This window comes from Salvelinus namaycush, chromosome 22 (genome assembly GCF_016432855.1).
Source record: "Salvelinus namaycush isolate Seneca chromosome 22, SaNama_1.0, whole genome shotgun sequence".
NCBI classification, from domain to species: domain Eukaryota; kingdom Metazoa; phylum Chordata; class Actinopteri; order Salmoniformes; family Salmonidae; genus Salvelinus; species Salvelinus namaycush.
In genome coordinates, this window is record NC_052328.1 from 25,063,650 (window position 1) to 25,134,690 (window position 71,041).

Below are 71,041 nucleotides of genomic sequence, written 5' to 3' on the forward strand. Positions count from 1 at the left end.
AATACAATATCAGTGTAATAATACAATTTCAGTGTCATAATACCATGTCAGTGTAATAATACAATGTCAGTGTAATAATACAATGTCAGTGTCATAATACAATGTCAGTGTAATAATACAATGTCAGTGTAATAATACAATGTCAGTGTAATAATACCATGTCAGTGTAATAATACCATGTCAGTGTAATAATACCATGTCAGTGTAATAATACAATGTCAGTGTAATAATACCATGTCAGTGTAATAACACAATGTCAGTGTAATAATACCATGTCAGTGTAATAACACAATGTCAGTGTCATAATACCATGTCAGTGTCATAATACCATGTCAGTGTAATAATACCATGTCAGTGTAATAACACAATGTCAGTGTAATAATAACATGTCAGTGTCATAATACCATGTCAGTGTAATAATACCATGTCAGTGTAATAATATCATGTCAGTGTAATAACACAATGTCAGTGTAATAATAACATGTCAGTGTCATAATACCATGTCAGTGTAATAATACCATGTCAGTGTAATAATACCATGTCAGTGTAATAACACAATGTCACTGTAATAATACCATGTCAGTGTAATAACACAATGTCACTGTAATAATTCCATGTCAGTGTAATAATACAATGTCAGTGTTATAATACAATGTCAGTGTAATAATACAATGTCAGTGTAATAATACAATGTCAGTGTCATAATACAATGTCAGTGTAATAATACAATGTCAGTGTCATAATACCATGTCAGTGTAATAATACAATGTCAGTGTAATAATACAATGTCAGTGTCATAATACCATGTCAGTGTCATAATACCATGTCAGTGTCATAATACCATGTCAGTGTAATAATACAATGTCAGTGTCATAATACCATGTCAGTGTAATAACACAATGTCAGTGTAATAATACCATGTCAGTGTAATAACTCAATGTCAGTGTAATAATACAATGTCAGTGTAATAACACAATGTCAGTGTAATAATACAATGTCAGTGTAATAATACAATGTCAGTGTCATAATACCATGTCGGTGTCATAATACCATGTCAGTGTAATAACACAATGTCAGTGTAATAATACAATGTCAGTGTCATAATACCATGTCAGTGTCATAATACCATGTCAGTGTCATAATACCATGTCAGTGTAATAATACAATGTCAGTGTCATAATACCATGTCAGTGTAATAACACAATGTCAGTGTAATAATACCATGTCAGTGTAATAACTCAATGTCAGTGTAATAATACAATGTCAGTGTAATAACACAATGTCAGTGTAATAATACAATGTCAGTGTAATAATACAATGTCAGTGTCATAATACCATGTCGGTGTCATAATACCATGTCAGTGTATTAACACAATGTCAGTGTAATAATACCATGTCAGTGTAATAATACCATGTCAGTGTAATAATACAATGTCAGTGTAATAATACCATGTCAGTGTAATAATACCATGTTAGTGTAATAATACAATGTCAGTGTAATAATACAATGTCAATGTAATAATACAATGTCAGTGTAATAATACCATGTCAGTGTAATAATACAATGTCAGTGTAATAATACCATGTCAGTGTAATAATACAATTTCAGTGTCATAATACAATGTCAGTGTCATAATACCATGTCAGTGTCATAATACAATGTCAGTGTAATAATACAATGTCAGTGTCATAATACAATGTCAGTGTAATAATACAATGTCAGTGTAATAATACAATGTCAGTGTAATAATACCATGTCAGTGTAATAATACCAAGTCAGTGTAATAATACCATGTCAGTGTAATAATACAATGTCAGTGTAATAATACCATGTCAGTGTAATAACACAATGTCAGTGTAATAATACCATGTCAGTGTAATAACACAATGTCAGTGTCATAATACCATGTCAGTGTCATAATACCATGTCAGTGTAATAATACCATGTCAGTGTAATAACACAATGTCAGTGTCATAATTCCATGTCAGTGTCATAATACCATGTCAGTGTAATAATACCATGTCAGTGTAATAATACCATGTCAGTGTAATAACACAATGTCACTGTAATAATACCATGTCAGTGTAATAACACAATGTCAGTGTAATAATTCCATGTCAGTGTAATAATACAATGTCAGTGTAATAATACAATGTCAGTGTAATAATACAATGTCAGTGTAATAATACAATGTCAGTGTAATAATACAATGTCAGTGTCATAATACCATGTCAGTGTAATAATACAATGTCAGTGTAATAATACAATGTCAGTGTCATAATACCATGTCAGTGTCATAATACCATGTCAGTGTCATAATACCATGTCAGTGTAATAATACAATGTCAGTGTAATAATACAATGTCAGTGTCATAATACCATGTCAGTGTCATAATACAATGTCAGTGTAATAATACAATGTCAGTGTCATAATACCATGTCAGTGTCATAATACCATGTCAGTGTCATAATACCATGTCAGTGTAATAATACAATGTCAGTGTCATAATACCATGTCAGTGTAATAACACAATGTCAGTGTAATAATACCATGTCAGTGTAATAACTCAATGTCAGTGTAATAATACCATGTCAGTGTAATAATACAATGTCAGTGTAATAACACAATGTCAGTGTAATAATACAATGTCAGTGTAATAATACAATGTCAGTGTCATAATACCATGTCGGTGTCATAATACCATGTCAGTGTAATAACACAATGTCAGTGTAATAATACCATGTCAGTGTAATAACTCAATGTCAGTGTAATAATACCATGTCAGTGTAATAATACAATGTCAGTGTCATAATACCATGTCGGTGTCATAATACCATGTCAGTGTAATAACACAATGCCAGTGTATTAATACCATGTCAGTGTAATAACTCAATGTCAGTGTAATAATACCATGTCAGTGTAATAATACAATGTCAGTGTAATAACACAATGTCAGTGTAATAATACAATGTCAGTGTCATAATACCATGTCAGTTTCATAATACCATGTCAGTGTAATAATACAATGTCAGTGTAATAATACAATGTCAGTGTCATAATACCATGTCAGTGTCATAATACAATGTCAGTGTAATAATACAATGTCAGTGTCATAATACCATGTCAGTGTCATAATACCATGTCAGTGTCATAATACCATGTCAGTGTAATAATACAATGTCAGTGTCATAATACCATGTCAGTGTAATAACACAATGTCAGTGTAATAATACCATGTCAGTGTAATAACTCAATGTCAGTGTAATAATACCATGTCAGTGTAATAATACAATGTCAGTGTAATAACACAATGTCAGTGTAATAATACAATGTCAGTGTAATAATACAATGTCAGTGTCATAATACCATGTCGGTGTCATAATACCATGTCAGTGTAATAACACAATGTCAGTGTAATAATACCATGTCAGTGTAATAACTCAATGTCAGTGTAATAATACCATGTCAGTGTAATAATACAATGTCAGTGTCATAATACCATGTCGGTGTCATAATACCATGTCAGTGTAATAACACAATGCCAGTGTATTAACTCAATGTCAGTGTAATAATACCATGTCAGTGTAATAATACAATGTCAGTGTAATAACACAATGTCAGTGTAATAATACAATGTCAGTGTCATAATACCATGTCAGTTTCATAATACCATGTCAGTGTAATAATACAATGTCAGTGTAATAATACAATGTCAGTGTAATAATACCATGTCAGTGTAATAATACCATGTCAGTGTAATAATACCATGCCAGTGTAATAATACCATGTCAGTGTCATAATACCATGTCAGTGTAATAATAACTGATCGGTCTTCTCAAGCCCTCTACCTTATAGTGGTGTAGTGGTCTGGGTGTAGCTGGTGCAGAGGAGTCAGGCGCAGGACAGCAGAGATGAGGAGCACAAGTAACTTTACTCAAATATTCCAATAACATGTCGTAATACCGAGCCCACAATAACGGACCGAACATACATAAAACAATTACGCACAAAAACCATGGGGAAAACAGAGGGTTAAATAATGAACATGTAATTGGGGAATTGAAACCAGGTGTGTAAAACAAAGACAAAACAAATGGAAATGAAAAGTGGATCGGTGATGGCTAGAAGGCCGGTGACGTCGACCGCCGAACGCCGCCCGAACAAGGAGAGGGACCGACTTCGGTGGAAGTTGTGACAAGTGGCTCCCGATTGGTGCAGCGGTCTAAGGCACTACATCTCAGTGCTAGAGGCATCACTACAGCCCCTGGTTCGATCCCAGGCTGTATCACAACCGGCCGTGATCGGGAGTTCCATAGGGTGGCGCACAATTGGCACAGCGTCGTTCGGGTTAGGGAAGGGTTTGGCCGGGGAAGGCCGTCATTGTAAAATAAGAATTTGTTCATAACTGACTTGCATTGGCAAAAATAAAGGTTAAATGAATAAACATTTTTTTTGCTCTAGTTGGGACCAACTGTTCACTAACAAAGATTGGGGCTATAAGTAGAAGTTGTTAATAAGACTGTGTCAGTTAGCAGTTAGTCACTTCTTATTCATCCTTAGGGATAAGATAGCATGTGTGGAAACTGTACAACAGCCCTGCTTCCTGCAAATACCCAGTGGAGTGTCGGGAGCGCACACATTGACTCTGGTTTGAGAGACCCAACAGCTCTAAGCACATTATATCCATCATGACCTTGAGAGTGATTCTGGAAAACATAAATCCTGTTTATTGCCCAAGTGTAGCATTCGATGTGAAGATTTTTAGCGGAAATAGGCTTGTCTTGCCAAAGCACAGTGGATATCTGTTTAAGATTAAACCCCAAATAGCCCTATGTAATTTAACTGTAACAATGCCCTATTACCATACTGCTGTTTCACAACAAATCAAGCCAAGTGGAGTCCTCCACAGCTCATTGCAGGCCCAGAAGCATAACCTTGATGTTGTTTTCAAAGATGCTACTGCTGCTCTCGCAGAATTTCTAAGACACAGTGATAAATATACAAGTGGCGTGTGGGGTTTGCTGGCAAAACAAGTCCACAAATAAACAGCTTCTTGCAGATATAATTCGTGCTTATTTTGTTTGGACAGAAACACCACAATGGAAGCAAGGAGGCATGACTGTGTCCTCTTGCTTTAGCTATGCTTCTTGCTAAGCTTTGCTTTAAATTTAGCTCTCCAGAGTTTCCACCTGCTTCCATCGAGTTGATACCTCACACGAACCTCAAATAGAGTATCAACCTATTCAATCAAGGGTGCAAAACCCATTTATAATGTGGTTAGGTTATGCATAAAATGATCTGTTGCTGGAATATGCTGATCTGGGAGCCAAGAAGAAGAGGAACAAGGGAATGGACGGGGGCGTTTGTTTCATTTCCTACACATGAGTGTATCCTATTTTTAGATTTTAAAGTTGACTGTCATGGGTGCGTGTGTGTGCGTGCTCTGAATATCGAGAATTCTGGAGGGAAAAGAACAAAAAACAACCCGATGAGGAACGATGACCAAATGTGCCACCATCTGTCACTCTTTTTAGATAACATGCAAAATAGCTTCCATGACAGGTCACACATGATTCATAAAATACATTTGGGTGGCCAAATTGTTAAAAGGCAATTCGGTTGTCGTAACCTACATTGGGCTTGCTGCTGGGTGAGATTAATAGACCCTCTTATTTTCCAGAGGAAATTCTACCATTCTTTCAAAGTCTAATGCTGCTCAGCTTTTTCCATTGATGGAATAATAAACGAGTTTAGTCTTATATGGTAGGCCTTATATGGTAGGCGTACTCATACTAAACTGCTGGCACTGCTGCTCTCTGTATGGTCCAGAATCAGTCAACTCATGTAGAAAGGTCAACAACCTCACTGCTGTTCCCCTTTAATGAGGTGAGGAATGGTATTTGGTTAATGTAGTACATAATTAAGTAATAGTATTATCTCTCACAATTATATATTATTTAAGACGTGTAATTGAAAACAGTATCATAAAAAATAGCATACACATTTCATATGGATTATTTTTTTATCTAATAATTATGTGTTTTGGGGGAAGATCAATACTAATAGTCCATTATTAAACCACATTTCCCATGATGCCCCGCGTTACGTACGAAGCGTTTTCTTTGCGGACGTGTGTGAAAGATATCCATGAATGGTGTGATGGGAGATACATTTGCTGTTGTGCCAGGCAGTGTACCCCTCACTTAAAATTATATTAGACCTTCTGCTTTATTTATTTTGTATTTGAATGTGAAGTTGGAATATATATTTCACTGGGTTTAATCAATCATTATCAAGGAGAGAGAGGCAGGCAGAATCATCGACAGCTGTGCTTGGAGCCCTAGCCTGCTGCTAAAGCTAGCAAGCGCGAGACTTGTGTAGAATTACAGGACAGCGCTTCACGGGCTAGTTAGCGATCATGCTTCGAGACAACATGACCTCCATCGTACAGAAAATTGCTAGACAGGCGCTTGTAACTTTTAGAAACCCATCTTCATTCGGTGATAAAGCGTTTTTGGGTAATCAATGTAAACTCCAAAGCCTCATGACCGAAATCAGAGCTGCGGATCTGAAGATCCCTCCAAGGAAAGTTGACAGCGCTTCTACGCCTTTGCCACACAACCCCCCGGTCACATACATGCACATATGCGAGACAGACGAATTCAGCATGGGGGTGTTTCTGCTAAAAAGCGGTGCTTCCATCCCCTTGCACGACCACCCGGGAATGTACGGAATGTTGAAAGTTATGTATGGCAAGGTTAGGATCACCTGTTTTGACAGGTTGGACAAATCATCTAGCGTGGCCAGTGACACGCAATTCAATCCTCCACTGCTACCTTTTCAGAGAGGTGCGCTGAGGAGGTCGATACTTGGGTCGGTCGGGGAGTTTACAGAAGAAAGCGGACCGTGTATCTTGACCCCTGACCGAAACAACCTTCACCAAATCGATGCAGTCGATGGGCCCACCGCTTTCCTCGATATTTTGGCACCCCCATATGATCCAGACGACGGGAGAGACTGTCATTATTACAAAGTTCTGCAGTCTGCCCCGGATTCTGAGGACAAAAAGGCTGACGGTCAAAAAGAAGTTTGGCTGATGGAAGTATCCCAACCTTCTGAATTCTGGTGTGGTGGTGAACCATACCCAGGCCCTGAAGTGAAGATCTGAAGCGCACTAGCTATGAACGCTGAATTGATTTGTGAACCATTGATTCTCAGGACCATGTCAAAACAATATGTAAATGTATGACGATCATGATTCCTACAATGATGGATTATGGAATGGGATGTGTCACAGTGCTGTGTAATGGGAAAACATGTCTTGTGAACTAAAAGCACGATTCCTAAGTTGGACTATGCATTCTGCCTGTAATGAAAGTACTTAAGCAGTTGATAAATTGTGATCTTTGCACATCAGCTCTAATGTATTTGAATTTTTGATAAGCATTTCATGTCTTGAAATGAACTGAAACCATACACATTACTCAAAATAAAAACATAAAGGTGGATTAAAACTAAATGGCTAAATGGTGGTGTTCAAGCACATTAAAATGTCAAAAGCCATGATTTGCTCTAAGCATGTTTTGATTGGATCAAACTACATTATTTGAGTTAATCCCATGGGACATGGATTACTGAATGACCATCTTATAAATTGCTTCATTAATTGAGCTTCCCTAATTAAACTTAAATCCCATAATAACCTTGCTTGCTTCATCATTTTGGGAGCTTGGCTCAATGTGCTGTGCTTTTAGGAGAGCACTATTGAATTCATTGCTTGTGACCTAGGGGCCTCTTGTGGACATACTGGGTATTACCTCAGAAGGACAATGTGACTAGTAGCTCACTGTACAGTTGGAGTTTTTACAGCATAAACCTTGACAGTAGCCTATAGTCTACTTTCAAATGACCAAAATAAGACCAAAAAAAACAACATTCTACAACACAAAATGGATTTCATTGTTGTTTAAATAATAAACCATGTCCTTTGCCCAGTTATTTAATTTGGATTAGGTTTAAGAATACATTTGTGAAACAATGAACAAACACACAAACAAGCAGTTATCTAACATATTCTACATTTATTGCAAGAAGCATCAAGTCAGTTAAAGAACAATGCTCAGTGTGTAAAAACACGTAAAATGGCACATGTAAAATTAACATATTTCCCCTTAGTTACTTTCTGTAATGATCTTACACAGATTTGACTTTCATCTTCATCCAACAAGTAACAGGAGATTTTAAAAAGAAAAGCAAACTTAAGCAGTTCAGTTCTTAATTGTCTCTCTTGACAGTACAGGGCTTCCAGTTTTTACACACATGGGACTCTAACCCCCCCCCCCCCCCCCCCACTCTCAAAACTGGATGTGGGTAATATACAGAACATACACGCCCCTGGCCAGACCACTCAGCTCTGTGATATTGGTCATGACACTCCTTTCCCAGCTATAATGCAGGAATACCCATCATGATCTCATCTATTGTGGGAAGTCTCTCAACACTGGCAAAAGTGAGGCTACTTGCTGGCTGATACCCCCTATTCAGCATCTCTGTGACTATTTCCCCACCTACTCTATTGAAACACTTTCTATACTGAGCACTTGTGTTGGTGCACATTTACAGTTACGTTATGAAAAATGTATTCTATACCTAATATAAATGTGATAGCTCTGTCCGTTTATGTTGTTATTCATTCTGCACCATATATCCAAATGCATTAGTCACCTTAATTAACCATAGTCTGCTAAATTCAGTGTGAATGTTTGATTTGGATATTATTTAATTAATTGGTGCTGCAGGGAAACATCATTTATCTGAATGTTAAAAACCATTCTGCCTGGGTCATTATGATGACTTTTTCTCTTTCTGTCTTAAGTGGATTTTCGTGTGTCTCCTTCTTTCATCACTCCTGGCAAACTTTCTTCCACAGTGGTCGCAGGAGAAGGGTTTTTCTCCAGTGTGTGTCCGGATGTGCGTAGTGAGGTGGTCGCTGCGACTGAAACTGCGCATGCAGAACCGACACTGGAAGGGTTTGTGCCCTGTGTGGATCCTGACGTGTCTGCTCAGCTCGTCCGACCGCGAGAACCTCCTATCGCAGCTCTCTGCTGGGCAAGGGTATGGTCGCTCATGGACAGGCGTTTTGCTTGGGAGATTTGGATACTTTCTCGGTCTCAATATTGGCCTCAGGGGTAAGTTCGGAGTGTTGTAGGGATTTGGTGGACAAGGGCCCTCTGTCGCAGGTCCCCCAAGCGTAAAATTCCTTATTGTGTTCAGAGGTGTCAGAGGTGGTGGAACCCTCAGAGAGTCCAGTGAATATGGTAACGCTTTCCTGTCAGGAAATGCCTGGATGTCTCGTTGGCAGTTTGGCTGGAAGAACCCGCTGTAGTCAGGCATGATGTTTAAGAGTGCGCTGTCCACTGTCGACTTTGGTGATGTATAGGATGAGTACGACGGCTGTGGATAAGACATGGGGCAGGTTGACGTTGCCAGGTAGGTTGATTGATCCTGGTACATTTCCCCGGTACAAGAGTAAGACGGCGTAGCATACATGTGGTTTATATCGTGTTGACTCTGCGCCATGGTGCAGCTCACAGTTCCTGCGTAAAAGTTTGGTGGTTCAGGCGAGGGCAAGGCAGGCACCGGGGACGAAGCTGCCACCCTTATGTCAGCACTAGCTACGTTAATGGCACCCCCGGGATTCCAGTATCCTCCTAAACCTCTAGAATTGATCGAGAACTTCCCCGTGTATGCCACAGCCTGAGTGCTCGGTGGCTGCGTAAAGTTGCCGTGGTAAATCAACTCGAGGGTGCTCTTTTCTTCACTAAAACAATCACCTGCGAAGCAAAGAAAAATAAATGTTAGTTATGTGTCAAAAAAACGTTGATTATTGCTTTTACGCAAGGGTTTTTACTATAACGCTTTTTGTTTTTCGCGCGGTTGCGCACCACTTTGTGGTTTTGTAATGGGTATGCAGGAGGTTTCAAGTCACATAACGATTTAGAAAAAATACATTGATTTACCATAGCAGACCATCTACTTGATTAATATTGACCAATAATATGGATTATCCTCAATTTAGGATAATCTCAAATATGACTAATAATGCATTTTAATCCTACATTTTTTGTAAAGTTGATGAGGACATATGGCTTCTTTTCTATTGGCCATAACCGCAAAATATAAATTAATATTTAACAAAAATATATTAAATGAATTCTTACCCCCCTCGGTTTCACCCAATTGGCCGTGCTGTTTCCAATATGATTCAACTTTTATTAACCCAGTTCCCGTCTCTGGCAATGATGCGGATATTTCCTCTTCCATTGAATAGATTACCTCTTGAATGTCTTGTATAAAACTACTGGTGGGTACACAAACTTTGTCAATAGTTTTAGCTGTCATTTTTTTGACAAGACAGTGCGCTTCAAGCCTTTACGCACCTTTAAGCACACAATATATAACCTTCAGCTGTCATGGTAAAAACGCTCTAATGCTGTATTCTCTGCCATATCATATAGTGTCCCCTACGCTTGGGAAATATCATCTCATCTCGTTATATTATGGGGATGCAATATTGTAATATGCATTTAAAGGGAGTCTCTGAATGTCCCGTAACGTCACTGACCATACAAGGACTTGGTGGTTAAAAAGGGAAAAGGTTGGGCTAGGGTTGGGTCTCAGGCTTGATGACGACATCAAAGAACACTTGTCAATGAATTTAAAAAATACATAACCAAAATTACTTTTATTTTTGCGTCGTTGTTGTTAGCCTGTTTAAGTTGAGTAAATATTAACACATGTATGGCCTATTTTATTATCAATATAATAATCGGCTTGCTGCCAAAAGCCTGCAGGAATTCCAGTAACACTTCACCAAAAATGGATTTATCCGGTTTAATAGACGACACCCTCTTTTTACTTATATGGAATACATCCGCTAAATTGGTGTTCATGAAATATCGGGTCGTGCCAAGGAAGAAGCCCACACAGAAGCATACGAGACGAGCGACTTCCCGGGGGAGGTTTGGCACTGTGCTTTAGAGTGGAGCGTTCCTTAGGAAAGTTGGATCAGTTGGTTAATTAAGTATATTAATTTGTTGTTCTATATCCTTTTATAGTATGGGCTAACATTTTGCAAAAATTGAAACTTGAATTGATCGAAGTGCTATATCTACGTACATATTTTTTTGTTGTTGAAAAATCTGTATAGGTAAACACATTTATGAAGCCTTCATAAACCCTAAATTAGGCATGTGCTTCAGGATACTTTAGAAGGAATATTCCTTAGCCTATAACACCCTTTATGTAGTGTGACTGTTTATAAATGATTTGTGCACTATATATGTAGTGCCATGAGTTGTCCATCTAGAGTTGTCCATTTAAAGTTGGCCTGTTTGTAGCCTGTGTATAGGAGGTTCATTAGATAAGCTATTAATCATTTGTGAATCGTGAGTTATGGGTTGCCCACATGTATAGACTGAAAATATTTATGACATATCTCTCCACCTACTCAAGACCCCACTGTATTGAAGGGATCATCTTGGGACAGCAACCCCTTCCTCTCTTCTCAGCAAGCTGCCCTCCGTTGGTGTAAATGACACCTGGCTGATGTCTGTAGGCTTACATGTGACAGGGTTGTTGATCCAAGGGCTGTGGTAGATAGTGATAAAACAAGGGGAAGCCCTTTAAACACTGTCTAAAGCCCTGCACGTCCACTATGACACACAGGTAATGAGACTGCTCCTCACGCAAGTAGAGCTAATTGCTATTCTGTCTCAGGGGACACTGTCTCCTGATAATGGAGATGATCTTTGGTCTTAATATGCAAAATGTGTCTGACATGTTCCTAATGACATCATACTCCCTAGGAGTTGTTGGCATATTTGTTTCCGAAGGTAGTAATCCTTAAGAGACTGGAAACTTTCCACATATGCCACTGTAGGCTAATGTATGTCATTTTATATACCCAATATGACAATGTAGGAGACACAAAAAAATAGTCCATAGGCTTTTTTATATTATCTATAACACCAGCAACAACTTTAACACTTGTCCAATTGAACATGATAGACCTACTTAAATAAGACGAGAAGAGAGAAGAGAGAGAGGAGAGAAGAGAGGAGAGAGGAGAGAGGAGAGAAGAGAGAGAAGAGAGAGATTGGAGAGAAGATAGAGAGAGAAGAGAGAGGAGATAAAAGAGAGAAGATGTCCAATTGAACATGATAGACCTACTTAAATAAGACGAGAAGAGAGAAGAGAGAGAGGAGAGAAGAGAGGAGAGAGGAGAGAGGAGAGAAGAGAGAGAAGAGAGAGATTGGAGAGAAGATAGAGAGAGAAGAGAGAGGAGATAAAAGAGAGAAGAGACAGACAAGAGAGAGGAGAGAGAGAAGAGAGAGAGAGGAGAGAGAGTGGAATTGAACATGATAGACATACTTAAATAAGATGAGAAGAGAGAAGAGAGAGAGGAGAGAGGAGAGAAGAGAGATTGGAGAGAAGAGGAGGGAGAGAAGAGAGGAGAGAGGAGAGAGAAGAGAGAGAGAGAGGAGAGAGGGGGAGAGAAGAGGAGAGACAGACAAGAGAGAAAGAGAGAAGGGAGAGATGAGAGAGAGAGAAGAGAGAGGAGAGAAGAAACATACAAGAGAGAGGAGAGAGAGAGAGGAGAGAAAGAGAAGAGAGAGAGAGAGAGAGAGAGAGAGAGAAGAAAGAGTAGAGAGAGAGTGGAGAGAAGAGAGAGACGAGAAAGAGAGAGAGAGGAGAGAGGGGGAGAGAAGAGGAGAGACAGGCAAGAGAGAAAGAGAGATGAGAGAGAGAGAGAAGAGAGAGGAGAGAAGAGACAGACAAGAGAGAGGAGAGAAAGAGAAGAGAGAGAGAGAAGAAAGAGTAGAGAGAGAGCGGAGAGAAAGAGAGGAGAGACAGAGAAGAGAGAGAGAAGAGAGAGAGAAGAGAAAGAGAAGAGAGAGGAGAGAGATAGGAGGGAAGAGAGAGAGGAGATGGAAGAGAGAGGAGAAGACAGAGAGAAGTTAGAGAAAGAAGAGAGAGAGAAGATAGAAAATAGAGAGAGAAGAGAGAGAGGAGAGATAATAGGAGAGAGAGAAGAGAGAGAGGAGAGACAGAAGAAAGAGAGAACAGAGAGAGAGAGGAGAGAAGAGAGAGAGAAGAAGAGAGAGAGAGGAGAGTGAAAGGAGAGACAGAATAGAGAGAGATGAAAGAGAGAACAGAGAGGGGAGAGAAGAGAGGGAGAAGAAAGAGAGAAGAGAGAGAGAGAAGAAAGGAGAGAGAGGGGAGATATAGAGGAGAGAAGAGAGAGAGGAGTTAGAAGAGCGAGAGGAGATAGAAGATAGAGAGAAGAGAATGAGAAGAAAGAGAGAAGAGAGAGAGAGGATTTGACTAGTGAGAAGTTTAGGAACGGTGTTCCCTCCCTATCCCCTCTCCCCTTGCAGGGGGGAAAAGGAATCCCTTTTTAAGTACTCTTTTTAACGCCCACAGTTCCAAAAATGTTAGTGTATTGTGTGAACGCCGCCTTCCTCAGGCAGATGGGTTTTTTCCAGGTCCAGTGTCCGGCCGATAGGCTGCACAGCGTGCCTCCGTGGGGAATGGTGCCCTCCTTGCACCCCTCGCCCACGCTCCGCCACATTGAGCGGGATTTAGAGGGGGGGGGCGTTTTGTGTTGCCTATGTCTCAGTGTCACCTAGGGGTCTGGAGAGCCCCGCATGACGATTAATCAAGTGTCATGTGTGGTTTTTGTTAATATGGATCTTTGTTTTCTAACACTAGACTGATATAGGAGACTTTTCTTTGTTATTGTGTTGTGGTTTTTTGTCAAATAGTTAATACATGCCAAATATATCATGTTTGAGCTTTGCATTAAGCTTTCTTATACATTAAAAACAGACCAGAGAATATTCATTCATAAATGCACGTATTGCAAATGGGATGAATGTATGTCTAGATGTGTTTAAATCACCCCTGACTTGAATCTTAGACATCTTTGAAATCACAAACAACAGTTTTAAGAATGACTTTACACTACAGCATCAATAATTAATAGTACTGTATTGTACATCACTTTCTTTTGCGCTTACTTTCAAAACCCTCCATTGTGAAATTGAGGCCCGATTGCTTGTCTAGTATTTTGAGCAGCAATAAGATACAATGTCCAAATTATAGCCTAGTAGCAGCCTACCAATACACAGTGGCACTGGTTAGAAGTACTGTGTGTGTATACAGTGACATACTGTACTTCATCAAGAGTGAGTTATATTTGTAATGGATCCTACTCTTCTATTTCCCAAAAGACATTGATTACACTACCTTCATTTCATACCTAACAGTTAACATATTGGGTATATATTGTAAAGGTTTAAATCATTTCATACCTAACAGTTAACATATTGGGTATATATTGTAAAGGTTTAAATCATTTCATACCTAACAGTTAACATATTGGGTATATATTGTAAAGGTTTAAATCATTTCATACCTAACAGTTAACATATTGGGTATATATTGTAAAGGTTTAAATCATTTCATACCTAACAGTTAACATATTGGGTATATATTGTAAAGGTTTTAATCATTTCATACCTAACAGTTAACATATTGGGTATATATTGTTAACATGTGTATTTAGAAAGTGATCTATTCTACATATTTTTTACAAGCTTAAAACAACAATACTGTAACTATGGGCCAGTTTCCCGGACACAGAATGTGTCTTAGACTTAAAGGCATGCTGTGTTTGGGGAAACTGGCCCTAAGATTTCTGCATGTTCAAGAAAACTGCAGGGGACAAAGAAAAAACACACACACACATGAAACAGCCCCTGGATTGCTTACCTGTAATATAATAAAGATACTGGTATGTCTCCTCGTTCAGGCCCCGAGGCAGTGATAGCAGGGCCTCAGATAGAGACAAATGCTTCTGCTGTGGCAGTCCCCTAACATCTGAGCAACCACAGTCACCCGCTAGATTCTTACTCCTCCAATGGAGTAGGTCATATAATGTTTCTTTTTCTGAGCGACTGATGGAAAAAGAAACAATAGGATTGTTCCCACTTCACTTTGCTTCCACCCTCACAGTTAAAATTGTTATGATAATGAAGTGGATTTGTGAGACCCAGCAGATTGGAATAGAAAAGCTCTCTTTGATCGGAGGAATCTGAGGTGTTTGGGTCACTCAAACCCCATGCCTGGGGCGTGGCCTGGGTGACAGCTGCTCTCATGACGATGAAACTCCAGGAGAGGGTCATCTCAGAGACCCAACAACCATCTATGAAGAATTAATTTCCAAAGAACATGTAGTTTTAGATTCCTCCAATTTTGGATGAGCTACATTGTAGCCTATTAGTTAATTTAGTGATCTACCCTCATTTGCTTCATATCCTCCATCAGGTGTCTCATGTGATTTTGGAAATGGAAAACCCAGAAGATGCATGCAATGTGCATTTATTTGCTTTTGACTTTTTGATTACCTAGATAAGTTGTTTATTCTTGTTCTAAAAGTGAGGGAATCAGTGGACTGTGTGTGGCCATTGAGGACTGAAATTAGTCACCCTTTTCTACCACCGTTCAAAAACACAGGTTCAGATTATTTTTTAAAGTGCTTTATAATTGCTGAATAATCACACTGGGGTAGGGAAATTGTGTGTGTGTGTGTGTGTGTGTGTGTGTGTGTGTGTGTGTGTGTGTGTGTGTGTGTGTGTGTGTGTGTGTGTGTGTGTGTGTGTGTGTGTGTGTGTGTGTGTGTGTGTGTGTGTGTGTGTGTGAGAGAGAGAGAAGCACACAAGGGAATAACCCCCTCCCCACTAGGATGAGTGGGTAGATGCCCACGAGGAGATGGATGACTGTGCTCTGCAAGGTTGATGGGTGGTGTCATGTCATAAAATATGAGACAAAGAGTAGAGGTAGAAAAGGTCTTACTTGGCAAATAAAGGAAATAATCTGGCAATAGAGGTGAATTGCAGCACTTCATTGACTCACTGCTAGTTGTTTTACTTTATCTTGGGAAAACATGATGAAATACTGGAACAATTGATTATTGGAAACAATTATATCAACATGCCATATATATATATATATATATATATATATATATATATATATATATATATATATATATATAATGTCCCCTGTTCTTTAATTTGGGTTTTACAATCTCTGTTATTTATTATTCATAATCATATTATATTTCAATAGTCAGACATGACCAACTTAAGAAAAACTCAGTTGAAAGTAAATTATTGTGCAAGCACAGAAGGATGTGTTATGTTCTTGCTGCTGTTTGATGTATTAATTAATCACAGAGAGTAGGCTATTGTATTCACCAGTGGGTTTACCAGTCCAGTGCAAATCTCAAACACAAATGCAAATCTCAAACACAAACCGTTGTTCATCTACGACAATCTGATATCTGAATGTTGGCGCTGGATGGAAGTGTGCTCCTCAAATGGCTCATACTGTGTAACTATGAGGGCAGAAAATACTGGCATAATGAGCTGTGTGTCAAAATGACATGGGCATTTCACCCACCAGTCAATCAAGTAGTGGTCAGAAGCCACGCAGTTAAACATAAATGGATTCTGTGATGTTTGTTCAGCTTCAAGTCTGTAGGGTGATTGATGAACTGATGAATAGATCATGTGGACTACATTATTAGCCGACACAAGATACATTTGTTAAATTTGACTTTTAGGCTAGATTGGAAAATAGTATATAGCATGTATGCTATTCCCATAGGCTATTAGGCCCAGGAAGTTATGTATTTAAAGGCCCAGTGCAGACAAAAATTATGATTTTTTTTGTGTTTTATATATATTGCCAAACTATGAGGTTGGAATAATACTGTGAACTTGTGAAAATTAGGATAATGCCCTTTCAGTGTAAGAGCTGTTTGAAAAGACTGCCTGAAATTTCAGCCTGTTTTGGTGGGATGGAGTTTTCACCAGGTAGTGAATTAGTTAAGAAAGAGAGTTCCTAACCTCTCTGCCAATAACAGCTAGTTTTCAGTTTTCCCCTCCCCACTCAGACCACTCCCAGACAGTCCTAGCAACATTCTTGCTTTAGAAATTGTTCTTTGCTAAGAATGTATATACTTTTTTTTTTTTTTACCATTTTAATGGAAAACTATTACAGTAAGGTACTTAATTGTTACCCAGAAATGATTTGATATTGAGACAAAAATGGTTGCATTGGACCTTTAATAGATGTTGGTATTTTCCACATGATTAATTCCACAAAATGAACAGCCATATAACTGACTATAAAGAACTGACTAGGATGTTTTTATTTTATTAATATGACTATTCCTGTATTCCGGATTATGTGAATGCAAAATTAACAACATGTGGGGAGAAAATTAAATTACCAGATCCATTAACTTTCCATTTGGTGTTTGTCATGTAAATGTATTTACCTTGAATCACACATGAAGCCAAAACGGGATTATTTTTATGGGCATACCAAAAAAAGCACATTAGCGCCATCAAGTGGATATGTGTTCCAATGTAAAGCTCAGTTCCCGTGATGCATCTCGCCTCCATTTTTCATGTGACCCCAGACTGCCAATAAAATCGCGTTTAAGAAATTCCGCCTAAGCCATTGGCTGTACATCTCGGTTGAAGAACATTTAAAGTTGTGTTTGAAAAATTCCGCACGATAGCGCGCCAGCGGTGACGGAAGTCATATTTGTTCAAAAGTACTTAGCTACAAGATAATTGTTCAAAAGAAACAATAGAGGTAAGACTTCATCACTTGGTAAGGAAAATTTTGGGGCTCGTTTCCGGTAGCTTGTGTTTTTTTGTATATCACACTATTTGCTAGCTGTAGCTAACATTCTGAGTAACGTAGGCAGTTATCTTGGTTGACACTAGCTAGCTCACGTTAATGTTAGCTGACTAGGTTAGTCAGAGTAGGGGTTATGTTAGTTAGCTAATACATTTGTTTTTAAATGGGGGAAACTGTGTTTATGTGTTACAGTTGGCGTTTGCAGTATTGAGTTGTGCAAACATGTCTACGCACAACTCGTTCAGTGTCGCAAAGAAGGATGAGAAGGGGAGAAATATTCAAGTCGTTGTGAGATGCAGGTAAACTAAACTTGACTTGTATGAAACCAGTGGGAGTTGGGACTAAAAGCAACTTGATCATAGCTAATTAACTTGCTAGCTAAATGGACAAGAACATCAGTGTTGGTATCACAGCAACAGTAGTTAGTTAGCCTAATGTTGTCTTACTAACTTCTCTGCCCATGCCTATTCAGACCCTTCAACAACGCGGAACGCAAGTCTGCCGCCCATGGAGTCATTGACACAGTAGAAAATCGAAAAGAGATCAATGTGCGAACGGGAGGGATTGGCGATAAGGCAGCTAGGAAGACGTACACCTTTGATATGGTAACTAATGTAACGTTTGTCTAAACTGGACAAACCACTATTATTGGGTTGCAAGGTCATTTGTTCCTAATGTGCAAATTACATGTTATCAAACCCTCGCCTCAGGTGTTTGGTCCATCTGCCAAGCAAATTGATGTCTACAAGAGTGTTGTCTGCCCTATTTTGGATGAAGTGATTGGTGGATACAATTGTACAGTTTTTGCGTAAGTACTACCTAAACAGGGGTTAAGTGGCATATCCACAAGGTTACATTTAGCCATTTGAAGCTGACACCTGCTACTGGTGCTAAGGTGGTTGTCAGTTTTATACATGTTTTTGACTAAACGGTTTCTTTCTGTCATTTAGCTATGGCCAAACGGGAACAGGAAAGACTTTTACAATGGAAGGAGAAAGATCTCCAAATGAAGAATTTACATGGGAAGAGGTATAACATAACTTGTATCAGATCTGTCAATTAACTTATGTTTTTTTTTTTATAGCTTTCAATATTTGTGATTTGAATGGACTCTTTCAGGATCCTCTTGCAGGTATCATTCCCCGGACACTTCATCAGATATTTGAGAAGCTGTCCGAAAGTGGGACAGAGTTTTCTGTCAAGGTTTCCTTGCTGGAGATCTACAATGAAGAGTTGTTTGACCTGCTGAGCCCTTTTCCTGATGTCACTGAACGTCTTCAGTTGTTTGATGATCCACGTAACAAGGTACTAACCAGTCTCTTATGTACGTACCTAATGGGTTGAATCACACTTGTCTGTCAACACGTCACTGCTGCCCCCCAGGGTGATTTTCTTAATCTAATGGTCATATTAAAACCTGCTTTTGAAGGTTAAATATAATTTCTGTCCTTCAGAGGGGTGTTATCATCAAGGGCCTGGAAGAAATCACAGTACACAACAAAAATGAGGTTTACCAGATTTTGGAGCGTGGATCTGCCAAGAGGAAAACTGCCTCCACTCTCATGAATGCGTACTCCAGGTAAACCTGCATGTCTGACCAAATAAAATTGTCTCATACTAAACCACAGGGTGTAAATGTTTGAGTTGTTGAGTGTTTGTTTGTATTTATCTGCCCCTTTTCGTTTTCCAGTCGCTCTCACTCCGTGTTCTCCGTCACGATTCATATGAAGGAGATAACTGTTGATGGAGAGGAACTGGTCAAGATTGGAAAACTGAACTTGGTATGGTTAACTGGTATTACCTACAAATACATTGTCATACACGCCCTACCAGTGACATACAAAGATGGATAGCACATTTGACCTGTATGTGCACCTGCTTGTGTTGCCCATCAGGAATTCTAGCTAATGTGACCCTCACCTTGTAGGTTGACCTTGCTGGCAGTGAGAACATCGGCCGGTCCGGTGCTGTGGACAAGCGGGCTCGTGAGGCTGGCAACATCAACCAGTCTTTGCTGACACTGGGCAGGGTGATCACTGCACTGGTGGAGAAGAGGCCCCATGTGCCCTACAGGGAGTCCAAACTCACCCGTATCCTTCAGGACTCACTGGGAGGCCGCACTAAGACTTCCATCATTGCCACAGTTTCACCAGCCTCCATCAACTTGGAGGTGTGTTTGTCTGGCTTTGTTATTGTCTCTTGGCATCGATGTCTAGATTGATATCTAATTTTATCAATACTCAACTTTTCGTTTCATGAAATCCCCAGGAAACTCTGAGCACACTGGATTATGCCAACAGGGCCAAGAACATCATGAATAAGCCTGAGGTGAACCAGAAGTTGACAAAGAGAACTCTTATCAAGGTATATAAGCGTAGAACAAACCTCTCAATTTGAGTATGCATGCTCTGTTTATTTATGCATGTGTATTTTATTTATGGGAAAACATCTGGACTGAAAAATATTGAATTTCATCATCAGGAATACACAGAGGAAATTGAGCGTCTAAAACGGGATTTGGCTGCCACTCGTGACAAGAATGGAGTGTATCTGTCATCTGAGAACTATGAGTAAATGCCCATTGTACAACACAAATGTTGTGTATGAATCAAATATTTATTTCTAAAGTCTGAATCCCTTCCAAAGGAGAAAGTATATAGGTTAACATTTCATTAATCCCTGTAGGAGCATGGCAGCTGCGATATCTTCCCAAGAGGAGCATATAACTGAATACACAGAGAAGATTGCTGCAGTGGAGGAGGAACTGAAGAGCGTAAGCTTATTTAGAAAGTACTCTCATATTTTACTTCCTGTTTTTGGATGAGCAGCACCATGGTTACCGGCTCCACTTGACTCGTCAAACATGTGTAACCGTCCCTCCTCCCCAGGTTACAGAGCTGTTTGAGGATCGCAAAGAGAAGCTGGACAAGTGCACCAATGACCTAGAGGAGAAGAACCAGAAGCTGCAGGAGACTCACAGGGACCTGCAGAAGACCAAGCAGAAGCTCACTGAGGAGGAGTTTATAGTGTCTGAGCTGGCCACCACTGAGGAGAAACTGTACACCACTGCAGACAAGGTTAGGGTGATATCATTACGACCAGTTAGGACAATGTATAAGGGCGTCTACTAAATTACTAAAATTACACTTTTGAGAATGTACAGGATATTCAAATAACTGATTTAGTCTAAAGTTATGAGTTAATGTTTTCCCAGTTGCTGACAACTGTTGACGCAAGCACCAAAGACGTGTCTGGCCTGCATGCCAAGCTGGAGAGGAAGAAAAAGGTTGAGGAGCACAACTCTGAGATCCAGATGAGTTTTGCAGACTGCATGGATGCTATGTTCAGCCAGATGCAGAACTCTGTAGAAGACCAGCACAGCAAGCACCAGGGCATGCTGGACTCCTACAAAAACTCAGTTGGTGAGCAACTTGAAATGGTTCAGTACTTTGAGTGATATGAGCGCATCATAGAATTTGATATCCAATTTAGTCTTTTACTCTCTCCCCCCCCCCCCCCCCCTCCCTCAGAGGGTCTTCTCACAGTCAACGACAAAGCTTTCAAAGGAGCCATGGCTACTGTAGCCACGTCCTTCTGCAGCATCAAAGACCTGGTTGCTGATGGCGTGACCAAGTGTCAGGCTAAGATGATGGAGCAGGAGATGCTGTGTGTGGAGGCTAAAAACAGTCTGCACCAGGTTTTGGTATGGACAGAAATGAAGCCGTCTCTATTGTCTTATCTCTGTGTTCTCATCTTTTCTATTTTTTGGGTGCACAAATCTGTATGAATAGAGGTGGGAGAGGTTTCATGATAAATGCAATCCTGGGTTAACAGGAGGAGCATAAGCTGGAGCTTGAGGAGGTCCTGGTGGCCCAGGTGTTGCCTGGTCTGAGTGCTATCATGGCCATGAACGACAGCCTGAGGAAGACACTGGAGACCCACCATGCCCTGGCAGCTAAGGTAAAGGAAGCTGGCTGAAATAATGCACAATACTGTTCTCAAAATACTTTTGAGTATACATGATGGACAACTTTGAATGCATTCCTTTTCCCCAGATGGAGTCCATGAAGGTGGAGACGGCGTCATTCTTCAGTGGCCATGCCCAGGACCTGGCTACCCTGAGGGAGACCGCAACAGAAGGTCTCGGCTCCCTAAAGACTGAGCACGACAACCTGAAGGAACAGATCAGCAGAGCAGACAAGGAGCACCAAACGGTACAGCCTGGGATCTGCTTGGAGTTGTGTAGTCTAAAGCAGGGGTGTCAGGCCATGGGAAAATATCGATATACTTTAAAATGACTAAAACGTAATCGAAACTGTCAAAATAATGGACCTAAGTTCAGTTTCTTCACTGTCCAGTTCGCTAATCATCATCACAAATGAAACCTAGACAGCGAGGGAGTATGAAATTACATAAACAATGGACTATTCTTTTGGGCAAATGTTGACGGCAGTGTTTCAATGTCGCCCCGGGACAAAATTTGTCTGACACCCCTGGTTTAAAGTATTCTCTTATCACCCTCTTACATATCTTGTTTTTTCTTCAGATCATTGCAAAGTAATACTACACCTTGATGTACAATAGTGTTGCTCTTGCAGCGGTGTCTACTCTGCTTTGATGCCATTGATCCAGTCCTTGCTCAACATCCAAATGTTGATGAAACCCCTGTCATTCTCACTATCAAGGCTGTATGGTCAACAAGTGTGCTTTTCTATCTGACCTTGTAACATACCTTCTGTTTCTGATCGTACAGGGCATGACCCAGGTGATCCAGTGTCTGCAGAACCAGCTCAACCTCCTGGCCATGGAGACCCAGAATAACTACGCTGGCCTGATGAATGCCTCCGATGCCCTGCAGGTCCCTGTTCAGTCCCTTCAGCAGACCCTTCAAACGTAAGTGCAACTGGGCTGTCTTAACTGGGCCATTGACATGTCTAATGATTTCTGTCCATAGTGTGGGCTTTGTTCATTTGAATCTGCATATTTTTCACCTGATATGTTTGCCAGGGCAGAGCCTCTAACTTTGCTGCCCTTCTCCAGGAGATGCAGTGTGTCTGAGAACCAGACCGCCACCCAAAAGGAGCGTCTAGAGTCCACCACTGCCAGCTTGATCTCTGAAGTCCAACAGACTGCCCAGGAGGCCACGCGCACAGTGGACGAGTGCTCCGGCTACTGCAGCCACCTGCACAGCTCTCTGACCCAGCTGGGTGAGAAGAGTCTGCAGTGGTGTGCCTCTACCAAAGATGGCATTGACTCCCAGGCCCAGGCTCAGCTCACCCTGATCAGAGACCAAACCGCCTCTGCTCAGATCCTGCTAACGGTAAACTATACAGTCGGATAGATTGTTGTGCAGTTTTACCTCAAACGGATGCTTGTTGGTGTATGAAATGGCGCGTATAGCGCTTGACAGTTTCTGGTACTGCAATTTTTGTTTTGCAAAATTGTTTAGCTTTGAAATCCATGCGCAGCTTCTTACATGTCTGTAATCATTATGACTGAAATCCTGACCGGTGTTTCTCTGTGGTGTTATTCAGAGAGTGGAGCAGAGCTGTGAGGAGAGGGTCCAGGAGGTGAGTGGGCAGCTGAAGCAGCAGCAGGAGATGGTGAAGGAGGGTCTGGGGGCCATGAAGGAGCAGACGTCACTGGACCAGAACACCCTGGAACACCACCAGACGGAACTCAAGGCCCACTTGGAGGATGGCCTGGCCCGTGTCCACAGCTTCCTCAGCGAGGAGCTCCTACAGGATGTCCCAACTGGTGAGCCTGACATGGATGTAATGTTAATCTGGCTTTTTTCTTTTCTACACATTATTTTTCCGAGTCACTGACCTGTCATGTTTCCTTCAATTTGTTCTGGTAGGTGCAACTCCTCGGAGGAGGGACTTTGTGTACCCACGTCTCCTGGCCAAGTCGAAGAGCAGAGCAGAACTGCTGGAGAACCTCCGCCACAAGCAGGAGGAGCTGCAGACGGCACTGTTCCAGTGTGACGCAGTGGAGGAGGAGAAGCAGGTTGATCAGGTACACTTCAGAAAATTAGAGCCCAGTATTTCCTGTTTGGGTCATGTGGGTTTGGGGCTGTATTGCAGATTACATTGACATGATTACATGAAGTCAACTGTACAGACTCTGTGAACTTTGACTGATCTTGACTGTTCAGCATGTATGACATGTAATGACAATGAAAAGGGTGACTTTCAGAGAGTACAGAGTAGCTTTAATCTATGACTGTTGCCATAGGACTCTCTGGAGGATGAGGTGAGCGGCTATGACTACGTCACTGAGCCGCCTTACATAGACGAAAACCTCATGTGCTACGAGAACGGGAGAGTGCCGTTCTTCAAGGTAAGATTACTTTGGTGTTTCTCTGTTTGGCTAAGTACTGTCATCTCCCACTCCCAGCTATAGATGGCATTGTTTGATTGTAATGTTTTGTTTTGTTTCCTTTCAGCAAAAGAAGGCCGGCAAGAAGGAAAAATCAGTTAATCATTCCAAGATGGTAGATAATGATACTCAGGCAACGCCGGTCAGGTCAAAATTACCACTCAGGTGTCAGAACTAGTAGAACTTGACTGACCTTTACATTTCTTAACTATTTTGTTAATCTTTTACCTGGGTCGTCCCACCAATTAGGTGCCTTTTTTGAGTTGTGTGACTTGGTGGGAACTTTATTTCACAATTTTACCATTCTGTCAAAGAGCACATTCAACTTAATTAAAACACTTTTTCCAATCTCATCTTAAATTGTGCATGAATCCTGTTGTGACAGGGTGAATGTAACCTTGTGTGCAACAGTGAGTGGCAATTGAATGTAATTTTCAACATTTCTAGCCCCTATGGGTTTCACGGTTGATGTTATGCTCCATCCGCTCCGTTTTCCACCACAAAACATCAGACAATGGCCAAAAAGAGTAGAACCAGCTCACCTGCTTTTACACTATGATTTGACCATTAGATGTTCAGTTTATTTATTTTTATTTTTTTGGCTGCAATATGGACCTGACCAAATTCCTATAGAAATGTGTTATAGATCTGTCATTCAAAATGAAAGCAAGTCAAAAGTGCTAGATCTGTTCTATGCTACCTGTTAAGTTTTGTTTTTGGGTGTTTTGATTTTGTACACCAGCTTCAAACTGAAAGTACAATATTTTTGGTTATTGAAATATATTTCACAGCGGTTTAGATGGTACAATGATTCGCTACACTATACATCGCTTGTTTTGTCGCAAACTGAAATTAGGCGAACTAAGAATTTTAGCAACCAGGAAATGGCAGATTTCTGCATACTGCACCTTTTTTAAAGGAGTAGTTTCACCATATTAAAACAAGTGGTTCACGTAACAGGGTTGACCTTAAAATTAGGGACTTTTTTTATACCTTAATGTATAAGTAATTACATAAATATTCAGAAATGACTTTCAAAGCAACAATAAATAGGGCTTTCTAAAGGTGGTAAACATGAGATGTTGGTTAAAATGTCCTTTGCATACTCTGACTTCTAGGGAGATGTCAAAATGCTGATTATTGGCACTTTAGCAAGTCTTTATTCATAAAATCTGTGTTCTATATTAAAGGCACTTCATTCTAATATAACATGCTTTTAAAATTCAGGATTTGTGCACAATTTCTACTTAAAATATCAAAGGGATGCAAAGTTATTTTGTGGAACGACCCCTTTCTGTGTCATTTTACTATTCTTCATTTTCTCTTGGTGTAATGTTCTGCTTTTTATTTTGTTATAAAAAAATTGACAAATGAATGAGCTAGAAAACTAACTTAATGTTATGTTTTGTACGTCAAACTATTAAACTGATATTTTTAGATGTCGGCTTCCTCTGAAATGTACAACATAAATTATAATTTAGTGGACTGTGCCACAAGTCCGTACTTAAATGCAATACTGGGAATTGTCATGAGCCTTTCTATAATGCAAATGAGTATGAGGTTCTGATTATTAGGGCTCAGTTTCATGGCCAGGATGAACTGGTTCAAGTTATGATGCAATAATTTGGATGAAAGGGGACTTAGTTTATAGGAATGATTTCAGTTAAATGTTCAAAAAGCTCACAGTAACCATGTTCAGTACTGACCATAGTGTGTGTGTATATACAGTTACTGACTTTGAATTTGTGAATCCTAAACCCCGCCTCACTCCTACCAAGTCGCTCAAATGGGTCCTCTGTTGGCACGACTTGCTAACTGGTTGAACACAGCACGTGTATAACCAAAGGCAGTACAGTATGAAGAATGGCAGAAACTGTTTCTCCAATAGAAATCCCCGATCACGCTTATCGGTGATATCATGGCGACTTTGGTTAGCTACGCTCATGCGCAGATACGTCATTGGTTCAAACCTACGATTTAAAGTTGTTTTGACAAAGGAAAACGTGTCAGTTTGTCACTCACTGGGTTGGCGTAATAACATGTTAAATTACTTAAGACGTATTGGCTCGAATCTAGGTTGTGCCTTTAGATTTCGAGAAAATCAGCAAATAAGGAAGAATGTTTCACTTCTCTTTGACTATTCTAAACCCAAACACCGGCCAGGTCTGCTTCGTAAGCGTTCCCGGAAGTCTCAAGATGTTGCGCCTTTGGGTTTAGAAACTGGTATAACTACACCCAGATGGTAAGTCGAACATTTCTGAGTTTCCTAGTTCCGATTAATATAGCTACGTTTTTCAGACAAATGTGCTTTGATTGGGCGAGTTTGTTTAGCATCGCCTGTATAGGTGGAATTAGCATATTTTAGACAATGACGCTCCAACCCTGTTCCTGGAGCGTTACCCTCCTGTAGGTTTTCGCTCCAACCCCAGTTGTAACTAAGCTGATTTAGTTTATCAACCAGCTAATTATTAGAAGAATGTGTGTTAGATTAGGTTTGGAATGAATATACAGAACGTTAGCTCTCCAGGAACAAGGTTGGAGAAACCTGTTTTAGACCATTCAATTTAGTCGTAAAGTTAAATCTCCAGCCCACCCTCATGCGCTGTTTTGGTTCCCCAGTCTCCTTGAACAATCAGCTTTCCTAGATAAATTCGATAGCAATCCACGTCTGCGAAAATTTTGCCTAGTTCGACCCTCCGTCTGATCGTATCAGTAGCAGATGGTGTTGGTTCTTGTGTTGCTACAGGTTTGTTTTATGAACGTCCCTTGCTTTGGAGGACATAAGTCGCTTTGGATAAAAGCATCTGCTAAATGGCATATATTATTACTAGCTATGTATGTATTATAACATAATGCCACCCTAACCCTATATATGACGCCGCGCCGTCATATAGAACAAGACACCCCAGCTAGCTAGTTTATTACCTTCACCTTGCTTTATAACTAGCTAGCTATCTTTATTTCCCTTGAACAATTTACATATACTAAGCCTTTGAACAATTTACATATACTAAGTAGGGAAAGCCAGATAGTAGTATATCCGTCGCTGCTAATTTTATTCTGCCAGAGATAATGAAATCACAGAAGCTCTGAAGTATCTTGTTGAATCTTAGCTAACTAGTTATCGCTCCAGTCATTTGCATGAGCATTAAATCTACAGCACAGTCTGCACTATTTCCCGCTGTTCAATGGCCATTTCAATTAATTATACGAAATTATTTTTTGAAGAATTTAACTCTTATCCTACCATAGCCCAATATGTACTCCTAAGGACCCTACCATTACTCCTTATGGCCCAAGGACCTTACAGTGCCTTCCGAAAGTATTCACACCCCTTTACATTTTCTTGTGTTACAGCCTGAATTTAAAATTGATAATTTCTGTCACTGATCTACACACAATACCTCATAATGTAAAGTGGAATTTTGTTTGTAGAACATTTTAGAAATGTATTTGCAAGAATATAAAGCTGAAATGTCTTGAGTCAATACGTATTCAATCCCTTTATGGCAAGCCTAAAGAAGTTAAGGAGTAAGAAATGTGCTTAACAAATCACATAAGTTGCACGGACTCATTCCGGGTCCAATAATTGTGTTTAACATGATTTTTGAATAACTACCTCTCTGTACCCCACACATAGAATTATCTGTAAGGTCCCTCAATCGCGTAGTGAATTTCAACCACAAAGATCAGAGAGGTTTTGTAATGCCTAGCAAAGAAAGGCACTGATTGGTAGATGGGTAAAAAATAAAAAGCAGACTGAATATCTCTGAGCATGGTGAAGTTATTAATTAGGCGTTGGATGGTGTATTAATCATTGGTGGGAAAAGTATCCTTGTCATACTTGAGTAAAAGTAAAGATACATTCATAGAATATGACTCAAGTAAAAGTGAAAGTCACCAAGTAAAATACTACTAAAAGTCTAAAAGTATTTGGTTTTAAATATACTTAAGTATCAGCTCCAGAGTGGCGCAGCGGTCTAAGGCACTGCATCAGTGCTAGATGCGTCACTACAGACCCTGGTTCAATCCTGGTCTGTATCACAACCAGCCGTGATTGGGAGTCCCATAGGGCGGCGCACAATTGGCCAAGCGTCGTCTGTTTTAGGGTTTGGCTGGGGTAGGCCGTCATTGTAAATAAGAATTTGTTCTTAACTGACTTGCCTAGTTTAATAAAAGTTAAATAAATATAAATGTTTATATAATTGCTAAAATATACTCAAGTATTAAAAGTAAAAGTATAAATCATTTCAAATTCCTTATATTAAACAAACCAGACTGCACTATTTTCTTGTTTAAAAAAAATCTATTTACAGATAGCCAGGGGTACACTTCAAAACTCATACATAATTAACAAACAAATAATTTGTTAATTTGTTGCCAGATCAGAGGCAGTAGAGATGACCAGGCAATTTATCTTGATAAGCATTCAAAATGTAACAATTATTTTTGGCTGTCAGGGAAAATGTATGTAGTGAGAAGTACATTATTTTCTTTAGGAATGTATTGAAGTAAAAGTAGTCAAAAATATAAATACTAAAGTAAAGTACAGAAAACTAATTGAGTAGTACTTTAAAGTATTTTTACTTAGGTACTTTACACCACAATATACCCAGTCACTATAAAGATACAGGCATCCTTCCTAACTCAGTTGCTGGAGAGGAAGAAACTGCTCAGGGATTTCACCATGAGGCCAATGGTGATTTTAAAACAGTTAAAGTGTTTAATGGTTGTGATATGAGATAACTGAGGATGGATCAACAAAATTGTAGTTACTTCACAATATTAACCTACAAAGAAGGACGCTTGTACAGAGTTAACAATATTCCAAAACATGAATCCTGTTTGCAGCAAGGCACTTTATTAATATTGCAAAAAAACGTGGCAAAGACATTAACTTTTTGTCCTGAATCCAACACAACACATCCCTGAGCACCACTCTTCATATTTTGGTTGTGCATGGTTGTGGCTGCATCATGTTATGGGTATTCTTGTCATCGGCAAGGTCTAGGGAGTTTTTTTTAATAAAAAATGAACGGAATACAGCTATACGCACATGCACAATCCTAGAGGAAAACCTGGTACAGTCTGCTTTCCAACAGACACAGGGAGATTAATTCACCTTTCAACAGGACAATAACCTAAAACACAAGGCCAAATCTACACGAGTTGCTTACCAATACGACACTGAATGTTCCCGAGTGGTCTAGTTACAGTTTTTACTTAAATTGGCTTGAAAATCTATGACAAGACTTGAAAATGGCAGTCTTCCAATGATCAACAATTAACTTGACAGTGCTTGAAGAATTTTTTATATAATAATGGGCAAATATTATACAATCCAAGTGTGCAAAGCTCTAAGAGGCTTACCCCCAAAAGACTCACAGCTGTAATCGCCGCCAAAGGTGCTTCTACAAAGTATTGACTCGGGTGTGAATAGTTTTGTAAATTAGACTTCTATATTTCATTTTACAATAAATTTGTACAAACTTCTAAAAACATGTTTTCACTTTCAATATGCAGTATTGTGTGTAGATGGGTGAGAAAAAAATATAGTTTAATCCATTTTGAATTCAGGCTGTAACACAACAAAATGTGTAGTAAGTCAAGGGGTATGAACACTTTCTGAAGCGCTGTATGTTATTTTCAGGTATACTGGCTCTGGCAGCCAAAACAGCAAAGTACTCCGTTTAAACAAATCGACTCTCAATTGCAACAGAATCATAAAGCCCTGTACTTTCATATCCCATCAAAATAATGTCACAAATGCAAAATACACACTTACTGTACACTGTTTCAACCGGCTTTATCACAGTTACAGCCGACAGTAGATTTCAGTGACAACACATTTCTGGCGGCTTTATTCCGTTACACACAGTTGTTCAGAGCATTCTAGATGGCTAATTAGCACAAGTAGTTCCTCTGTCTTCAGTCTGTCTTCTGTAAGCATGCACTGTAACATGGAGATATGGCCGTGAGGGAACACTAACCCTATAACGGTGTGTATCAGTTTAACCGTATGTATAAAAAAAATAAGATTTCTCGCTGATATGAAAGACAAGGTCTTTATGTTTCCAAAACCGTGCCGCAAGCGATGCATGTCAATGTTCAGACCGAGAGTATGGTGCTCTTAACAAAACTCCCCCGTACAGAAGACGCCTTTGTCCAATGACTCTTATGTGTGATGTAATGGAATTGCGAGTCATGACTCATGATCAAGGGCTCATCCTATCAAAACCCAAGCTCTAAGGTTGTAGTTTATGTTTTTGTTGTCATCTAAGTGTTTGTAAACAAACAATGTGTGCTGTGGATCTAAAATGTTTTTAAAACCACCATGCCAAACTCATAGACTGTCCGTCTGTTCAGAGGATTTGAGCCCATCCCTTAGTTAACCCCACAAAGTGGCAGCTCAAGCTGTTGAATTGCTGAATATGTGAAAGGTAAATGCAAGCACCAGATAACTAAATACCAGTGATGGATAGATCAGTTGGCTAGCTAGGCCTGTATTACTTGCTTGACAGTCAGCTTGGTTTCGTTTTCCAGGTGTGTATGGCATGCCAGTGCATGCTCATTGTTTGTGTTGGAGTTGTACCAGAATACCACATTGAACAAGGTGACCATACCAACCATGAGGAGTTCATCAAACACGTTACATTTACAGAGGACGTCAACTCTCGTGACGGAGGTGAGAGAGGCCACTGTTCATGATTCAATGGGAGCAAAACTGTGCTGTGCTTGAGAATGTAGTGTCATTCACACTTGTATGGAATTGAACATATTTCCAAATACTCTAGACGCTGGAAAATATATGAATGACATCTTCCAGTCTCTGTCCTTCCTTTCGCTTAGTGGTTCCTTATAAATCAACAGGCTTACAAGGTCAGTTTGGCAGGCTCTTTGTTCTTCGCTGGGGTTTGGTTGGTAATGTTTGTTTGGACCCCTCTTTGACAAGATTGGAAGGAAACCAGTCTTCCTAACAGGTGAGGAGAATGAAGCTCACAACTTTACATATTATGATCATAATCCATATCCTATGAAGTAGTTGACAGGCTAATATGATGTAGTCTGCTTTTCAGCCCAGCTAATAGTAGTGTCACTGGTAAAAATCTCAGAGATATGGTTAGGCCTCATCATTCATCATTTCAAAAACATCAACTATTGACTGCTAGTGCATTGATAATATGCTCTTCTACTGACTTTCTGTTTGACCCACTGTTTTGATCCCGCTGTTTCTCTCTCTCTGCTTCTCTCTCGGCCTTTCTCTCCCAGCTCTGTTCTTCGATGTCTTGTTTTGGTTATGCCACAGCCTTTGCTCCCAGCTATGAGGCGTTTGCATTGTCCTGCCTGCTAATGGGTCACATGAATGGGGGAATGTCCCTCGTCTGTTTCGTGCTTACCCAGGAGTATGTGGGCAAGGCCTACTGGGCCATGACAGGTACAAATAATCATCATGACACTGACAGATGTTTGTCAGATACAGCTACAGTAACTGAGGAGGGTGGGACTAGGATTCGACAATGGGTCAATTGTAGTCAAGAAGAGTCAGTGGGAACAAAGTGAAATAAGATGGTGGTCTGGCACTATTGGAAAGTGTTTTGTCCCGACTATTTCAATTTAGTTTTTGGTGTTTGTGTTTTTCAGAGACCTTGACTGATATGACCTTTGCATTAAAGGCTTGACTGACACCTTTCCCAATACATTTGGCCCCATATGTGAGACTGCAGTTTGCTGATGGAACAAATGGCAAGATGCCCTTTTCGTCACCTGTCTTTGTCTTGTTCCTGTTTTTTGGGCTGAGGCAGGATTCTCCCGGAGTCTCCCCGCTGGCTGTATTCCCGTGATTACACGGAGCAGGCGGAGGAGGTTCTGTAGTACAAGGCCGTGAGGAATGGGAACGGCAACGCCAAAGTGAAGCTTCGCAGGTGTCCTGGCTTCGTCAAGACGTAACCAGGACAACGATGGCCCTGGCCTCCTCGGTCTCGTCACCCACCTAGTGCTCCGCTGGAGGACCGTGGTGTCATGTATGTCTGGTGAGCGTACAGACCATAACCTGAACCACTGGGAAACCACAAAGGGACTCGCTTTTTGCCATGCCATTACCAGCGCATGGACAGTGTCAACAGCTCACGATGATGCTTTTCGGTTCAGTATACATTGTTTTAAAGACCTTTCACACTGAAGACGGCAAACATGAATGACCTTAAATTGACGCTGTCTCTGGATGTGCTTTCCGTATTCCTGCAGCCTGGTGTACTATGGGCTCATCATGAACGCCTGTGAGGACGGTGGGAACCGCTACTTCAGTGTTGCCATGTATGAATTGGTGGAGCTCCCGGCCTACCCTCTCTGTATCCATTTCATAAACAAGCAGTGGTAAGATTCTCACCACCTGTCATGCTATCCTATGAATTGAAGTGTGTCAGTGGTGCACTGAATAAATGTCTTGTTTTGTGGTTAAAAATAAAAAGTTTAATTGTAATAGTTTCACAAGACCGTTATTCTCATCACACCTGTGCTAGACAGTTAGAATGTATGCTTGTTTTTAGGGCTGGGGGAAAGAAAACTAGCTTTCTGGGGTTAACTGGCTTGTCATATCTATGCACTATGTTTATCCCAGTAAACGCTGGTAAGGGCATCCCATCTACAGTCTATGACAGAATATATTAGATACATTTTTATTCATAATGTGTTTTTTTTAAGCTTTGTTACCCTGTCTTTATTATTTAGGGACTGTGTTCAATGCTACCTCTTTAGCTTTGTTAGGAAAGCTGTTGGTCAGTGCGTCAGTGTACGTCTACACTACTGAACTGTAACCCACTGTTATAAGGTGAGTGCAGTGCAGACAGAGCCCACTAACAGATCCCACAAAATTACTTTTATAAAGTACAGTAGAGGGCGCTGTTCTTTAATTTTGGCTTCAATGAGCTTCTGTATTTCAATTTAAGTTCTCACAATGCAGTATGGTTTTGTACAGTATGTTGAAGAGGTGTTTAAGAAAATGTTCCGTGCTTTTTCTTGATGTCAGGAACGCTGGTCTTGGGGTCTGCTCAATGTCCTGCAGAGTCTGAGGGATCCTGGCCCCTTTTGTGCCCTCTACGGTACGTCGGCAGAATATAATTAATATGATGATGGACAAAGAAATCATCAGGATTGTAGTTTATCAAGTACAAGGACCACTTTGGGCTTTCTGTAAGTGTTCAAATTGTGGTAAATAGAAGTTTTGCCTTCTGTCAGATTATATGGTATTCACTTGAGCTCCTGAAGCTTGTGCTGCACTTGGTTTGCGGGCAGTAGATAGCCTAGCGGTTAAGAGCGTAGGGACAGTAACCGAAAGGTCTCGGGTTCGAATCCCCGAACCATATTGGGTTAGTTACGCCCTAGCCTCGGACGCCGGGCTTATCACGTAGTTTGAAGACCTGGGGAAGTTCTCCTCAGGAGGAAGATAAAAAGGAGTGGAGTATGGCAGGGCTTGCCACACAAAACCAATCACATATTTTGTATTGGTGGAGCTCCGAACAGGGTTTGTGTTTCTGAAATGTTTTCTGATTTTCAACAGGCTAGCAACCATAAGATACAAAACTAATGTTGCAAAGACTACACAAACTTTGTCTGACACGGTAGGAAAAGAGACACAGACAAAATCGAGAGAAAAACAAAGACGAAAAAAAAGGAAATGCCTCTTCTGAGGGGAAATGTAATTTCTACTCAGAGCCAATCAAATACAAGCGCTGAAAACAATACTGAAGTTCTCCAGAATTCCAATAGTCGAGACGGGACGAGAAGGATGGTCATGCATGACTAGTTACGCCCTATCCAAATGTACATTTACAATGCTCTTAAAAAGGACAATGCTTAACATTCTGTATCTTGGGGGGTTGGCTTGTGTTCCCTTTTACAGACACTTTTGTTTGAAGAGGACCAATTGAAAACGAGCCACAAACGAAATCAGTGACTGACTCTGAACGCGAAAACACTCTGACGAAAGGGACTATCGAAGCCTGTTCACACACGAGTGCTTTCTCACAACATATCAGATTTCCTCTTGTTTCCATGGTGAAGCAAGGACAGGGCTAGCTACATGCCGTGATGGATGGTGGACCATTTTACAGGGAACAGCACACATGTTTTGAATGTTTTCATGTTATTTTGTTTCTGTGTGGGGGTTGTGTGATACGTTTTGTACTGTACAATGAAATGTGAAGTGCCTTCTAAAATCGCTGTTTAGCAACAGTGAATATATCATGTCAAATGGGATTATAAAGCAACAGTTAATAATGTGATATCAAATGGAAGAGAATTACAATTACTGTCAAAGGTTCTCTGTTTCTAAGAATTTGAAGCCTGTAGTTTAAATGGTTTGTTTCATGATGTTGGGCGATTAGGCCTGGCTCGCAATCAGAGTTTCAATTCATCCCAAAGGTGTTCGATGGAGTTGAGGTCAGGGCTCTGTGCAGGTCAGTCAAGTTCTTCCACACCGATCTCGACAAACCATTTCAGTATGGACCTCGCTTTGTGCACAGGGGGCATTGTCATGCTGGAGCAGGAAAGGGCCTTCCCCAAACTGTTGCCACAAAGTTGGAAGCACAGAATCGTCTAGAATGTGATTGTATGCTGTAGCTGCTGCTATTTGCATTGAGAATACAGATTATGTAGTAAGTGTGTATATATATTTTCACACAGGCAGCCCAATTCTGGTCTTTTGACCAATCACATCAGATCTCTTTCAGAGCTGATCTGATTGGTCAAAATACCAATTAGCGGGAAAAAAGATTGGAATTGGGCTTCCTGTCTAAACACAGCGAAAATGTGAATGGTTTGTGCAGTATTCTAATTTGTACAGTATTCTAGTACCCCCCAACCCCCCACAGGTCATTGGTTTACGTTGTGCTCCAAGGTGATGCCAGAGCTATAATTGTGATTGTTAACATGACAGCAAGTAGTACAGTGGTGTGTAATACGAGTAACTGCCAAAATATAGGGAACACCAACATAAAGTGTCTTCATGGGCCACCAAGAGCCAGAACATCTTCAAAACACAAGTACAAGTGTCTGGAACTCAATTGGAGGGATGCGACATCATTCTTCCATGAGAAATTCTATCATTTAGTGGTTTGTTAATGATGGTGGAAAACGCTGTCTCAGGCACCGCTCCAGAATCTCCCATAAGTGTTCAATTGGGATGGCATATGGTTTACATCGTTTTCATGCTCATCTGACCACTCGCGCCCTGTGGATGGGGTCATTGCCATCCTATTGGGGCCTAGCCATGGTAGCCAAAATAATGGCTTGCCCAGCATTTATATACAGTACATGACCCTAAGCATGAGGGGATGTTAATTAACTCAGGAACCACACCTGTGTGGAAGCACCTGCTTTCAATATACTTTGTATCCTTCATTACTCGTGTTTCAATTAATTTGGAAGTTACCTATATATTTATGAGAATGACTTGAACATGATCATAAATTACACAAGCCTGCACAGTGTTTATGCCCTTCAAAATTACGTGATGAAATTTTTCTTCTATTAAAGCAAAATGTGTTACACTGTAACAGGGTGTATTGTAATGTTAATGGTCACTGTAATGTATTATTTTTTTATTTTATTGAGGGGGGGCATTGTAATGTTTTATAGCTATGTAAATGATGTTGAATAAAAGTGATATATTGATACCAGAGGGCGCTCTAGTAACAGTCACTGGTATTGTCAGGGGTTTGTGTCACCATTGACGCAGACAGGAGAGGCCCAGTTCAACCATATCGCCCAGAAGCTGTCTCATCAAAGACTGAGAAGTAACCGCATAATGTTTTTCCCCATCATTTATAATTATGCCTTATGGCAGAGTTGGCCCATACCACCGGTTCAACAAGTAGTTGGAGCGAGTTGAAGAGTTTAAACTGTAATCATTGTTTTCATTATATACCTCTGACACTGTGCTTGCCAGCACAGAAATCCCCTTTTGAAGTAAATAAACAGTCTTCAACGAAAGTTTGTTGAAAATGTCTTGAATATACCGTACATAGAATGATTATAAATGATGTGAGGTCAGCTTAATATCAAGCTCACAACCACAAAGGGTGGATTCACTTCAATTTTAAGAGTGTTCATCCTAATGCAAGCCCAAGTGCTTGTTCTACTTACATAAAGTAACTCTTGTGGTCTGCTACCATCATTATTTTATGATTGAGCTTGAGGTTACTGCCCAACACTGATTTGAGGTCATGGAATTGCTGCACCTCACACTGAACAGCATATTGTGTGACAAATAGATTTGTCACACAATTGCTCTTGCTGCAGCATATTTTGTGGATGGGTGAAAGAACGCAAAGCAGAGAGAGGTAGATAGCACACACGACGTGGCTGGGTGAGGTTACTTCCATTCCCTGTCTAATTAGAAGCCAATTTAAAGGCATGTCAGATGATTCAGCTGAATGGTTGTATAAACTAAATAACAAACAGGAAAGTCTGAAGCCGCAAGGTGATTTCATTATTCAAACTGGCACTGGAGACTGGGTAAACACACAAAATATTGTTCACACACTTGCCCACATACACACTCAAATAAAAAGTTAAGGAACTGGTCAGATAACTAACCCAACCCCCAATTTGTCACTTAACACTCAGAAATAAGCATTTTCCAACAGCACAAAAACTGTATCTTGATATATATAGTTACAGTGAATTCGGAAAGTATTCAGACCCCTTGACTTTTTCCACATTTTGTTACATTACAGCCTTATTCTAAAATGGATTAAAACGTTTTTTCCTCTCATCAATCAACACACAGTACCCCATAACAACAAAGCAAAAACAGGTTTTTAGAAAGTTTTGCAAATGTATTAAAAATAGAAAACTGAAATATCACATTTACATAAGTATTCAGACCAATTACTCAGTACTTTGTTGAAGCACCTTTGGCAGCGATTACAGCCTCGAGTCTTCTTGGGTATGACGCTACAAGCTTGGAACACCTGTATTTGTGGAGTTTCTCCCATTGTTCTTTGCAGATCCTCTCAAGTTATGTCAGGTTGGATGGGGAGCGTCGCTACACAGCTATTTTCAGGTCTCTTCAGAGATGTTAGATCGGGGTCAAGTTCGGGCTCTGGCTGGGCCACTCAAGGACATTCAGAGACTTGTCCCGAAGCCCTTCCTGCGTTGTCTTGGCTGTATGCTTAGGGTTGTTGTCCTGTTGGAAGGTGAACCTTGGCCCCAGTCTGAGGTCCTGAGCGCTCTGGTGCAGGTTTTCATCAAGGATCTCTGTGTGCTTTGCTCCGTTCATCTTTGCCTCGATCCTGACTAGTCTCCCAGTCCCTGCCGCTGAAAAACATCCCCACAGCATGATGCTGCCACCACCATCCTTCACCTTATGGATGTCGCCAAGTTTCCTCTGGATGTGAAGCTTGGCATTCAGGCCAAAGAGTTCAATCTTGGTTTCATCAGACCAGAGAATATTGTTTCTCATGGTCTGAGAGTCTTTTAGGTGCCTTTTGGCAAACTCCAAGTGGGCTGTCATGTGTCTTTTACTGAGGAGTGGGTTCCGTCTGGCCACTCTATCATAAAGGCCTGATTGGTGGAGTGCTGCAGAGATGGTTTTCATTCTGGAATGTTCTCCCATCTCCACAGAGGAACTCTGAAGTTCTGTCAGAGTGAGCATTGGGTTTTGGTCACCTCCCTGACCAAGACCCTTCAATTTCGAGTCTCATAGCAAAGGGTCTGAATACTTACGTAAATAAGGTATTTCTGTTTCTTATTTTTTTATACATTTGCAAACATTTCTAAAAACCTGTTTTCGCTTTGTCATTATGGAGTATTAGAATAAGGCTGTAACGTAACAGTCAAGGGGTCTGAATACTGCCTCCAGTCATCTCCATTAAGTTGATGAGGCATAAGGAGGGTAATGGGAGTGTGGTTATGGGTTTGAGTGGGTGTGGGAGCACTGAGCTTGTGGCCAGGTGAGTAATGTCGACACTGACCCACTGCTGAACTTTCCAGGAACAACGCTGTCAGATCTCTAGAGAGAGTGTGTATGGGGGTGGGTGTGCAGGGATTGGAGTGTGTGCGTGTTCCTGAGAGCATGCAGGAGAGTGTGTATTTGTGCTTGTGGTAGCCTATTGTGTGGGTTGCTAACAGTAAATGTGCTTTCACTAGTCCATATTTATGTGTTTATTTAAGCAATAAGGAACGCAGGGGTGTGGTATATGGCCAATATACCACGGCTAAGGGCTGTTCTTACCCACGACGCAACGCAGAGTGCTTGGATACAGCCCTTAGCCGTGGTATATTGGCCATATACCACAAACCCCCAAGGTGCCTTATTGCTATTATAAACTGGTTATCAACGTAATTAGAGCAGTTCAAATAAATGTTTTATCATACCTGTCGTATACGGTCTGATATACCACGGCTGTCAGCCAATCAGCATTCAGGGCTCGAACCACCCAGTTTATAATTAAGATTTTATCCGTGTTAAATTTTTGATTCATATTAATATTATTTTACCCACAAAATTATCCAAGTAAAATGCTAATAGTAGAACACTGATTTTTTTTGTGTGCTTTATGGTCAACTCAAGAACAATCAAACAGCCAGTATAAGCCAGTATAGTATTTTCTGCTGGTTCCTTGCTATCTTTTCTCAGACAATAAGTTAAAGGGCAAATCAATTATTCTGAAGTACTTCAGAGAGGAGTCAAATCATTACCAATAGATTCCCCTTCTTTTGTCTAACATGGGTATAACAACTCTAACTCTGAATTGTTGTGATTGTCAGTGAGCTCGTGTCAGAAGTGGACATTTTGAAGGATTTGTGGTGACTAAACAAACAGTTACTCTCCACAGTGAGAGGATGGGCCATAAACCCAGCAGTCTAACAGGGAACAGTGCAGGGTCACTGCTCTCCACAGCCATCGCTCCTGCCAACCGTTTTCAACCTACAACCACCTAGGGGGACAGACGACAAGTGGGGTTGAGCACTACCAGAGGGGACAAGTTTAATCCTCCTGTTGTGTTCGTTTCATGTTAATTGGTTCTGTGTTCCCGGTCCAAAATGACCGGCCCATTATAGCTGATTGTAAATCCATAATAATACATATATTATCACCTTTAACACAACATCATCAATGTTGTGTTAGATCTTTTTATCAACTCAAGTTCTTGTGAACATTACAAGTTTTGAACTTCTATTTGCTATTTATGGCCTGTAGGCCTCATTGACCTGATCTCATACAACTCGTTTTTGAGTTAAAAAAAAGCATAATGTATGGATTATTTTGACTATAACAAATACTCAGATGTAACACATTGTGCTATATATCACAGACTACTTTGAGTCAAAGTTTATCAAGGACTCTCTCCTCCTCATCAGTGTCATGATCAAAGATATGATCAAGAGCCTCACATACAGTATATAATTTGGTCATTGTGCTGCCACAGAATGAATTGTGAGCAAGGCCTCAAAAAAGCTTTATATACCAGAGCTGCGAGAAAAGTTCTATATATTATTGAAACAATGTTGCGATTGTTTGTGAGAATGCCAACAGATGTGGTTCCCGTGGGGGGAAGATTATATTGGGGTAAGGTTCCCATGGGGGATGCCATGGAAGCCAAGAAGAGAGTGAGGTGTGTGTGTGTGCTCAAACATACATACATGTGGGGGTCTGGGATAGGAAGTGTGTCCATCTGATGAATGGGAATGTGCCTGACCTCAATTTTATACACTAATTGTAGTCTCACCCATTCATTTCTAATGACCGGTCATTTTTGACCGGGAACACCACAGGTGTACAAGAGTTAAATAAAACACCCAAAATGTTATGAAAATCATCAAAATGTATTTTGTGTGTTCAGATGCCCTGTGTGGACAAAGTCATGGAACCTTATGACAATTAGATTAAATGAGCTACATTTTTCAGAGAGAAAACTTGTATATCGGTCCAATTCGACCAGAACACAGCAGGAAGTTTAAGTTACATTTTTAATTTGTCAAAGAGTTCTGCATACAGATACACACCTGCTACACTCTAGACGTGTGTATATGTGATTGTATATTGTACGTGCGCATCCGGGTGTATTATTTTCTTAGAATGAACATAAATCTCTATCCCCAAATCCCTGAATATTTTCTCTGCAACTGTAACCGTTCTAACCCTACTCCTTGCTGCTGCAGCACAGTGGGTGTGAGCAGTGAACGGGCGTGTAGCATAGGGCTGGGCCAGGCTGAAGCACTTCAAATATTGAGCCATAACTCAGCTGCTGCCACTCCACTGTGCTCCCCTCCACTGGGCTCTGTGTGAACTCCTGCACGCTGGATGACCTGATGTTATCTGCTGCTTTCACACTCGCTGCGGCTTCTGGTTGTAATTACACTGTGTATAAAGCCTCCTGCCGGTGAGTCTCTCAGAGACTGAGGCCTTTCCACTCTTTGAGAGAGAGCTGGAAGAACGGAGGGAGGGAGATGTGCAGGTGGGGGTTAGAGAGGGAGGAAGGGGTTGGGGAACTTTCTACAGATGGAGATAGCAAGGATGAGAGTAGGCCAAGGTGATGAGAGTAGGCCAAGGTGATGAGAGTTGGCCAAGTCTGACCTATGAGGAAATGGGACACATGCATCTTTCATATTCTTAAATACCATATTTCTCTGTTTCAGTTTTGTTATGTGTGGGGAACATATTGCCTCTCGCATAGACTCCAAGAAACTTCTTGGACTTGACTCTGTTTTAGTGATCAATCAACTTACCCCGTTTCAGCTCACACCACCCTGCTTGCAAACATACTGTGCCATCATGAAATTTCTGATAAAATGTTTAATTAAAGGTATAATTATCTATCTGATTCAGTACAGATAAGAAACTCCAGTATGACACTGACTGTTGATTCATGCCAACATGAGATCTGTACTGACAAGGCCAAAGCCAAGTGCCTTACTTGCTGTAACATGACCTGTTTAACCGAGTGCATTCTCCTGATTTTTGGCAAGAGCCTCAAAAGGGTCTGGAACGTGGTACTACTCCGTCTGATAGTTGAAGATGGAAATTAAATAAATTATTGGAAATTATGGAAATTATTCAAATTAAATAAAATCAACGTTTATTGGTCGCGTACACAGTTGAGCCGATGTTAGATCCTATAAAGGTTAAACTTTTTATTTTATTTTTATAAATAGCGGGTGCAGTGAAATGCTTATGTTACTAGCACCCAACAATACAGTCAAATGTTAAACAAGTACAAAAATTATACTTAAAAAAAACATATTGTAATGTTAGAACGAATCTAAAATAAACCAAATAGCAAATATTCACTATTCACTGAGCTGCTGATTTCTCTTTATCTCACAGATGTAGAGGAGGCTAGACATGTTGTCTGAGGGTGACAAAAAGATGGATGACTTGCTGCTCAGTCTTGGAAAAAGTGAAATCAGATGATGAATGTGTGGCCAGAATCTGGAGGAGATGGCTGTTCCCTCTAATGAATTGTGATGATGCGTATTAAACTGGAATTAGGTGCAATGAGATGAACTTGAGAAGCTGGAAAACACAGTGCAGTGGATTTACCCAAACCTGTGGATTGAATGCTTTTAGAGTCTCCAGCCTTTTGGAACATCAATGTCTGAGTAAAAAAAGAAACTGAAAGTAGTGACCTATAAATCCTATAAATATTTAAGGTACCTTATAGCTATCATATGAACCCACAACAAACCCTACAACACGTATGTGTACATGGCTGCTCATGTTTGTCCCCTGTGCATTAAAGTGTGTAGTATGTGCATCAGAGATTGTCTGTCTGTATTTATGTGAATGAAGTGTCGCTGCAGTGTCCCAGGCGTATCCCCACGCCCGCTGTGTGACCTGGTCACCCTCCCTCCTTATGCAGAGCTGCCACAGTTCAATCCCCACCATGGGAGCTGTCTGAGGGAAGCAGACTGTTTAAAATACCCCTCTTGATGTTATATCAGGCTGCCTGCGACTGCCATGAAAAGTAAATGTACCTTTTCACAGAGTGGAATTTGTGGAAGCACTCTTCCTACACACAGATTCACATACCAGAACAGCTAAAAATAACTGTGTCCGTCGTATTGTGTCCTGATGGATGGGGAAGGGTTCTTAAAGAGCCTACCTGCCAGTCAAGCGCACCATCTTTTCTTAAAAGCTCTGAGGAGAGATCTCCCCAGAAAGCAACGCAGCTTTCAAGGCACTTGTTCCTTATAGAGGGATATTTATCCTAACAGCAAACATGCAGGGGCACTTTCAGGTCAATGCTAAAGGCTTTCAAAGGCAAGCAGTCCGGGCTTTCCTTCCAAATACATTAAACAACTTCTTGACTAAGACTTCTGGTAAAAAGCAGATCAAAGCCTGAACAAGTGAGAATAGTCAACTTCATTTATGTGACTCCTCCTCTCTCTCTAAAGCTTATTGGAAAGGCAATAAACCATGAGCCCTCGTAAAAACCATAATAATTTTAAGCAAATGAAAAGGCCTATTATATGACTGAGTCAGCAATGAACAGCATGGTATGTGAGGAACAGTAGGCTACACTGATCAAGTTAAACACTCTGTATTCTTTGTCGGTAAAAACATGAGGAAATTATCTGTAACAACAGCTAAGGTTTTGTTTTCATTCCAGAACCAGTTATGCCTGCTGCTGGTTTGCACAGCTAGGCTGCGTTTTGGATCAGGAGGTGACACAAAACGTATCTTTAAACAAATACACGCAGGTCATAACCCTCTGTATTTATTCCCTGGTCCGTCCCAGACAGACACACACCTCACAGACGTACGTATGAACACAAAACCTAGGAAAGGATGCCCCTCACCACAGTGACGTCCTAGACCCTCTTCTTTTGGGCACTGGGCAGGGCAGCCCAAAGCACACACAACTGAAAGGACTGATCAAACAGCCATGCTTGTATAAAATAATTGTCAGAGACTCCATTCACCCAAGTTATAGATTGTTTTCTCTGCTACCGCACGGCAAGCGGTACCGGAGTGCCAAGACTAGGACCAAAAGGCTCCTTAACAGCTTCAACCCCCAAGCCATAAGACTGCTGAACAATTAATAAAATTTGCCACCGGACAATTTACATTGACCCCCTGCACCCTCCCTTTTGTACACTGCTGCTACTCACTGTTAATTATCTATGCGTAGTCACTTCACCCCTACATGTACAAATTACCTCAACTAACCTGTAACCCCGTACACTGACTCGGTACCGGTGCCCCCTGTATAGTCTCGTTATTCTTATTACGTTACTTTTTATTATTACTTTTTATTTTAGTCTACTTGGTAAATATTTTCTTAACTCTTCTTGAACTGCACTGTTGGTTAAGGTCTTGTAAGTAAGCATTTCACGGTAAAGTCTACACTTGTTGTATTCGGCGTATGTGACAAATAAAGTTTGATTTAATTTGAGTTTTATTCACAGCGACTGTATTTGTGCGCCTAAAAGGGGGCGTGGGGGTCGTCAGGGGGTCATAAAGTGAATCCAGGAGGGGGGAAGTACAGATCAGGAAGGAGGAAGGAAGGGGCCAGTAGTTGTGACACCTCTCACCTGTCATTGCCCTTGAAGGTGGTGTGCAGCCCTTTCCGGGTTGTTTTATGCTGCTCTGAGCTGCTCTGTCTCTCTTTTATTTGACGTATGGGTGGAACTTCCTGCTGTGCCCTGACAGAGTTCATGGTTAAGATGAACTTTGGAACTTCTGCTGGCATGTGGCACACAGTAGTACAGTGTATATCAACCCCACACAGGATTTTATAGCATAAACAACTCTGTCCCGAGACTCAAGGGCTCTTGCAGTTCATCCTCCCCCTCTGCTTCTGCTCTGTCAAAGAGGGTTCACAGCTCTTATTTTGTCCGCCATGTGCAAAACTTTAGGAAACTAAAACAGTAACCCTCAGATACTTGATTTAGCTTGGATTGTTTTAACTTTTCTACGAACTCTGCCTGACCTTGAGGCACAGGTTGCCACGAAACAAGTTTTTGCAGTTATTTGGCGATGAAACGCATGCTTCCTATCTCATTTTACCATGCTTCAGGGCTGGGAGTTCACTCTAACTGTATGCAACAAACCCAAACGTTTACAAGGTGAGCCTTCAATGGGTAAACTGCTAACATGAAAAATTTGAAAACTGTAGCTTAATAAGTTTAGCAATTTCACAAGTAAACATCATATACTCCTTCCAAATACGCACAAGAGTGTAAGACTACTTATGCTAACAAACACACACACACCCACACACAAACACACACACCCCTAAAGATGTAGGATCTTAACTTGATCACCCTGTTACAGGAGCATTTTCTTTCAAAGCAGGACATGTTTAACTTGTAATGTGTTTGAGGTTCAAAAATGCTTCTGAAATTACTATTTTCCCCTAACAAGAAATGTATCAACCCCTACACAAATGTCCATTAATTATCCTCTGCATAATAATTCACATTTCCTGTTGCTGCAGGATTATTTTCTTGCTGTAGAAAACTGGCTCAAATGAAGATCCTACATCTGTATACAAACCCCTATATGAACCCCCTACACACCTGTCTGATACACCATCACACACAAATACAAATGTGTGTCGTATCATCTCTTAATCTCTTCTCTCACCACTATCATGCCAGATGTGCTTTATTGTGATGGAAATGGAGGAGGGTGAACTCCAAAGGGAACAGCCAGAGGGCTTTGTCAGTCATGAACTCTGGAGGAGGTTTCAGCTTGTCCTTAGAGAAGCTGACTGCTGGAATGTCACAATAACAGATGTTGTCTGACATAGCCAATAATTAGCGCTCACCTTGGCAGATCACAGTTTAATTTGCGCCTTATTCCTCCTGTGTGAACAGTTTGTGTTCTTTTCTGGATAAGGTCACAGCAGTAGGATGCTGTTTCTCTCTCTCCCTTACTGTCTCTCATTGTTTCTCTCTCTCTCTTACTGTCTCTGTTTCTCTCTCTCTCTGTTTCTCTCTTTCTCTTACTGTCTCTCTCCGTTTCTCTCTCTTACTTTCTCTTTTCTCTCTTCAATTCAATCTCTGTTTCTGTATCTCTCTTACTTTCTCTCTCTGTTTCTCTTTCTCTTACTGTCCCTCTGTTTCTCTCTCTCTCTTACTGTCTCTCTCTTTCTCTCTCTCTCTTACTGTCTCTCTCTGTTTCTCTCTCTCTTACTGTCTCTCTGTTTCTCTCCCTTTTACTGAGTCACATGATTAGAGCATCGTTTGTGGCTTGAATCATGTACTGTGTTTGTGTGTATGCGTGTGCGTGCGCGTGCGCCTGTGTGTGAGTGAGTAAGACAATGGTTTTGCCGTTAAATAGATATTAGACTAGGTCATATCCACTTTTGTCTTCACCAGGTTATGACTGATGGACACTGATGGACACTGTGATAATAAACAGTGCTGGTTTCTGCAGTGGGCTGTGTGGGGCAGTGGGGTTGCTACAGAGACCACAGAAAAGGGGATGTCAAATCTGTTTTTCATTGAGACATAATGTACTATTGGTACATGGATATCACCTCATCATTTGAGAAGGGTAGTTTTTTATGGATATGAAACAACATGGTCTTTAAAACATTTTGAAATCTAAATGGTTATTTCCTTTTGTTCTTAAGATGTTTGTCTTCTGAAGATATTTACTGGCAGCTTCTTGTAAAGTTCAGTAAACTTTGTTACAGTAATGTTTCTCTTTCCTTGTTGGTACATTTTTATTGTTTTGCCTTTGACTCTGGAATGCTGTAAAAGAAAGTCTCAAACCCAAAGTCTATCGCCTAGCCCTGACTTCACCGAAAGAGTCAACATGGTTTCTGGATTTAGTTTTCTTTCTGTTAAGTCTAATGTGTCTGGGCTGGTACATGTTTCTCTAAAGACCGCTCCTTTACCTCTGTATTGTAATGAACTGTTCTCTCAATGACCTGGAAAAGCTATTTAAAGAAATCATTATTGATGTATATCTTTTGTACCATACTAGAATACAAGTGACATGATTCCAGAGGGAGATTAGGGGGTCAGTTATAATTTACATTTCATTTGGCATTAAAGGTGGCATTACCTAAATTTGGGCTTGATGTTTTAGGAGCCCAATCGTACCCTCCATCTGCCCTGGTTACCTCTCATTTCACAAATTGTTGTCCCTTATCGCTTTTAATGTGACTTTGAACCAAAGCACACACAAGTGGAGAGCAAGAGTTCTAAGAGTGCATGAACATACTTGTTCAAATGTGAAATGCACTTTGATTATGAAATATCCCTATTAAACTTCTTGCCTAAATTTTTTTTCATTTTCTTTACTCATTAGCGAACTATTTGAACAGGCAGATGAAAAGCCACCCCCAACCACAACACTGTAATTTCAGGGTCCTTTTTATTATCACTGAACTCTTCTTGACCCCAAGGTGCCCTCTGAAAAGCCTCTCCTCTCGATTATAAATAATACCAATGGGTTGCTAATAGGTAACCTGATTGAGAGTTAGGGGGATTGATATGGTTCAACTAGAGGGCAAGAGTGCACCAGACATGCAAATTACATTAGAAGTTCTTTCATCCACCCTGCTGCGAAGTGAAAAGTCCCATTTCCACTCACATGAAGTGTGTTGCCACACTTGCCCTATATAAAGCCTGGTTTTGTGTGTGTGTGTGTGTGTGTGTGTGTGTGTGTGTGTGTGTGTGTGTGTGCGTGTGTGTAAATAAATGAAGTCTGTGCAATGTCACTTAAAGAACATTTTGAGAGCACAAAAATACTTTAAATAAACATTGAGGGGATAAAGTTTTACTATTATTTTAAGCTTCGGCTTCCCATGAAGTCACATGCCACCCCTCTCCCCACTCATCTTGGGGGTCTAACATCCTGTCCCCCATATGCTGCCTTTGGGTCCAAATTCATCACTGTTGACATTGTCTAATGTAATTTGGTGTCTTATGATGCCTTAAGTGTAATAGTTATTGTAGTATGGAGTGAATGTCATTCAGAGTAGGCTATGTAAACTGACGTGTGCCATTCTACGTTGGTTCAAAGTAATTGAAAAGACGTGGAAACAATGTTGATTCAACCAGTGTGTGCCCAGTGGGTAGGTCCATAGAGTGTGATACAATAACAGGAAGTGGTACCAATAACTGTACATCTATATTTCTTCAAGAAATTGAACCCCCCCAAAAATATTTGGGGATAGAGGGACATCTGACATGAAAACATTTCCCACTGGACAAAAACTGGTTCAATCAATGTTGTTTCGACTTCATTTCAATAACTATATATGATGACATTGAATCAACGTGAAAAACTGATTGGATTTGCAAAAAGTCATCAACGTAAGGGAATTCCGTTTTTTTCCACCCAACTTTTAATATAAATTCAATGGCATGGTGAAATTTGTTGACGATTTCACATTGAATTCACATCAACCAAATGTGCCCAGTGGGTGGGCTCTATCAATGCCAAGTCAGAATATTGGGAAAATGGAAATGGTTTTGATTTTGAAAGATTTGAAGTGAGAATCAACTGTACAAAATAATAGTTTTCCATTTTTTTATTGAAAACATTCCATATGCAACAGAGTTAAGCTGCGTGAAAATGATAAAGTACAGCTTTAAAACAATTGTATTTCAAAATATCCATACAATTATTTGCCTCAGAACTATTGGTGTGCAACATGAAGTGCTTTTAAAAATGTTGCTTTTACAATGCTACTGGGGTTGTCACGTTCCTGACCCGTTTTCTGTTGTTTGGTATGTGTTTAATTGGTCAGGGCGTGAGTTTTGGGTGGGTAGTCTATGTTATGTGTTTTCTATGTTGGGTTAATGGGTTGCCTGGTATGGCTCTCAATTAGAGGCAGGTGTTTGGCGTTTCCTCTGATTGAGAGTCATATTAAGGTAGGTTGTTTCACATTGTTTGTTGTGGGTGGTTGTCTTCCGTGTCAGTACATGGTACCACACGGGACTGTTTTCGGTTTGTCTGTTCCTGTTCGGGTGTTCTTCGTTTCATGTAAGTTCGTAAGTTTAGGTCTGTTTAGTTCGTTTTGTTATTTTGTTTTCTAAAGTGTTATTTTGTGTTTTGTCGTTTGTCTAATAAATCATTATGTCCACATACCTCGCTGCGTGTTGGTCTGATCCATGCTCCTCCTCATCCGAGGAGGAGGAATATGACGACGATCGTTACAGGGGTTGACATAAATATCTGTTGTACAAAAGATATGTAATATAAAAAATACATAATGTCTAACTTAAATATTAAGTGTATTTACATAAATGCCAATGCATAAATGCCAATATTTCACTATCAGTAGGTCTGGATACATTTGGTGAATTTTGTGGGCAGATTGTCCACTGGATAAACGGTTGGGCCTGTTTTCATTGTCGGTGGTCCATTCAACAAAGTCCAGTCGCATCTGGTGACCACCTCTACCAGGAACACCTTAAGTAAAACTTTAGCCAACTCTTTACCCACACATGTCCTCGCACCACCCCCAAAGGGAATGTAACCGAACCGGGAGGAGTCATCTGGTGACTTGTCCATAAACCTCTCTGGCTGAAACTCCTCCTTATTAATAAGTGTGTCCAGCACATCGTGAGTGTCGCAGATGCTGTAGATGACTTTCCATCCCTTGGGAATCTGGTAGCCCTGAGGAGACACAATATAGGTTGTTAGGTTGGGGCTGGGATGGCAATGACTTCAAATCATTTTATTCCAATTGTTATACAGTTTCTGAAGGCATTGATGTATATCACAGGAGGTTGGTGGCACCTTAATTGGGGAGAACGCGCTTGTGGTAATGACGGGCAGAATGAGTGGAATTGTATCAAATACATCAAACACATGGTTTCCAGGTGTTTGATGCCATTCCATTTTCTCCGTTCTGGCCATTATTATGAGTCATTCTCCACTCAGCAGCCTCCTGTTATGTATACAAGGAGCTCTATATTAATACATATAGTAGAGCTTCTGCCATATTGTGTGTGAGATATTTGTAGAAAAACTCATATGCTATAACAGGACATGGTTTCCATTTTGTGTCTCTCAAAAGACAATCAATTATGCCTCCTTTAAACTTTTAGCCTAAAATCTTGTGTAAATGTTATTTCAGGACCTTTTAAGGACCTACACGGAAGTTTACTTACATTAAGCTCAAAAGTCTTCAGTACTACACGGAAGCCACCAGGGACAGGAGGGTTGATCCGGAGCGTTTCCTTAATGACACAGCCGATGTACTTCAACTGCTCCAACAACTCAGTACTCAGCGGGTTGTCCTCTGATTGGGCTCCCAACAAATGCTGTAAATATATTACTATTTAATTACACAGAGATAGGGGGACATGCTTCTTGCATGGAGAGTACTCTTATTAAAACCACTGTCTGGGTGAGGTGTACAGCAAATTCAATCAATTAAATATAGCCCTAGATTTGGAAGAACATGATTTATAAATACCTTAATGAGATTTGTGTCTGATCTTAAACTCATCATCACCAAAAAAACTATGGGCCTTTATTGATTATACTTTTCTTGTCATAGAAAACATTGTAAACTATTGATTTATGGTTTCAAATCATGTTTAAAAAATATTATGCCATGTCATTGGCACTACAAAAATCAAGTGCTTTTAATGCTAGCCTATTGTGCATAGTGTTGCTTTAATGCATAATACAAGTCACTGCCAAAATAAATGAAAAAACAACACAAAGTGTCTTATGTTGGGCCAGCACGAGCCAGAACAGCTTCAATGCACCATGGCATAGATTCTACAATTGTCTGGAACTCTTTTGGAGGGATGTGACACCATTCTTACATGAGAAATTCCTTTATTTGGTGTTACGTTGATGGTGGTGGAAAACGCCGTCTCGGGCACACTCCAGAATCTCCCGTAAGTGTTCAATTGGGTTGAGATCTGGTGACTGAGAAGACCATGGCATATGGTTTACATCGTTTTTATGATCATCAAACCATTCAGTAACCACTTGCGCACTGTGGATGGGGGCAGTATCATTCTATGGGGGCATAGCCATGGTAGCCAAAATAATGGCCTGCCCAGCATTTTTATACATGATCCTAAGCATGATGGGATGTTAATTGTTTAATTAATTCAGGAGCCACACCTGTGTAGAAGCAACTGCTTTCAATATATTGTGTCCCTCATTTACTCAATTGTTTCCTTTATTTTGGCAGTTACCTGTAGCCTTGGTTTCATGCATGTTAAGATTACAAGCCTCCTCCCTAAGTTTGTTTTATTCACTGCTTTAGCACACTCTGCCAACCCGGATGTCCTAACCGTGTCTGAATCCTGGCTTAGGAAGACCACCAAAACCCCTGAAATTTCCATCCCTAACTACAACATCTTCCGACAAGGTAGAACTGCCAAAGGGGGCGGTGTTGCAATCTACTGCAGGGATAGCCTGCAGAATTCTGTCTAACTATCCAGGTCTATACCCAAACAATTCGAGCTTCTACTTTTAAAAATCCACCTTTCCAGAAACAAGTCTCTAACCGTTGCCGCTTGCTATAGACCACCCTCTGCCCCCAGCTGTGCCCTGGACACTATATGTGAATTGATTGCCCCCCATCTATCTTCAGAGCTCGTGCTGCTAGGTGACCTAAACTGGGACATGCTTAACACCCCGGCCATCGTACAATCTAAGCTTGATGCCCTCAATCTCACAAAAATTATCAATGAACCCACCAGGTACAACCCCAAATCCGTAAACACGGGCACCCTCATAGATATCATCTTAACCAACTTGCCCTCCAAATAGACCTCTGCTGTTTTCAATCAAGATCTCAGCGATCACTGCCTCATTGCCTGCATCCGAAATGAGTCTGCGGTCAAACGACCACCCCTCATCACTGTCAAACGCTCCCTAAAACACTTCAGCGAGCAGGCCTTTCTAATCGACATGGCCCGGGTATCCTGGAAGGATATTGACCTCATCCCATCAGTAGAGGATGCCTGGTTATTCTTTAAAAGTGCCTTCCTCACCATCTTAAATAAGCATGCCCCATTCAAAAAATGTTGATCCAGGAACAGATATATCCCTTGGTTCTCTCCAGACCTGACTACCCTTGACCAGCACAAAAAAATCCTGTGGCATTCTGCATTAGCATCGAATAGCCCCTGTGATATGCAACTTTTCAGGGAAGTTAGGAAACAATATACACAGGCAGTTAGGAAAGCTAAGGCTAGCTTTTTTCAAGCAGAAATTTTCCTCCTGTAGCACAAACTCAAAAAAGTTCTGGGACACTGTAAAGTCCATGGAGAATAAGAGCACCTCCTCCCAGCTGCCCATTGCACTGAGGCTAGGAAACACTGTCACCACCGATAATTCCACTATAATTCAGAATTTCAATAAGCATTTTTCTACGGCTGGCCATGCTTTCCACCTGGCTAACCCTACCCCGATCAACAGCCCTGCACCCCCCACAGCAAATCGCCCAAGCCTCCCCCATTTCTCCTTCACCCAAATCCAGATAGCTGATGTTCTGAAAGAGCTGAAAAATCTGGACCCCTACAAATCAGCTCGGCTAGACAATCTGGACCCTCTCTTTCTAAAATTATCTGCCGAAATTGTTGCAACCCCTATTACTAGCCTGTTCAACCTCTTTTTCGTATCGTCTGAGATTTCCAAAGATTGGAAAGCTGCCACGGTCATCCCCCTCTTCAAAAGGGTAGACACTCTAGACCCAAACTGCTATAGACCTATATCTATCCTACCCTGCCTTTCTAAGGTCTTCGAAAGCCAAGTTAACAAACAGATTACTGACCATTTCGAATGCCACCGCTATGGAGTCGGGTTTCTCCGCTATGCAATCGGGTTTCAGAGCTGGTCATGGGTGCACCTCAGCCACGCTCAAGGTCCTAAACGACATCATAACCGCCATCTATAAGAGACAGCCATATTCATCGACCTGGCCAAGGCTTTCGACTCTGTCAATCACCACATCCTCATCGGCAGACTCAACAGCCTTGGTTTCTCAAATGACTGCCTTGCCTGGTTCACCAACTACTTCTCAGATAGAGTTCAGTGTGTCAAATTGGAGGGCCTGTTGTCCGGACCTCTTGCAGTCTCTATGGGGGTGCCACAGGGTTAAATTCTCGGGCCGACTCTCTTCTCTGTATACATCAATGATGTCGCTCTTGCTGCGGGTGATTCTCTGATCCACCTCTATGCAGACTACACCATTCTGTATACCTCTGGCCCTTCTTTGGACACTGTGTTAACTAACCTCCAGACGAGCTTCAATGCCATACAACTCTCCTTCCGTGGCCTAAATGCAAGTAAAACTAAATGCATGCTATTCAACCGATCACTGCCCGCACCTGCCCGCCCGTCCAGCATCACTACTCTGGACGGTTCTGACTTAGAATATGTAGACAACTACAAATACCTAGGTGTCTGGTTAGACTGTAAACTCTCCTTCCAGACTCACATCAAGCATCTCCAATCCAAAATGAAATCTAGAATTGGCTTCCTATTTTGCAACCAAGCATCCTTCACTCATGCCTCCAAACATATCCTCGTAAAACTGAACATCCTACCAATCCTCGACTTTGGCGATGTTATTTACAAAATAACCTCCAACACTCTACTCAACAAATTGGATGCAGTCTATCACAGTGCCATCCGTTTTGTCACCAAAGCCCCATATACGACCCACCACTGCGACCTGTACACTCTCGTTGGCTGGCCCTCGCTTCATACTCGCCGCCAAACCCACTGGTTCCAGGTCATCTACAAGTCTCTGCTAGGTAAAGCCCCGCCTTATCTCTGCTCACTGGTCACCATAGCAGCACCCACCCGTAGCACGCGCTCCAGCAGGTATGTCTCACTGGTCACCCCCAAAGTCAATTCTTCCTTTGGCCGCCTTTCCTTCCAGTTCTCTGCTGCCAATGACTGGAACGAACTGCAAAAATCACTGAAGCTGGAGACTCATATCTCCCTCACTAGCTTTAAGCACCAGCTGTTAGAGCAGCTCACAGATCACTGCACCTGTACATAGCCCATCCAACTACCTCATCCCCATACTGTATTTATTTATTTATCTTGCTCTTTTGCACCCCAGTATCTCTACTTGCACATTCATCTTCTGCACAAATACCATTCCAGTGTTTAATTGCTATATTGTAATTACTTAGCCACCATGGCCTATTTATTGCCTTGCCTCCCTTATCCTACCTCATTTGCACACACTGTATATAGACTTTTTCTACTGTATTTTTGACTGTATGTTTGTTTATTCCATGTGTGTTGTTGTGTGTCGAACTGCTTTGCTTTATCTTGGCCAGGTCGCAGTTGTAAATGAGAACTTGTTCTCAACTAGCCTACCTGGTTAAATAAAGGTGAAATAAATCAAATAAATAAAAGATACATAGCGATACCACAGATTATCCAGCCAGCATCCATTATATTGACCAGGGCCCGGTTTCCCGAGAGCGATGGAATTTAGGTTTAGGAGTGTTTTAAAGATGCATCTTTCCTACAACATGTGTTTCCCAAAAAATCATGCAGAAAGAACGGTCGCAAAGTGCGTCGTTGGAGCATGTGTCTATACTGATAGGATCGAAAGATAGATAGGGAGCGCTGCTCTCAGATAAGCTTTCTCCATTAAAATCTTTCCTTAACATTATAATTATTTCACAATACTGATGACGGATCAACCCCTAGAGAGATATTACCACCTATGGCTGCAAATATTAAGACGGCTTATTTGGATGATTACCTAATAAAAATGCACAAAATCCCCAATGTCGCACATGTTAAACTACAGTAGCCTAGCAGTTGCAAAATAGAACTCAATCGATTGAACATTAAATGTTCTTTCAATATGTTTGAAATAGGCCTATAGCCTACTATTTATATTTTGATGCAGTCATCTCGGTTTTATTTTAGGCATTTTGTTATAGCCTACGTCGCTTGTTTGTATCAATTGCAAAGACACTGGCAACTTCGTATTTTTTGTCAACTTTGTTCTTAAATTATCAGAAGACACAGACAGATAACCCATGTGATGCACAAAATCCCCAATGTCGCACATGTTAAACTACAGTAGCCTAGCAGTTGCAAAATAGAACTCAATTGATTGAACATTAAATGTTCTTTCAATATGTTTGAAATAGGCCTATAGCCTACTATTTATATTTTGATGCAGTCATCTCGGTTTTATTTTAGGCATTTTGTTATAGCCTACGTCGCTTGTTTGTATCAATTGCAAAGACACTGGCAACTTCGTATTTTTTGTCAACTTTGTTCTTAAATTATCAGAAGACACAGACAGATAACCCATGTGATACTATGTTTAGAGGAGATCTTCTGTGTATAAAGTGATACGGGAGGGCAAAAAAGAATGACGCACCTAGCTGAGTGTTCTGAGGCAAGTGCAACGTCCATAAATATGATTTTGGGAAACAGCTCTGAGATTTAACGATGTTCCTACAAATGCATCTAACGATAAACGTATCCTTAAGATCCTTTTGGAAAACCGGGCCCAGCTACTCAAGTGGGCGCTCTAACAATGAAAAAAGTCTTAAAAAATGGACGGTAGTCTAGCCAATGAGAGGGCAGATATGAGCGTGAACAACAGGCACAACTCCAATATGAAGTGTTTTTCTCAAAGTTGCTGGGATGTCACGTGTCCTACTTAGGCTATATTAGTACACTTATAACAACCTAACATAACAACCCAAGCATTACGAAACTTCTAGTCGATCAAATGAACCACACATAGCAAATAAGCTATTACATTTTTTGTTAACCAAATTCGACACTCATTGACCTCCATACAAAAATTCCTTACTTAGTGAGCGAAAAATATACGAAAAAACGCCACCTGCTGGAGAAGACAGATTTTGGGCCCAGTTATACCTCGCGCTTCGCCTCTTCCTCTGGCGATACCAACCTTCTCCTGAAGCTCATGGCGCATTTTACGCACGACATTCGCATGCAGCCCGAGAAACATCACCAGAGAGGTCGCAGTGCTCGCTGTCGTCTCGTGGCCACCGAATAGTAATTCTGTGGCAGATTCTTTTATCTCCTGTTGGAAATACATAAATAATGGTTCATACATGGAGTAAATGGCAGTGTGTAGAATCAAATGACCATGAAAATGAAAGGCATCTGTTACCTCCATGCTTACTCGCTCCTCCTTCCTCTCACCGTACTCAATCAATAATTGCAGCGCATCCTTATAATTGTTGTTGTTATCAATATTGGACAGCTTCTTTTTGATGTTTTGCTCTATTTTTGAGTGGATGATGTTGCGCGCTCTCAGACCCTATAAACGGAATGATGAAAAATATCGGTCAATAATGTTGTGCGCACACTGTAGCCCCATGTGACGCATTCCAGGGCTGCTTCAATCAATCAATCCTACCATTTCACAGGCAACTTACCCGGTACAAGCCGCTGAAAGGAACATCGATTGGTAGGGAGAAAAGGTTCTTTATCATTTCTTCGAACACTTCCACTAATTCCAGCTCGTCGGTCTTTGTTTGCTCGGGCTCGAAGCCAAGCAGGATCCTCATTGCGATGCGGAACATGAGGCGCTTCATCTCTGGGTACATTAGCACGCAAGAGTCGCTCTGCAGCCAGTTATCCACGGCGCATCTCACCTCCTCCCGGATCACAGGAATATACTGTTCCATGGCTTCCCGGGAAAATGCTTTTATGATCGCCTGCAGGCAAACAGGAGAGAGCGCTTTAAGTGTATGCTATAAGGAAAAGGCGTGGTAAATTACAATGTGTTTTTCATTATAAGTATAAACCATGAGATGCCTACACAGATTTGTAGGCTACTCAACATTGCCTACCTTTTTCTTGCTCTTGTGGAGCGCGCCGTGCGCATTGGAGAGGGCGTGCGACCCGAGGATGAGTCGCACTGATGCTGGCCACTGAGCCGCGACCAATTTGTGTTCTGACATCAGAATCTGTTTCACATGTTCTGAACCCATTATCCTCACGGTTGGACTCCCAAAGAGATGCGTCTTATAAATATATCCATATTTCTGACGTTTCATTTTTAGAAATGTTCTTCTCTGGAAAATAAATCGTGTATGAATGCACACTATCAATTGCATACTTAAATTGCTTGAATTAGTCTACTTAACAATCTTTCAGTTTATTCAATAGAGGACATTTTCAGCCTGATGCATAACCCCAACTAATCGACAGCAGCCTGCTGCACACTGCAAATATAGGCAGGATCAGAGTTTGCAATTGATGTTTCCATCATCAGTTACCTGTAAGACCATCTGAAGCGTCTCTCCAATGAAGGGCAGTCCCATGGTACCCGGAGGAAGAGGACTCTGACAGGTTGGATCACTTCCACTAATGACGTACATTTCCCACAGTTTCATCGCCGCAACGATCAAAATGAGTGGGAGCACGAGAGTGCAAAAACATGTTATGAATAAAGCGCCGAACCCCATCTTTAGGAGAATCTTGTGAAACAAGTGCAAGATGGACCGCGGGGAGTGGACCACGGAGAGTGGAAGTAGCCAAGTGTTGCACTTGACTGTTGTGTCTCACCCTCCATTCTGCGCTTTTATACGCCCGTTTCCCCCAACCATGCCTCATCTTACCTTGGGCCAGACAAATTAGTTCACTCAGAGTTCATCTTTAATTGTGTTGCTTTTGCTCGCGCCCCGTGCTCCGCCCACAGTGGACTGGTACGAATGTTTAACCATTTATTGGTGCGCGGCCCCACAATAGAATACAATCATTTTACTTTGGAAAATACCTCATCGGTTACCCAATATATCGTGTTCTTCGTTTACAGCGTGAATCCCCTAGTCTGAGACTGATCGGGCTTGATTGTGTTAATAGAACATTTGGCCTATTATACTTCCGAGAGAGACTCGTGACCATGAAGAGGACATCCAGGCTTGACACATGTGTCAATAGGCTAGGACAAGCGCTGCCTCTGTGTTCACTTTGTATTCATATCAATGTATTGTCCTATATTTTTCTGGCGGCAACGGATTCATGCTTTGTATTTAGTTTACTCTACGGGGTTTACTGTTAATGAATAGATTACTTTGGAATGGAGATGCCATCTAACACTCTCCAAATCACCGTCCTCTGTGCACCCTGTGTTTAAAACCCATTACCGCAGCGCGATTCCAACAGATTTGGGGGCAGGGACGCTCTGTCCCATTCCTATGCGTTGACCTGCATGTGACCTACAACACGGACCGTGACATCCGTGTGAACTCTGGTGCCAAAACGTCGCCAAGTTCACTGCCCACCAAATGACGAGTTACAGGGCCCTTTACCACTCATAATTAGGATCGCGCCATTTTCTTCACAGTCGTCTATTCTGTCAATCATGACAATCAAATTGAGTGCATAATCATACCTTATCTCAATCTATAAGCCTATTTACGTCAGGAGTTCATACATTGTTTTTCAATGTCTCAATTAACCTATAGGGTATATAACCTACAATTTAGAATAATTTCAACCTTTTTGAAGGTAATTTGAGAAGGGTCATTTTACACTGTCGGTTTTAACTTGGTAAGAGAGAGCGAGAGAGAGGAAGATAGAGGGAGTGTGTGTGTGTGTGTGTGTGTAGTTGGGTGGGTGGGTGGAAGGGAGGGGGTAGTTCTGTTAAACGTGGGTGGTCTGAGGGTTTAAATCAAGTGTCTTACCTACAATGAATAATTTCAGTCGTCTATGGAGGAAAGTCAGATAGTGAGCTGTAGGTCTAGAATTCTTTGGTGTGGAAATTATGTTGTGAGATATCATTGGTGTTGTGGTCACTGCTCGTGAACGCACAGTTAAAAAAGCCGTCACCTAAACTGAGGGTCAATAGGGCAGAGTTAAATGGTTCACTAGAGGGTCACACTGCAATCCGAGTTCACTCTGAAGGTGTAACCTTTCAGGTTCCATTTATCTTCGGGGGCGGAGCCTGTCAAATGATATGCAAATCGTTCTTGTGGTTATGGAATTCAATGATATGAGTTGGCGAACGAAAACAGACCCAACTAACCACTAAGACTATACACTACGCTTACAATTGACTATATTTTGGCATCTCATATTAAAAACATAACACATTTCATAATATATTATATAGGCTTATACTGTGATAATACTGGCACAATTTTCAAATGTCATATTATCAAAACCTTAACAATTTTATCTATAAACAAGTTCATATTGGTCTTTTTATAGAACGGGAATCTATACATTGTGGTTAACATGATGGCAGCAAATGCACATTTTGTATGGTAAAATGTCCTATTCTATGGCAGAAATACACTTTTTTTTTGTAATTTACCCTTTACATCGTTCTATAGATAATACGAGCATCATCAACACAAAAATACACACATTCAATCAATAGAACAAATACTGTATATACACACTCCGTAAAGGAGAAAAAGTGCTATCTCCTTCCATGAATCCATCTTAACCGGGTCATTTCACAGCGCTTCCATCATGCTTTAATAAAATCAACAAACGATTATTCATAATGATGGAACATGTAATAATAATAAGAATACAAATAATAATTGGTTATTTTCACTAGGTAAGTTTATATAATTGCATTTTGATTTATAGACTCTAAATAATCAAATAATTAGCGATACTCTAGGCCTATGGTTTGTTTTAACGGTCTATGCTTTACATTGATTATAAATAACTAGTCCTATTCATTATTATTCCATATGTACACAGACTTATCCGAAGTGTTCTATAAATAAAGCTTATTTGTAATACTACTTCATTTCATACACACATACACTTATTTAGCCTATAAATGTAGGCCTATATCTCATTTATATCTACTTACATACTGGACATAAACACATACATTTGGAATGTATTTCTGAATGTATTTCGTGGAGACCAAGTGCAAAATCTGAAAGACAATTTCGTATTATAGACGGATATTTATAATCAGTCCTGAGCACAGATAATGTTTGTTCTGAGAGGAAAGCCCTACTCGTCCATTGTATATTGCATTATGGTGCTGAAATATAGGCTATCATCTTTCAAATTGCTATGTTATGGAAGTGGGCGCCCGGATGTCCGTGAAGAATAGCAAATGTATGCAGTCACTTTTCCCAGTGCGTAAAAAGGCGATCTTGGCGATAAGCAGATCATCACAGGTCACTGGCACCATGCATTGGTTCCACTCTACAATGACCACCATGTTTCTCACAGCATAGGGTTCTTGCTGATGTATTCAGATTGAATAACTTAATATTGCAATTGCGGAAAGTTAATGAGCTTAATGTTTTTAATAATAACACAATGACATCTCTAAACTATCGGAGTAGGCTATGCGTAATTGAAATGCACATGCAGTCCATTGACGGGGTGGACTATTGGCACCGTCTGCATCTTGGGGAATGTTTCCGTGGCGAGTGTCCATTTGCACGTGCCAATCACCTCAACTGCCAGGGTTTTAAGTATAATTTGGGCAAGTTCCTTTCCGACGCAACTCCTTATTCCGCCACCAAATGGAATGTAATTGAAGCGCCCAGTCTTGCTCTCGTCACGCTCCGGCCCGAAGCGGTCTGGGTCGAAGATCTCCGGTCTCTGGAACACTGCAGCTGTCTCATGGGTGTCCCGGATACTGTACATTACACTCCATCCTTTAGGAATCTGGTAGCCCTTGGAAGTAGAGAGACAAAACAAAAACAAAAATGAAACTTCAATACAATATTTACAAGGTAAAGGTTGCTATTGGTGACAGCCGCTTTACAGTCAGATTGAATGCTCTTTGACTTCCGGAAATGTTAAGGCATATTCAGCATCATCTGTATCTCACAACATATCACATGGACCCTAAACATCAATATGAATCTTATCATTGTAAGTCAATTATTAATCAGTATGAATAAAGTTTTCATAATCCGACTAGAATATATCTAATCGTATCCACCATCGGGCATAGGCTATGACATAGCCTTCCAGGATATCCAGACGGCTTCAAAGTTATTTATACTTTTACCCTAGGGTCCTCAGTTCACTATATCCCTCATTTCAAATAAAAGCCTATGTGAATCTCTTGGTCACTTTATATGGAGCAATGATTGGGAGATGCACTTGAGCGCTGCACGCATTATGGTGTATTGAAAACTCGCTCAATTACTTAAAACAAATACTGACATCGCATTGTATCTGCTTTCGAATAATGGTTTATGTTCTAGCCAGTTGAGGGACTAATTGCCAGACATCACAGTAAATCTAAAGTATGATGCGGTGTGGCCTGGTCATGGGGTTGATCTAAGGTCAGCTTCAATACACTCTTAGAAAAAAAGCTTCTGGATAGAACCAAAAAGTGTTCAATGCTTCATACATAGCACCACTAAAGGTTGTATATAGAACCGACATTTATTCCAAATATAACCCTGTATGCAACCAATGGTTCGGTGAAGAATAACCCCTGGGGTTCTGATCACATAACCCTACAAAAGGGAACCTTTTTTGTTCTTTCCAGATTTTTTTTTTTAAAGAGTGTAGTGCGCTTCCGTAGTGTGTAAAAAGCGCGCGTAATTATATACTTACGTTCAATTCGAATGTTTGTAGCACCGTCCTGTATCCTCCAGACACTGGCGGGAGAAACCGCAGGACCTCCTTGACGACACATTCAATGTAACGTAGCTGACTCAGTTTCTCCAAAGTTAAACAAGGAATATGAGACCGAGAACACCGTGCTTCTTCGTTTTCATCCAGTGCGCAATTAACAGTCCCGTTACCATTCATCAACAGGGTGTCGTCTGCGTCTAGAGGCCGATGTTCCTCATGTTCCGCCGCAAGAGGACCTTTCAGACCATTTTCTTTGCCGGAGCATCTGTGGGCGCTATGTGCTTCGTAGCCGAGACCCTCGGACTCCAGCTCTATCTGGGCTTTCTCCACCACAGCGGGGTGCCGCAGGAGTTGAAGAATAAGCGAAGTGGAGGCACTGGCTGTAGTTGAGTGAGCAGCAAATATTAACTCCACCGCGGTTTCCTAGACACCAGAAACAGAACACAATTAACATTTAATTTAAGCTATAATTTTGGACATTTGTTTTGGTCGTCCAAAGTAAATAAATTGTAAATTCACCTTAGTAGGCTATAAACCTCCAAATAAGACTGACTACACAATTGCAAATGTGGGATTGTATATGCAGATGACCAAAGCAGAATGGTTAAACAGAAGAATACAATAATTTACCTTCAACTCCTGCATGCTGAGTTCATTTCCATTTTCCTTGGCACTGATCAACATGTAATCGAAAGCATCATAGTACTCATCAGACTGTTGTTTCTGCATTTTTTCCTCTATGATTTTCTCCATGCACGCATGTAGGATTTCCCGGGCTTCTATTCCCTGAGAAGAAAACATACATCAGCATGGCGTCTAATGGATTTTTAGCTGCCTTGATGGGATATTTCCATCCAGTGTTTGAAATGATATTATATTTATTATTTTCCATTCTAATAACATATTGGGAGTTAATGTGATGTGCAAGTTTTTTGTTACCAATGAAGTTAGCAAAATAGTTTTGTTATCATGCCACACCATACAATATGAATTAGGCTACACATATATATTTTTTTAACATGTAAAGATATTAATAATAAATAAACGTATTATAATTTCAGGGTTATCATTTCCCTGGACTATCATTTCTACAATGATTAAAACATAAAATAAATATGCGAATAATTTTACAGCATAATAACATTGTTGGCTATAGGCTTACTCACTTTGCGGAGGCCACTCATAGGTGCGTCAATTGGTAGTGAGAAGAGGTTGTTCATGAGTTGCTCAAAGATCTTAGACAGGTAAACTATGCGTTTTTCCTCCATCTTCAGTCCCAACAAGACTCTGACAGCAATGCGAAATGTGAGAGCCTTGGCTGAGACGTAAACATTCACTGGGCCAGGCTCCGAGCACCACTTTGCAATTTCAGACTTGACAACATCTTGCAAGCGAGGTAGGTAAGACTCCAAGGCCCCGCGGCTAAACACTTTTGCCAAGATCTTAAAGGAAAGGATAATAAAAAGTTATCACCTGGTAGGCTACAAGGTACTCCAGACAACAATTGAATAATACTTGAGACAAAATTAATCATCCCGATACTTCTCTAGTTATTACCTATAATAACTCAATAACAACAGCAGGGAATTATGTGCATATTTTATTGCCTTGATTTGCCTCCCTGGCGAGTAACAGGCCTAGAAGATGATCATGCCTCACCAAGTTATGTCCCCTGCTGGGTTTTACTCGTCTTTATTTCATCCTTACTTTTCTCTTCTTCTTGTGCAAATCTCCGATAGAGTTGACCAGGGTGTCGGGTCCCAGGATAATACGGGTGCTCTGAGGCCACTGCGTGCAAACCAAGTTGTGTTCTCCAAGCAAGATTTTACGGATGTTTTCGGCACCAGTCACCCGGATAACAGGCTTTCCTAAAAGGTGAGTTTTAAAAACGTTGCCATGCTTCTCTCTCCTGGAGATGTGGAAGTTGGACCCCTGTCATAAAACACAAACACACACAAAAGCGGTAAAGGAGGTGTTCATTTCATGTGTATAAAGAGGGCGCGTTCTACCCATAGCCTTAAGGCTCTACCCCGTGCCTCCTAGTTTACGCCCAGTCTGGAAGCGGGATGCATTCCTACAGGAGCGCGGTGTGGAATTGAAGTGAAAGCGTCTGTTTTTCACCGCAAGAATGAATTACACACGCTCATCAAGTCCACACAAGTATAGTACCATGGACGCATTATATTCAGTATACAGTATACTGAACTGAGATGTAATGTTTTCATAAGTTGTGTGCTGTTTCTTTGCACATTTTAACACAAACAAACTCTTTAGCTCATCTAATGCATGGTGACATACGTCGCGTAAAAGGCACATATAGTCTATCTTGGAACGCTTGTAAAAAAACGAAACAATACTCCTCATACCTGAAAGAGCCAGTGGAACGTTTCTCCCACCAGGGGCCAACCCATGGATCCATTGGGTAGCGGCAACTTGCTCTCTGTGTCCCGCGTAATGGTCCACCGGAAGGTCCACAGTTGCCTGGAGACGGCAAGCAGGATCAGGGCGGAGAGCACAGATGTGAGCGCAGTGACCAGCGCTGACAAGTGACTGAGCTCCAGAAGGAACATCTCCAAAAATCCACGTGCTACTGTGTGAAGTCTGACTCGTGCTTCTGTTCTCTGTCCAGAGTAGAGAGAAATAATTTCCCAAAACGTTAATGGAGCTTTTATGTTGCAATTGTTATTCATGCAACTTACTTTCCAATCTTAAAAGGCATTTCATAGACACATATTTGTATGACAAGCATGGTTTCTGATAATTATGCAGAAGACATGGTTGAAGTAGGCTAAACGAAAGAAAAAGATGATCCTGATTTAAATCTACTGGAAGTCTCCTTCATTCCGCCTGAATTTACTTCCCCTTGAATGACGAGAAACTGACAAGTATTCCAAATAGTTGTACAGGTTACACATACACCGGCTTGTCTATTTATGTGCGTTTATACAGGTCAGGGGGTTCAATATTCCCAAGGCGTCCAGCGTTTTATAGTGCATTGTAATAAATCAAGCAAAAGCGGGGGTACACTCACATTGATTGAAATACAGTAGCCTACAGTTGGCCAACGTTTGAGACGTGTAAGGCGGATGCTGACTAATAATAGTATAGTATCTTCCTTTAAGAAAGTAACACTGAAAAAAGTTGCCTATTTTAAAAGTGTTTGTAGCTTGAGAAAAACACAAAAACATCAAAGAAAACAACTGGAATATTTAATAAGGAGGTGTAGAGAGCCTTACCTTGTCTTAAACGTGGAACCAAGTCGCTGACAGCAGCGAGAAACTCGTCCTCAAAGGTCTCTTTCCTACTCCACAATGTATTGTTCGCACGGAGCTTTATAAATATTGGAACACTACATGATCCACCTTCGCAGATGACGTATAACGTTTTTTTAATATATCTAAAGAGCTCGATAAATCGCCAGGATTGGAGAAAAGTTTGTGATAGCACTCGGAGATTGAGTGAGCGCGAGCGAGGCGGCTTTGAAAGTGCGTGTAGGGTATGGGGATCGAATGGCAGCTGATTGAGGAGACAGGTAACCAACCAATCACTGAAACCCTTCAGTTTGACCGACCCTGTTCACATAGACCAGTTCTCAATTGGCATGGACATGGCGCAAGCCGTTGTATTGCATGCCCTGTCAACCTGCGTGAATAATAATACATATAGGCCAACAAATTAACAATAATCTGAACAAGTTTTCATGATTTCAAGATTAATTCAACCTGCAAAATTATAGGTAATATTTATTTTCTCGGATAAATAGCACTATTTACATTTTCTAGAACCTAATCTAACGTGAGCAAATTATAACAAATCTAGGTTTCCGGATGATTTGTCCTGTAATTTTACGCAGTTGAATTTCTTCATATTTAATGTTGAAATCACAGGTTGAACGTGTTAGATTAAAACCACAATATAGCATTTTAGAAACTGGTACACAAATGTCAAAAGAAATGTAAATATAACATTAGCTTCAATTCAAAACTTCGGGGAATGCTTTACGCGTGGTTGTGTTAACATTCCTCTGGTTAGAATTGTGTTTCCTCTCATATTTAGTGTTGATGAGTGATGGCGGAGTGGAAGCGTGCCCCAGAGATGCCGGTACCTGGTGTCCTCAGTTCTTCAAGGAGGATTCCTTTTTCGATCAGGGAACAGAAGGAACCTGTTGCACACATTTTGGATTGGTGGCCAAATTCGTCAGTTGAATGTTTAAACAAAGAATTTCAATACAAGAGGGTAACCTACAGTCTCATTAAAAAAAAAAATACAAATATTTGTATCTAATGAAATAACATGTGAAAAAAATAGATACAGTAGATCAATGTGGTGCAAAATAGTCTGCCTATTTTTTTTTATTGTGAGATGAAAAGGGTACATTTATCTTCAGTTCGATTTCAAATAAAATGTTAGACTGAGGCCTCACATTGTAAACATGTCATTAACCAACCGTGTCACTCTCTATGACAAATGGGTGTGTAATGACCCTTTATGGTTAAATCCAAACATCTGGTGAAAAAGTTTGAAAACTTTTTTGTATAGCCAGTTAACAAGGGTCACGTAATTTTCACCATTAGGACCTGTTAACTACCACAAAACTGTTAACAGGTAATAACATAGGCCGATGTTATAACAGCTATATCAACCATATCAAATTTACCAACATTTCTCATAAGCCTGTTAGGCTATGTGGAGGGCATCAGTTATAGAAGGATGCACTATGTTAACAAATCTTATTTGAGCCTCCTATGGCAAGCCATGTTATAGTGAATATGTTCCTCTTAATTGTGAGATTGCTAATGTTACTGTCCGATTGAGTGACAGTGTATGTGTTGGCTTCTGCCATTACATAGTCACTATATGAGCTGACCTTGGTCTTTGCATGCTCTATGTCTGTTGTGCTGTTCCCACTGTTACATAACTCAGCCAGGCCAAACTTTAGTGGAGGGTCCATCACAAATTTCCTAGGTGGCAAAGGTCCAGATGGATAATGTAATTTGTCGGCGTAGTTACAAACCCCCACCTCACAACCCATGCGACCTCAACGCCAGTTGATTATGGAGACTCTAGTGGATTACTGTCAAATCATTTTAAATTGTGAAATTATGGCCTTTATTTCCGTAGTCATTATCCTACCGTCCATTAGGGGCAACGTGAGCACCTATCGCCTATCCCTACCCTAAAAACACACCATCACAAATGATCGTGAAATAGATACAAATTACTAATTAGATATTCGTGACAGGCACACGATTTTTTCATGTCCACCACACAATTTTCTAACTAATTTTATCTTTAAAATTCAAATTTATTGTGGCTAAAATTAGCTAGGTTAGAAAGGTGGCAAATCTTAGTTTAGCTCATTGAAGACAAATTAAGCCGGTTAAGATGGAGACATAACAGGCATAGTTTGAATTACTCCAGGAAGTAACGTTGCAGTTTAGCTCAGTGCTGCCCCCTCTCATTGAGTAATTCAAGTCGAAGGCCGACCGGGGCTCCATTAGCAACTTAATTCTCCTTATTAGTTCTTCTGTGTGCGATGGAAATATTATCGGTTCAAGGACATACATCTGGTGTATTAGAAGCAATTATTGATACATTATTGTCCTCAAAAAATTATTATACTCACGCTAAGATTGACCACAAAGATCAACAATTTCCCATTCACTATAATGGAGGATCCTGTTTTCGTCTAATAATGCCTGCATTATTGTGGTCAGCCTTGAACTTCCGTGGCTTCAATGAGAGGGGGCAGTCGTTCTCCCCTGGGTTAAGGTTAGGGTTAGGGTTAGCTAACATGCTAGCTACGTAGTTAAAAAGTATAGATGGGTTGGCTGACAACGTCATGGAAGTGATGCGCCCACATCGATGTGGCCGGAAGCCGTGCTTTGTTATGATTCTGAACGGTCAGATAGCTAGCAACAATGACAAGAAGCTGCCATGTGGGGAATCGTAGGTGGCTCGTTTCAGCTAGTAATATTTTGTTCTTGATACCATGTCTTGTTTGGAGGTGTTTTGACTTATTTCATGTCAATGCTAATATGACTCAAATTCGCTAGCTAGCTAACCAACAACTGTAATGATGTATTTGAGAGAAAACATGCTCATTGTGCAAATTTATTACTGTTTTCAATAAATATTTGGAGACAAAATTTACAATTTGTCAACAATCTAAGCCTTTGCTCCAGAGTTGCAAACGTCTCGGTTTTGTTGCTAAACAACCAACCCATCTATTTTGCAGTCGCTAATTAGCTAAAATGTTAAAGTTCTCCATCATGTGATTTAATCACGCAACATTTGGGTTGCTAGACCTTCGGTTATTTTACTACCACTGCTTCATACATGTCATCGAGAAACCCTCTCTGCCCTCAATGTTAGTCATGGATCAACTTGTGTTTGAAATGCTGCAGTGATGGTAAACACATAGTATAGCCCTCCGTGTTATGTTGGGTTGTAATGATAACCTGCTCCACTCCCTCTTCCTGCTCTGATGTTGATGAAACTCAGCATTTGATATATGATTCATACTTCCAGCTTAATGCCACTCCTAGATGCCAAGTCCCCAGGTGATTGAGAGGCAAGTCCCATCTCTGTGCCCCTTGGTGCCCCGTGGGCTGCTGCTCTAGAGAGATATATAGAGGAGCCCCCCCCCCCCCCCCCCCCAGCGGGTAAACAGACAGGGATTGCAGTCGTTATTTGGATTTAGACTAATCTCTCCCATGGGGCAGAATACTTGCCTGAGACCCAGCAGCTCCCCTCCTGTCCTCTTCTCTCACTGCCACCGTGCTGTCATACGACTCCCCTACTAAAGCCAGGTCAGAGGTCTGTTCACTGATTGATTTGATAACTAAGTCAATATTTACATAATTATGGCATCACATACCAATTTATTACGATGGAAACCATTTCCCATGATTGACTTAGTTATCAAATCAATCAGGGAACAGACGTCTGCCCTGGCTTCAGTAGGAGGCAAAATGGTGAAGAATACTTAATGGTTAGGCAATGTCTTGAGAGAAATCTGTAACAGCTTTCAAAGTGTAGTCACTGTGACCCAGTCTCACTTTGAAGTGTGAGAGGCAACAACTCAGGTACCTTTCCACTCAACCTTTTACGGGGGGCAGGGGGAGAATGTGTGTGTGAGAGTGAGGAAGTGAGCAAGAGAGAGCGAGGGGGGGGGGGGGTATTCTCTTGTCTAGATATTTAGGAAATGCCATTATTAATTTTAACAGCCGGGAAACCGAATACCAAAGAAGAAGCTATCAGCTATGGCTGTGGGAGACAAGTAGGAACTTGTCAGACATGTGGAGGGAGCTTTTCATCTAGACAAGAACAACGCTCAATGTTAGTATGATAAATTAATGTGTAAAATAACTGTTTCACTAACAACATCATCTCAAGAGGGGATTTTGAATTTGTTTCCCAACCGTAGTTTATAAGGCTATTATAATGATTAATAACCCGTAATGCTCTTATAAAAATATATATAGTTAATTTTCATCTAATGATGATTATGCCCCAACACAAAATAATGTCAAGAATAAATGACTGCTTTATATTATTTGTTCCAACATAACATTGAATTAAGTATGGATACTAAATTACTTGAGGTGTGTTTATGGAAAAGACTTGACGAAGCAGCTGAATGAAAAGTGATGCAAGGGCTGTCCACAAAGAAGAAGACAGTGTAAACACTGGGAGAAAGAAAGTGAACTATGCCACCTACTACCCTAGAGACATTGCAATGGCATGTATCTGGAACCTTTACTGACATGAATACAGCTAATGTACCTCTTACTGGAGTGCTGTGTACTTTACTGTCATGGATAGAGATCATCAGATTTTTGGGGGGACAACAGTAAAACACATTTGTGATCCATGGGATAGCAATGTACTTTCAAAACGTCTTGAATGAATTTGGTAAACACTGTGCTGAAAACGTAGTGTCAAGAGGGGGGATATTTTGATAGATACTTTATTTGGAAGAACTTGTTCTGACACCAATCCTTTGGTCAATTAGTCAAGGAATTAAGGGCGTTGAGGTAAATTTCCCATTTCCTTTGAGCATTACAAAATTTGAGGTTATGATTCTAGGTGTTAACGTTAACAGACAATATGGTGAATAAATGAATGGCAGCTATTTCTGTCAATAATATAATTAACAGGGAAAAATAAAACGGTTGATCCCATCCTTTTTTGTTTCTTTATTCTTCTGTTGCTATATTAAACATTCTGTAGGGTCACTCAAATGTACATTTAAAGCCGTCTCCACTGCTTTCTTTTGCTTCATTCTTCCCTTCTAATCAGGGACAGATTTAGAACGGGGACACCAGGTGGGTGCAATTAGTTATCAAGTAGAACAGAAAACCAGCAGTACTCCGGACCTCGTAGGGTAAGATTTGAATACCTTTGCTCTAGGATATTTAATTTACATTTTCATGCTTATTACCACAACGTCTTTGATCGGTAATTATACCACACACACACGTGGTTTAATTCACGGACAACTTTGAAATCCCCTGCCGTTCTATCAAGACCTGTTCTCTCAAATGGAGCTTTAAAATTTTTATTTGTCCATCAAGTTAGACAGAGTGAGAATAAGTTCAAAGGGGGTGAGATATCCCGTGATCTCACAGTGAGGTAGAATAAAGAGAATGTGCTTTAATTTGGAGAATTGTGGCTGTCTGTCATGTCACATAAGTTCACACAGTGAGCACTGGGCTGATCTGTTTTATATAATAATATAAGAAATGCCATTTAGCAGCTGCTTTTTTCCCAAAGTGACTTAGTCATCCGTGCATACATTTTTCATATTGGTGGCTCCAGCAGGAATTGAACCCACAACACTTGGGGTGGCAAGCACCATGCTCTACTGACTGAGACAAGATGACACTGACAGACATGGTTGCCCTTTTTCTAGCTCCTAGCCAACTTTGCAGTATTACTATAATTGTTTTGTTATTTCTTACATTATCTGCTCAGAACGTTTCTTGTATTATTACCTACAGCCGAAAATTACTTTTGGACATTAGATTGGCGGTCACTCACCAGAAATTCTAGCAGAAATTCGATTGTGCACCCCAATACATGTCAAACATGCTTTTAAGTTATGTACCCAGTATGTCCCTCAGGTTCTCTGGCACTGGCCTTTTAACTATCCCAAAGGCTAGGATGAAGAGGCATGGAGAAGCAGCCTTTAGATATTATACCCCCAGCCTCTGGAATAGCTTGCCAGAGAACCTGAGGGGGGCCGAAACTGTGGACATATTTAAAAGAGATCTTAAAACACACCTTTTTAGTTTAGCTTTTCCTTAGGATGCTTTTCAGTCGTTCAGTTTTTATTGTTATTCGTTAGATTTTTATACTCTTATGTTTCTGTAGTAAATATTTCTGTTTTTATTTTCATTGTTTTTATTTGTTTTTTCCTGTGAAGCACAATGCGTTGCATTCCATGTCTGAAATGTGCTGTCTAAATAAAGTTTGATTTGATTTGACTTCCCTGACCTGTATCCTTTGTTTGAACTTCCCGAGCCAGCTCTATTCACCCCGGGGGCTGCACCAAAACGCTGATGTCGGAGAAGAGGAAAACGAAGTGGGGCCCTAGTCAGACTCAGGTGGCTTGCATACCATCCACCGCTTCTGAGTACATTACTCGCTAATGTTCAGTCCCTGGACAATAAAGTACACTAGCTCAGGGTGAGGATCACCTTCCAGAGAGACATCAGGGACTGTAACATACTCTGTTTTACAGAATCATGGCTCTTTCTGGATATATTGTCCTGTCCATTCAGCCAGCGGGGTTCTCTGTCCATCGCGCGGACAGGAAGAAAGAACTCCAGGAAAAAGAAAGTGTGATTGTGTGATTGTGATAACGTACAAGAACTCAAGTCCTTTTGTTCTCCCGATCTGGAATAACTCACCTTCAAATGCCAACCGCATTACTTCCCGAGAAAATGTTCTGCAGTCATCATCACTGCTGTGTATATTCCTCCCCAAGCCGACACCACAACATCTCTCAAGGAACTACACTGGACTATGTGCAAACTGGAAACCGCTTATCCTGAGGACACATTTATTGTAGCTGGGGACTTTAATAAAGGAAATCTGAGGAAAATGCTACCGAAATTCTATCAACATATTTCCTGTGCTACACGCTCATGACATACTCTGGATAATTGCTAATCTCCCTTCCGGGATGGCTACAAGGCCCTCGCCCACCCTCCCTTCAGATTACGCCTCCATTCTGCTCCTCCCCACCTATAGGGAGAAACATAATCAGGAAGCACTCGTGGTAAGGACTGTTCAATGTTGGTCTGACAAATTGGTTCTATGCTTCAAGATTGTTTTGATCACGCGGACTGGGAAATGTTCCGGGTCGCCACTGAGA

General features: G+C 40.8%; 5 protein-coding genes and 1 long non-coding RNA gene across 8 annotated transcripts; 3 read left to right on the forward strand and 3 right to left on the reverse strand.

Moving 5' to 3' along the window:
* Positions 1 to 6,132: 6,132 nt before the first annotated feature.
* LOC120017949 (2-aminoethanethiol dioxygenase-like) lies at positions 6,133 to 7,521 on the forward strand. The gene has a single exon (XM_038960908.1). The coding sequence runs from the start codon at positions 6,421 to 6,423 to the stop codon at positions 7,168 to 7,170; it is 750 nt and encodes a 249-aa protein (XP_038816836.1). The 5' UTR covers positions 6,133 to 6,420; the 3' UTR covers positions 7,171 to 7,521.
* Positions 7,522 to 8,374: 853 nt separating this feature from the next.
* On the reverse strand, positions 8,375 to 10,534 carry LOC120017950 (early growth response protein 2b-like). The gene is made up of 2 exons (XM_038960909.1): positions 10,223 to 10,534; positions 8,375 to 9,835 (listed from the first exon to the last, which is right to left on the reverse strand). The coding sequence occupies exons 1-2, from the start codon at positions 10,401 to 10,403 to the stop codon at positions 8,847 to 8,849; spliced, it is 1,170 nt and encodes a 389-aa protein (XP_038816837.1). The 5' UTR covers positions 10,404 to 10,534; the 3' UTR covers positions 8,375 to 8,846.
* Positions 10,535 to 17,619: 7,085 nt separating this feature from the next.
* On the forward strand, positions 17,620 to 25,603 carry LOC120017695 (kinesin-like protein KIF11-B). The gene is made up of 23 exons (XM_038960625.1): positions 17,620 to 17,735; positions 17,976 to 18,082; positions 18,256 to 18,388; positions 18,494 to 18,591; positions 18,734 to 18,812; positions 18,903 to 19,088; positions 19,238 to 19,362; positions 19,474 to 19,564; positions 19,711 to 19,953; positions 20,052 to 20,147; positions 20,265 to 20,353; positions 20,469 to 20,556; positions 20,672 to 20,860; positions 20,998 to 21,205; positions 21,314 to 21,486; positions 21,618 to 21,743; positions 21,839 to 21,997; positions 22,537 to 22,676; positions 22,824 to 23,103; positions 23,318 to 23,540; positions 23,644 to 23,801; positions 24,021 to 24,125; positions 24,232 to 25,603. Exons 2-23 carry the CDS (start codon positions 18,006 to 18,008, stop codon positions 24,340 to 24,342), a joined length of 3,177 nt encoding a protein of 1,058 aa, XP_038816553.1. The 5' UTR covers positions 17,620 to 17,735; positions 17,976 to 18,005; the 3' UTR covers positions 24,343 to 25,603.
* Positions 25,604 to 26,166: 563 nt separating this feature from the next.
* On the forward strand, positions 26,167 to 34,614 carry LOC120017696. Of its 3 annotated transcripts, XR_005472136.1 has the most exons (8): positions 26,167 to 26,406; positions 30,708 to 30,849; positions 31,035 to 31,144; positions 31,434 to 31,599; positions 31,806 to 32,537; positions 32,892 to 32,991; positions 33,190 to 33,262; positions 34,063 to 34,614. It is a non-coding gene; the product is annotated as an uncharacterized LOC120017696 (long non-coding RNA). The 3 variants fall into 3 exon arrangements; XR_005472135.1 differs by having other exon boundaries at positions 33,190 to 34,614; XR_005472134.1 differs by having other exon boundaries at positions 32,892 to 34,614.
* A 13,797-nt stretch (positions 34,615 to 48,411) lies between these two features.
* On the reverse strand, positions 48,412 to 56,504 carry LOC120017804 (cytochrome P450 26A1-like). The gene is made up of 7 exons (XM_038960775.1): positions 56,355 to 56,504; positions 55,926 to 56,150; positions 55,509 to 55,790; positions 55,241 to 55,390; positions 55,012 to 55,150; positions 49,251 to 49,390; positions 48,412 to 48,753 (listed from the first exon to the last, which is right to left on the reverse strand). Exons 1-7 carry the CDS (start codon positions 56,469 to 56,471, stop codon positions 48,412 to 48,414), a joined length of 1,395 nt encoding a protein of 464 aa, XP_038816703.1. The 5' UTR covers positions 56,472 to 56,504.
* A 2,899-nt stretch (positions 56,505 to 59,403) lies between these two features.
* On the reverse strand, positions 59,404 to 63,227 carry LOC120017805 (cytochrome P450 26B1-like). Its single transcript, XM_038960776.1, has 6 exons — positions 63,024 to 63,227; positions 62,365 to 62,589; positions 61,824 to 62,099; positions 61,288 to 61,443; positions 60,637 to 61,080; positions 59,404 to 59,739 (listed from the first exon to the last, which is right to left on the reverse strand). Exons 1-6 carry the CDS (start codon positions 63,225 to 63,227, stop codon positions 59,404 to 59,406), a joined length of 1,641 nt encoding a protein of 546 aa, XP_038816704.1.
* Between the last annotated feature and the right edge of the window lie 7,814 nt (positions 63,228 to 71,041).

What these genes read in the sequence shown, in the direction of transcription:
- LOC120017949 (XM_038960908.1), top strand. Translation starts at nt 6,421, where the DNA reads ATGCTTCGAGACAACATGACCTCCATCGTACAGAAAATTGCTAGACAG.
- LOC120017950 (XM_038960909.1), bottom strand. Translation starts at nt 10,403, where the DNA reads ATGACAGCTAAAACTATTGACAAAGTTTGTGTACCCACCAGTAGTTTT. An exon ending in ATTGGGTGAAACCGAGGGGG is followed by an intron (nt 9,836 to 10,222) that starts GTAAGAATTCAT and finishes TTTGCTTCGCAG; the next exon opens with GTGATTGTTTTAGTGAAGAA.
- LOC120017695 (XM_038960625.1), top strand. Translation starts at nt 18,006, where the DNA reads ATGTCTACGCACAACTCGTTCAGTGTCGCAAAGAAGGATGAGAAGGGG. An exon ending in CTTCAGCAGACCCTTCAAAC is followed by an intron (nt 22,677 to 22,823) that starts GTAAGTGCAACT and finishes GCCCTTCTCCAG; the next exon opens with GAGATGCAGTGTGTCTGAGA. An exon ending in CTGCTCAGATCCTGCTAACG is followed by an intron (nt 23,104 to 23,317) that starts GTAAACTATACA and finishes GGTGTTATTCAG; the next exon opens with AGAGTGGAGCAGAGCTGTGA.
- LOC120017804 (XM_038960775.1), bottom strand. Translation starts at nt 56,471, where the DNA reads ATGAAACTGTGGGAAATGTACGTCATTAGTGGAAGTGATCCAACCTGT. An exon ending in TCCACAAGAGCAAGAAAAAG is followed by an intron (nt 55,791 to 55,925) that starts GTAGGCAATGTT and finishes GTTTGCCTGCAG; the next exon opens with GCGATCATAAAAGCATTTTC. An exon ending in AGGAGCGAGTAAGCATGGAG is followed by an intron (nt 55,151 to 55,240) that starts GTAACAGATGCC and finishes TATTTCCAACAG; the next exon opens with GAGATAAAAGAATCTGCCAC.
- LOC120017805 (XM_038960776.1), bottom strand. Translation starts at nt 63,227, where the DNA reads ATGTTCCTTCTGGAGCTCAGTCACTTGTCAGCGCTGGTCACTGCGCTC. An exon ending in TGCACAAGAAGAAGAGAAAA is followed by an intron (nt 62,100 to 62,364) that starts GTAAGGATGAAA and finishes CTTTCCTTTAAG; the next exon opens with ATCTTGGCAAAAGTGTTTAG. An exon ending in CTATGAGTGGCCTCCGCAAA is followed by an intron (nt 61,444 to 61,823) that starts GTGAGTAAGCCT and finishes TTTTCTTCTCAG; the next exon opens with GGAATAGAAGCCCGGGAAAT.